This window comes from Gadus chalcogrammus, chromosome 4 (assembly GCF_026213295.1).
Source record: "Gadus chalcogrammus isolate NIFS_2021 chromosome 4, NIFS_Gcha_1.0, whole genome shotgun sequence".
NCBI lineage: Eukaryota > Metazoa > Chordata > Actinopteri > Gadiformes > Gadidae > Gadus > Gadus chalcogrammus.
Window position 1 is genome coordinate 19,391,831 of NC_079415.1, and position 71,609 is coordinate 19,463,439.

The 71,609-nt window shown below is 44.7% G+C and overlaps 4 protein-coding genes and 1 long non-coding RNA gene across 9 annotated transcripts in view; 2 read left to right on the forward strand and 3 right to left on the reverse strand.

Annotated features, from left to right (window-relative positions):
* Nucleotides 1-6,392: 6,392 nt before the first annotated feature.
* On the reverse strand, nt 6,393-18,248 carry LOC130381790 (uncharacterized). Of its 5 annotated transcripts, XR_008895463.1 has the most exons (5): nt 18,107-18,248; nt 17,765-17,992; nt 10,223-10,439; nt 7,759-7,914; nt 6,414-7,474 (listed from the first exon to the last, which is right to left on the reverse strand). XR_008895463.1 is itself a non-coding variant. In XM_056589562.1 (4 exons), exons 1-4 carry the CDS (start codon nt 18,243-18,245, stop codon nt 7,362-7,364), a joined length of 645 nt encoding a protein of 214 aa, XP_056445537.1. In that variant the 5' UTR covers nt 18,246-18,248; the 3' UTR covers nt 6,393-7,361. The 5 variants fall into 5 exon arrangements, 4 of the variants coding, with proteins under 4 accessions (XP_056445537.1, XP_056445538.1, XP_056445539.1 ...); XM_056589562.1 differs by lacking the exon at nt 10,223-10,439 and having other exon boundaries at nt 6,393-7,474; nt 17,756-17,992; XM_056589563.1 differs by lacking the exon at nt 10,223-10,439 and having other exon boundaries at nt 6,395-7,474.
* Nucleotides 18,249-18,351: 103 nt separating this feature from the next.
* mtfp1 (mitochondrial fission process 1) lies at nt 18,352-24,336 on the reverse strand. Its single transcript, XM_056589566.1, has 4 exons — nt 24,199-24,336; nt 21,597-21,724; nt 20,792-21,024; nt 18,352-20,342 (listed from the first exon to the last, which is right to left on the reverse strand). Exons 1-4 carry the CDS (start codon nt 24,284-24,286, stop codon nt 20,276-20,278), a joined length of 516 nt encoding a protein of 171 aa, XP_056445541.1. The 5' UTR covers nt 24,287-24,336; the 3' UTR covers nt 18,352-20,275.
* A 27,232-nt stretch (nt 24,337-51,568) lies between these two features.
* LOC130381794 (uncharacterized) lies at nt 51,569-53,011 on the forward strand. The gene is made up of 3 exons (XR_008895466.1): nt 51,569-51,682; nt 52,278-52,400; nt 52,624-53,011. It is a non-coding gene; the product is annotated as an uncharacterized LOC130381794 (long non-coding RNA).
* A 251-nt stretch (nt 53,012-53,262) lies between these two features.
* LOC130380923 (uncharacterized) lies at nt 53,263-54,938 on the reverse strand. The gene is made up of 2 exons (XM_056588354.1): nt 54,749-54,938; nt 53,263-54,157 (listed from the first exon to the last, which is right to left on the reverse strand). Exons 1-2 carry the CDS (start codon nt 54,850-54,852, stop codon nt 53,263-53,265), a joined length of 999 nt encoding a protein of 332 aa, XP_056444329.1. The 5' UTR covers nt 54,853-54,938.
* Nucleotides 54,939-67,858: 12,920 nt separating this feature from the next.
* Nucleotides 67,859-71,609, forward strand: part of lman2la (lectin, mannose-binding 2-like a) — a 7,239-nt gene continuing 3,488 nt past the window's right edge. The window contains exons 1-7 of the mRNA XM_056589558.1: nt 67,859-68,085; nt 68,535-68,653; nt 68,738-68,855; nt 68,943-69,025; nt 69,363-69,395; nt 69,524-69,685; nt 70,384-70,498. Coding sequence (XP_056445533.1) covers nt 67,884-68,085; nt 68,535-68,653; nt 68,738-68,855; nt 68,943-69,025; nt 69,363-69,395; nt 69,524-69,685; nt 70,384-70,498 — 832 coding nt within the window. The 5' untranslated portion in view covers nt 67,859-67,883. The remainder of the gene's footprint in view (nt 68,086-68,534; nt 68,654-68,737; nt 68,856-68,942; nt 69,026-69,362; nt 69,396-69,523; nt 69,686-70,383; nt 70,499-71,609) is intronic.

Here is a 71,609-nt window from a genome sequence, read left to right on the forward strand (position 1 = left end):
GAGTGGGCCAAGCGCGAAAAAAATTGCTTGTGTCATCCCTGTCTCTATTGTTTTGTGTGATTTGACCGGCAGTTGGTCTGCCGGAATCGTGAACGGAATCGTTCGCTTCTTCACTAGACGCTGTCTAGTGAATAAGCGAATGATTCCAGTAGAATAAAGTACCCATCCTGTCAATAATCGGTGGCCGCTTCATTCCGACCTTCATAACGAGGCATAGTGTTACGAGTAGCGTATGTGTGTGCGCGAGAATGGCAGTGTGCGTATGTGTGTGTGTGTGTGATTGACGTCAGCGAGTGAGTGGACGAGCGAGGAGAGCGAGCGGTAGCGCGTGTCTGTGTTTTTTTTTGTGAAATGGCAGCTTCATTTTTCCTTTTCTGCAATACAGTGCCAAATAAATATTATTTTGATGATAGCCTGGTGAGACAATAGCTTTCCTTTACAGTAGGCCTAAGGTTGGACGTAGGCAATTAATAAACTTAGCGTAGCCTATTCATCTGTCAGTATGAAACGCGACTTGCCCATTCATGATCGGAAGAACGCGTATCGACCACCGTTACTGTAAAATATGCACGTATGTCCATTTAAACTCGATTTTGGTAAAATGTGAACTATACCATCACACTGGCAATATTACGACTACATTTAAAGATGACGTACCAAGTATGACAACGCTACGTTCAACTGCTTTGAAATTAGGGTGTTTTTTTCATTTCCTGAAAAGTAACCGTTTTGGACGTACGTGAGTTTCATCGGACAGCGACGATATGCGCTTTTTCCTTGGAGAGGTGACATGGGGCAATGACACACCCACCAAACGACCCAGAAATGGTTGCAGAACCATCAGAATAACTCTCAACCAGCATAATTAATGTAATTTTGGCTAAAAAAGTTGCATAGTGGGCCTTTAAAACTGAGGTTTTGGAGTTTAACACGCAGCTGCGCACGAGGATGAACGTGATTGCTGTGTAACGACTCGTAAAGGATCAGCTGATTCCTAGCTGACTCGGTTTAAACTGCTTGGAAACCGGAAGTACTCTGATTTCTAGTATATCCCAGCAGATGCAGTCTTAACTTAAAGGGACTCTTACCTTTGTTGCATTTTTACACTTTTTTTGGATAAGGTTAAATTGGTATTAATAAGGTAATAACACTCTAATATGCAAGACAGACCCACCAGGAGTAAAAACAAACATTTATTTTACTCTCATAATATTTAGTGAAAACTTCAACCAATAAAATTCTTCGGACCGAATGACCTTATTGGCCGACAGACCTGTCTGTTTGCTGCATGGATATATAAGGTTTTCCGTCTGCTTCTTGTGGCGCATTCGGGCCCGCGTCATCAAGGCGCGTCCTCAACTAGAGGGTTTGTTTTGATTCCACGGCAGACAGTAGCGAGTAGCGACCGTAGCGACTGACGATGGCAGACCAAAGTGGTCCACGGCGTACTGAAACTGCACCATTCAGTCCGATTAGGGGACTCATCTCGGACTCAGACTCAGAGTTACCCTCCTCTGGAGCCTCAGGAAGACCTCCAGACTGTTGGCCACCAACTGCACCATTCAGTCCGACAAGGGGACCCGATTCGGCCTCAGAAGCCAAGTGGTCCCGCTCCCCTGGATGATTCTCAGGACCCCCAGACCGTTGGCAACCAACCGCACCACTCCGTCCGATTAGGGGACCCATTTCGGACTCAGACGCGACGTTGTCCCGCTACTCTGGAGCTACTGGAAGACCTCCAGACCGTTGGCACCCAACCGCACCACTCAGTCCGATTACGGGACCCATTTCGGACTCGGACGCGACGTTGTCCCGCTACTCTGGAGCTACAGGAAGACCTCCAGAACGTTGGCACCCAATCGCACCACTCAGTCCGATTACGAGACCCATTTCGGACTCAGACGCGACGTTGTCCCGCTACTCTGGAGCTACAGGAAGACCTCCAGAACGTTGGCACCCAACCGCACCACTCAGTCCGATTACGGGACCCATTTCGGACTCGTCTTCTTCGGACTTCTTGTTTACTAGACCCCTGGTAGATATTATGACCCCTGGGAGTCTAAACATAACCCATGGGAGTCTAAACATAACCCATGGGAGTCTAGAACTTTTGTACTGTAGCGACCCTGGGACAGTTAAATAGTTTGTGTGTTATGTGTTACATTATATTTCGTTGTCCGCTATGCCAGTTGTTCTATGTGTATGTATTGTAATGTTCTTCTTGTCAATCAGCGTGGGGGCGAATCATTAGGTAAGCTGGGGGAGGGCCTTGGAAGAACAGGAGGGTGGGGGCCTGCACGCGAGTGAGACCGTGTTGGGGGTTGCCGGGGTAACCGGGGTTTGTTTTGTGTCGGTTTTCTGCCGTTGGTTACAATGTTACGGGTTTCAGTGACCTGGTTTTGGTTCATTAAAACTACCTTCAACTACTAATGACTCGACATCATTATGTCACCGGCGAGGTCGTTACAGTACTCTAAAAAATAACGCTTAGTTTTGTACGCTTAGGGGGTGGGGCATTGGAGGAAGGCGGGATGATTTGAATGTGCTGTAATTCTCAAATGCAACAAAGGTCAGAGTCCCTTTAATGGTGGATGCATTTTGTGCTATAATTACCAACAAAAACTTAATGGCAATGTAAAGTGAACTTTAATATAATAAAACTATAATAAATAAAACGCTAATAATGTTGACATATATTATGAAATAGTCTAGGCTACTTTTTGTGGAAATCTGAGTCTGGAATCTGCCCGCAACTATCAATCAATTACTTTTCATTGTTATCTCTTGGCGGATGTATGCAAACGTGATTGCTTAATTAATTGAAGACAAACTAATAGGCCTATGCAAGTAATTAGGGTAAAGTCACGCCTATAAATTCTTGGAGAAGGAGAGTTAGGATCATGTCGATGAATATGTCGCGGATAGAGAACTTCAACGAGGAGCAACAATTATATTTGCTGCACTGCATTCGAGGTGTTGTGGACACGGTTGAAAATCCAAGGAAAGAAACCACCACCACCCTCCGAAGAAAGGCTGTTTGGGATAATCTGTCAAACACATTCAACTGTAGATTTCCCAGCAGAAGACCGAGCAGTCCAGCATATTTAAAAAATCGATGGAAGCGCTTGAAAATAGAAGCGCGTAAAGCTATTGCTGAGCAGCGCGACCAAGACCTGGGCCCCGTGATATTCTTTGTAGAGTTTGAGTTGGGCACTTTAAGCAACTCCTATATTGTACTGAAGGCCTACTGGTGTAATAAGTGTAAATTTATCATACCTATTAATAAGAATTCAGAAACTAATTCTGTGTGTGTGTGTGTGTATGTGTGTCGGTTATGATGGAGCCTTGTTACATCCTGCAAACTGGTTTATGCTGCGTTCGAGTATTCTCTGCGAGCCGACTCGGATCTCGGATCTGACGCCACGCCCACACTAAAATCGTTTTATTATGTTTTGAGCCTAGGTCGTCGGAGAAATTCATGGACGCCACCCGGAAAGCTGTTGTCGCAGTAGCATTGGCCGACTACCAGGCACTCCAAAATAAGTATGTGCTTCACCTACACGACCTCGACGAAGAATTCAAGGAAGAGTACACAAGACGCAGAAGGTATGTTCATATTTCAGTATATTTAGTGAAGTGAAAGCGTTGGAGTCGCGTGATAGTAGATTGGCATGCTAGCTAGCAGGAAATGGGCTTAAAAAATGGACGACGTAGCTAAAGGTGACATGGAACTCCTTGCAGTGTTGCTCTTCTACTGAACGTTTTTGTCAATATAAATATATGCACTTAAAAGGTAAAGATAATGTGTCATGCATGTTTCTGGACCCTCTGTTGTGCACTGCACCTTTGCACTATGATTCCCTTGCGCCTGTCGGCTTTTAATCCACACTCCTCCTTAATATGTAACATATCATAAACTCAATTCACTGTAGTGGCACATATTTTATGTCTCCCTTTGCTTTTGGGTAGTATGTATGTTGTATGAATGTCATAGGGTAGGATGTATATATTGTTGGGATAGGTTAGCATTTGTTTGTTTATTTGTATGGATGTCATTGTCTTTGTGCCTTGATGTGTATGCTACTGGACACCTTAATTTATTTCAAGATAAATAAAGTATCTCTATCTAGCTATCTATTTATTTATATGACAAGTTGTGCAAGATGCAAACTTTGCTGGCAAACTCAGTGAAAAGTAGTATGCACTGTTAAATTTTCCTTATTTCTTTTGTCATTCACGTAGGGCTGTGGTAACAGCTGTGCTGCAGTCCAGACCGCAGGTCATCCTGAAGTCTGGAACGGAGTGGGAGGTCATGCTGGATATGGATGACCATACATTTGCCCGCCATTTCCGAATCAGAAGATCCAGGTTTGAGCAGCTCCTTCGACTGCTTCAGGAGGGCGGCCTGCACAGTACTTCCCACCTTGCCTGTTCCCAAAAAAGCCCTCATGTTTCTCTGGTATATGGCCAACCAGAACAGCTTGAGAGATTTCTGATAAATTTAACATCTCCCAGTCAGCGGCGCACACAGCCATCCTTCAAGTGCTGACTATCATGTCAGGGATCGGCCCACACTTTGTTTCTTGGCCAAGATGCTGTGACAAGAGGATGTCTTCTGCTGCCTTCCAGCGTATCTCTGGCCTCGATGGAGTCATTGGGGCAATAGATGGTTGCCACATCAGGGTCCAGAGGCCACCCATCAGAGGAGGGGATTACATAAACAGAAAATGTTATTACTCTGTCCTCCTCCAGGGTATTGTCAATGATGAAGGCCGTTTCATTGACATCTTTGCTGGACCACCAGGCAGGGTGCACGATGCCAGGATGCTGCGGGGCTCCACTTTTTACGCAAACTGGCAGGAGAAGATGGAGGACTATCGTCTGCTCGGTGACAGTGCCTACATTGGTCAGGCCTTCCCCTTCATTATTACCCCAAAGCGCGACAACGGGGCCCTCACCGATGCTGACCACCAGCAGAATTTCTACATCAGTCAGGGGGAGGGTGATCGTTGAACAGGCTTTTGGCAGGATGAAGTGCAAGTGGCGCCGCTTAAGAGACCTGCAGAACACCAGGATGGATATAGTGGTGATGATAATCATGGCTGCATGCTTCTTGCACAACTTTGCCCTTGAAACTGTGGATGGCTGTGATGAACACCCCACGGGCTGTCCAAGACAGGAGGAAGGGAACGAGTAGTTTTGACCATTGTCATCTAATAAATGTATATACCGTATTGGTCCGAATATAAGACGACCCTGATTATAAGACGACCCCCCGTTTTTCAACGCAAACATTTAGACAAAAAGATTTGCAGAGCAGATTTGCAGAACAAAGAACAGTGAATTAAACACAATAATATATTATATTAATGACAATAATAATAATGCCAGTAAAGGCCACGGCACTTTCAAGGCAAAATATGTACAGTATGATTCAAAATTAATATCAAGCAATAATCAAGCAACATTGGGAACATTTTTAAATAACATAGAAAAATACAGGCCACATATTTAACTAAACTTAACTAAAATTCGCCAAACTTCTCCTCCGATCTCTCTCTATCGCTCACACACGTCCTCTGCCCCGCTGTGTTTGCTCTCGCTGTCATCGCTCCCCAGCTGCTCCGCTTCCACCGGCTCCGCCCAAAGCGCGTTTTCTCTGACGTATTCAAAAACTCTCAAGTCAACCTCACTGAAACGGCCACTTTGAGGACCAGGGTAGGATTTGCGCCGACTGTTGACGTCTTTGAGACGTTATTTTGGTGCTCGCCATCTTCTTACGTTACACTCCGTGACCCCAAACTTCTTGGCAGCTTGGCAGTTGTTACTTGACTCTGCCTTATTGACGACCATTATTTTAAAATTGGCATCATAGCTCCTCCGCTGTTGTTGATTGACCTGACCCACTTTTGAGCCACTTGTCTCTAATTGTTGTTAAGGACGCTGGACTACTTCTTCCCGGAACCAATTTCTGGCGCAACCTGCGGCCGCGAATGTGTATTGACATTAAAAGGGAGAGGCGAAGAAGAGAAACTGCGCTCTGAATACTAGACCCCGAATATAAGACGACCAAACTTTTTCAGACCCATTTCGAGGGGAAAAAAGGCTGTCTTATATTCGGACCAATACGGTAGTTTTTTTACACCTTTGAAACCATTTGTCAGTGTCAATTTTCTCCCCCTTCAAGTCGTACCTAGAACTGGCTTAAACTTAAACCAACAGTTAACCCAGAGTTGGGCTAGATACAAAGCACTCTCCTAACATTACTGTAAAGTATATTCTTTAATAGTAGAGTAGAGGGCACATGCTACATTATGTGATGTCATGTTCATGTATTTGTAGGCGTTGTAATACAGTGTTAAATTTAATGCTTCACAGGCCAGTGAGGTTTTTCTTGTAACTGGTAACATTCAACCATGACAAGGCTTGGTTGATATTCAAATTAGATTTTATTGAAAACAATTGATATTGCACAGAAGTGTGCCTTGTTTCCTCTTTCTATCCTCCGGGCCAAGGACAAACAACAAAACAGGGCCCACGGACAAACAACAAAACAGGGAAAAGTGAACAGGTTTCAGTGCTTTCAGTGTTCTCAACTATTTACAGTAAAAAGGCATTAAATACAATATATCAAATTACATAAAATATAATATAAAATATCTATAAAAGATTTGAACATTAACCAAAATACATTAACATTTCCAATGAAAAAGAAACAAAATGATTTCACATCTTCTCCACCATCTGGCCAAGCAAACTCTGGAGCCCCTCCTGGGCTTCCTTCATTTGTGCCAGGGTCTCAGCGTGCCGTTTTTGGGCGGCCGCTTGGGAGGCTGCCTCGGACTCCCTAAGGAACGCCAACAGGTCCTCCTCCCTCTGGCGCTTGCGTGGTCTCCTTGGGGTGTCAGCAGGGGGCATGGTGGTAGCTGTGTGAGGAGCACCGCGGGATGACGGAGGAGGTGATGGCATCTGGTGCAGACACACTGACCTGCAGGGCACCTGGCCTGCGCACATCCAGGCCCATGGCTGTTCCCACAACAGGGAAGACTATGTCGTGGTGACCTCCCATGAGGTCATCCATCTCAGTATAAAACTGAAATTTACCAGGGCCCCTCCCTGTGGACGAATTGTGGTCCTTCAATTTTTTGTACGCCTCCACCAACGTGTTCCATTTGCGAGCTACCTTGTCTGGGGGAAAGGTATGTTTGAAATGGTTGGTCAGCTTGCCAGCAATCTCCTCCCACAGCAGCTTCTTTGAGTTCCTGGCCAGCTTCAGGCGCTGGCTCAGGTCCTGGAGGGACCTGGGAGGGCCCCTACCCTCTGCTTCTAATTGCGGTCAATTAGGAATAGAGTGTGGTCCTTCAAGAAAGTCTCAGTGACAACTGAGGCCTTTGAAGGCAGTGGGGCATTTGAAGGGAGTGGGGCATTTGAAGGGAGTGGGGCAGTGAAGCATTTGAAGGCAGAGGGGCGGGGGCTGAATCAGACAGAAAAGACACATGTGAAGTAAATTCATTATTCCCATGGGACACTGTCAATTGTCAACTTAATTGTAATACTTTAATCAATGATTGTTTAGACATATAAACACTGGGTGGTTCCTGTAATACACTTTGAAGCTTTGAACAACCGTGTGGTGTGCTGTGGGTCTTTCACCTCCCAGGTCTGCCTCTGGATCTTTGCTTTCTATACCTGGCTCAAGCATTATTGTGGTTTATGCTGTGCATACTTCATTCTTAATTATGCTTATCACTATCTCACCTGTGCTTTGAATGCACACCAAGCTAATGGAATGCCTGAGCCCCTGGTCCAAGTAGTATGTTGCTGGGTTCTCTTGTTGTTGAAACAAGGGCCCAGGAAAGGGACGGGTCCTCTCCTGGTCCAAGTACAGCAGCATGTTGCTCTGATCAACAAACACTAAAATTGAAACACTGTATATTACACTCTGTCTTTTGGGCAATGTTCTAAGATGCACAGTTATCATTCACACTTTATCACACTGCAAATTCAAATAGGCTACCATTTCAGCACACACTACAACATTGACATTGATTTCACCCATTGAAAGCACTTTTCTAGTAAAACCGTAGTTTGTTTAGGTAGGCTACATATAACTATATCAGGTTAACCCTTTAGGCTTGCCACTAAAGGGCTCATTCTGATACACTTCATCATTCGATAAATGATACTACTACTACTACTACTACTATTTTAGGACTATGCACTCATCCCTGCTGCCTTTAGCATGGCCAACATCACTCCTAAATACATTACGACCATGTTTAGGCATGCAACAACCACCTCCGTTCGGGCGAGTGGTAAGGAACACTAATCAGAGCTATATCTGAAACTTTTTTTACCACCCCCACAGCATCTATCAAGTCCAATCCTACACGCTTCTAGCAGTAACATTTTTTAAATGATGATGAATATTGCCTCACCGTATGAAAACGCAGCCATTTCAACTTCTACAATTTTCCCTTCATTTCATGTTTCAATGCATCTTCTGCATATTGGCCTCACCACAACACCGACTCCCATGCCCATAGGCAGAGAAACGGACGCAGTAAGTTATTACAGTAATACGAGTGATTGAAATTGCCATTTAAACCACCAAAGCGGTCCTAACACAATGAAAACAGTTCACTCACATGTCACACTGGGCGCATCCATCTTAAATTCTATCTCGGAAGCCTCGCTCGGTCACCACTGAGTTCAACCGAGATGGCGAGTTCGCCGTCCGAGGAAAAGGGGCGTGTTTGTGTGTGTCGCTAGGCAACGTCATCGGACCTCTGAGACAGATGGATATTAAAACGCACCATAGTCTCCTCTAAAACCACGTCAGTTCGAGATTAGACTAACACGCACAAAATACGCCCTATAGTGTGATGCGAATTTCTCTGAAGACAGCAATTGAGATCAAATATAACGCATCTGCAGGTTAAACCGAGGAACCACATATGAAACAGCAATGGAGTTTAAGACGTCACGTGGCTTCTTGAGTTTAAAACCGCGTTAAACTCTAAAAAGTGGCTAACCTAGCGACAGAGCAATTGCCCCATTGGTGTCTTTAAATGGTGTATTTGCAATTTGCACAGCAGGATCTGAACGAGTAAAACAAAACACTTTCATTGACAGCGAACATTCAACATAGCTTACTACTAGTAACCTGTGGACGAACTAAAAATATGAACAAACTCCCTACCAAGTGACGAGGTTTAAAAACAATAACATAAATGATGAAAAATGCAATCATCTAATATACTGATGTTCAAATAAAGATACATTCTTGGTCTTAAAACGTAGAAATCCTCGGGAGCTTTTTACATTGCGAACTTACAACATGTCACCTCAACTTGTTCTTCTGACCAGCAACGGCATCACACACTAAGGCGAATGCAGATCTGCAGTACACAACCACACCAGCAGACGTCTCAAATACGCCAACAACTGATCCATCATTTTCGAAACTCGTCAAAACTAATGGAAGTTTTCCATATCACATATACACGGCCCACCTAATATTGAAACCCCTAAATAGACGACAGTATACACAGTCCAATCTATGTTAAATCGGGTATAAACCCTAAATAGATTAAAGTATAGCCTACACAATTGAAAATATTGTCTTAAGAAATATAATATTGTCTTAAGACAATAGTGAAAAAAACAAAACACGACAGCCGTACCGCTCACTTCAAAACATATCCTTTCATAACTGACACTTGCAGAGTAGCCTATAGAACAAAAACATTTTTTAATGTTAAATATCTGTACAAATCCAAAACGCAAAGCAAACACAAGGTTAATGTTGGATGTTGTTCCCTTTGTGGTCAGTGTGTGAGGGGGTTCTGCTCTGTAGAATGGGGTGCGGTGAGGGTTCGTGTTCAACAGTATGGGGGGGGGGGGCACCAATCAAAGAGACGTGGCTAGTGCAGTGACATCTGAACAATACCCGCCTACAAAATCGACTGCCAAATAAACTACCGAAATTCTAAAACATGCCATACGAGTCCGCCGTAACGACCACCTGTAAAAGTCAGCAAAGAAGCGTTTATATATTTTTTTATTTTATATTATCTTCACCAACAAAGTGGGTCCCCTAGTAGTCTGTAGAGTGAACTGCATGGTTAGAATGACTTGGAGCAAGCAGGATATCTCAAAACTGAAGCAGATATTAAATTAAAGCAACAAGTTAATATGAATGAGAGAATCGCCTATTTACCATTTTCAAAGTAATTTTATTGCTCCAAAAAGAAGCGTATTTACAGGAGTTCATATTGTTCACATCCCAGAGGAAAGGTCGTGCTGGGGCTGGTAGTAGATCCGCCCGCCTCTCCAGACACACAGGTAATAGACCACGCTGAGAGTGGCCATAGCAGACACCAACAGGACGGCTGCCAACACTAAACCCTTCCACCAGGTAGAGTCTTCAACATCATCTAATAGGAATAAAATAGTCAAAAGTCATGTCACGTCAATTTAGTTTGATAGCCCTCAACAGCTACAGTGTAGAACAGCTACACCAGACATGTATAAGCCCTCTCAGGGGTCCCAGGGAGAACTCCAACCCCAAAAGGAGGAATTACTCCAACCTCCATCCACCATTAAAGGCCCACTATGCAGGATCGGCCATTTCTTCGCTGTTTTCTTAGTTTGCGCACGCACTTTTCTCTACACAGCGCCCCCTACAGCTTCGTAGTGGATATTTTACAACACTGTCGTAACAACTCGTTGAAGACCCTTCCCCATGCACTTCTACGCTAGCCATGTGCATTTGTTTTCAAAGAAGCCGGCGAATGCGTGGAGCCATGTCCGAAGTAGATGTTCATAAAGTGTAGACAAGGCGATAACATTTTTTAAATGGTGTATTTGTATTGCACTAAACATAAAGGCATCCTTTTTTTATATTTGACGGGGAGAATTTATATCCTAGATCAGTGGTTTTCAAACTGTGGGGCGCGCCCCCCCTGGGGGGGCGCCAGAGTTCTTCAGGGGGGGCGCGACGTGAGAAAAAAATAAACCCGAAGAAAAACCTGTAAGTCCATGATTCAAATCATCAATCGTACTTCAACTGTAGAAGTAACCTAACTAAATCAATTTTCAACCGTTTATCTTCGTGCAAACCATTTAACAAATCTACACACTTGTATCTTCAATAATGTCGAAACAGAATTTCGATTTCATTTAAAATTTCTTCAGAACCACCGTTTTAGTTTCATACCGCTTCGTTTTCAGCTGTTTTCATTGAAGACGTCTGCCCATTCTGATACACCTAGTTCTAGACATCGTAACTCATTCATTTTTCAACCGTTTACCATCGTTCAAACCATTGAACAAATCTACACACTTGTATCTTCAATACTATCCAAACGGAATTTTGATAGCATTTATACTTTTTTCAGAATCACAGTTTTAGTTTCAAACCGGCATCGTTTTCAGTTGCTTATAATAATTTAGGTCACCATAGCAACGCCGGTAAACAAACCCCGCCGAATAGTCGAATCTCTGGACTGAAAAAGCAGATCTGATTCGACTCTGAAAATTCAGAGTCGGGGACCCTGAATGAATCTGTGTAAACTGGCAGTTTACACAGATTAAGATGTTCAAATCTATTAAAAAAAGGTTAAGCTAAAACATGCTTAGATAAAGTTGTTAAATTGTGTTAAGAAATGTGTTTAAAAACGCACAAAGATGTTGTAATGTTTCAGAAATATGTTTCAAATGTTTAAAAAATATGTTTCAAATGTTTTAAAATTATGATCAGAGATGTTTAAAATGTGTAAAATAATTAAGATAGCTTTCAAAACACAGGTCTTTAGAAAAAAAATATTTGGGGGGGGGGGGCTCAGCTGAATTTTTTTCTCTGAGGGGGGGCTCACCCTCTCACACTTTGAAAACCCCTGTCCTAGATTATAATTGTTTTGTCTTTGGTTGAACAGAACAATCAGTGTAATAGTGTTGGCCAACATAATAATCTAAATAAACAAGAACCTGGATTCGGGGATTCAGCCTGTATCTGGGGGACGAGACAGACGAACAGCAAAACCCCCATGGAAACAAAGGTGTTTCCATGGTTGCAACCAAGCAAGCTAGAAACATACAGGGCTCACAACAAAACAGTCGAGAAAACACATTTTTACAGGGCTAACCACAAAATGGTCGAGCTAACACATTTTTACAGAGACTATCAACATCAACAATACCACGAAGACAAAGTTCACGCAAGGGTACTTTGAATTTCAAAAGCAACACGGCCAAGTCGGCGTCTGATTTGCAGTCTTCTTTTTCTTTCAGTTCACGCTATTCCTGAAAAGCTCGTCCAACGTTTACTCGTGTCTGGCCTCTCTGTCGGTCAGTCTCCCTTTTCTCTTCTTCTTCTTTTCCTCCGACATTGGTGGGTTTATCTGTCTCTCTCTTTTTAGTCGGCTGATCTATGATGAATGTAACAATCCCTTACTTGTGTTTATATCGAGCCGGTTCCGTTTTTGGGGGTCTGTGCCGTAAAGCAATTCGTTACATCGCGAGACCCGAGACTCCCGCGAGAGTGGGCGGCGGGTCGCCGGTGTCATGCCAAATTTGTACCGGCTGCCAAATTTGTACCGGGCGTGTCATCCATACGTAATCCATTCCAAACCTGCCTGGCAACAGATGATCGCGTCGTCCGTTGCCGGGCAGGTTTCAAAAAACATTCGCACTCATGTTGCCAAAGACAAAGTAACATAATACAGATAACGGATCGCTAGATAACACTTGTTTTTACTTTATATTTGTATTGTATTTAATTGTTCAATCAAATTTAGCTAGTAAACTGAGTGTTTAAAGCGGGTTTCAAAAAACATTCACGCTGATGTTGCCAAAGACGAAATGACATAATACAGAAAACGGATCGCTAGATAACACTTGTTTTTACTTTATGCGGAGGGCGCATGCTCATGCAGCGACCGGCAGCAAGTCACGTCTGTTCGTAAACTCTGTTTGTTTGTTTTTGTGATTGTGTTTTTATGCACTTTTTATGCACAGTATTTAATTGGCCAACAAATCATTTTATAAATTGACTTTTAATATATTTTATTGAGTTGACCAGATAAGCATCAAATCATGGAGTTAATCGTCTTGTTCCTTCTGTGGACAGTGATCCATCTCGCGGAAGCCCTAAACGGGTTCACTAAACCGGAGCGCATAACATACAGCAAAGACTTCCTTCTCCAATGGAGTAACTTTCAGGATCTTCGTGGTGTGAATCTAGTGGTTCCCGATCTAAGCTGTTTTGCCGATCAAACAAGTGGAAAAGGGGATTCTACCGGCGCGTTTCCCCGCAAGATCAGGAAGCGAGGAAAGCGGGCTGGCCTGCGTCTAAGACTAAGGAAACAACCCCTTTCCCGTATCCCCTTGCCTTCCATAATTCTCTCGAATACGCAGTCTCTTCGAAACAAGGTCGATGAGCTGCAAGCCAACGTCAGATTCCAACATGAATTCAGAGACGCTTGCTTGTTGGCGATCACAGAGACATGGCTGTCGGAGAGGGATTCGGACACCGAACTTGCCATTGACAGCTTTGGCTCACCCGTGCGGCTTGATCGGGATGCCGCTGCGACCGGTATGTCACGAGGGGGCGGGGTCTGCCTATACGTGAACCAAAGATACTGCAAAAATGTTATTGTAAGAGAAAGACTGTGTACTAAAGACATTGAACTGTTGTGCGTATCACTGCGCCCCCCTTATCTTCCCCGAGAGTTCCCCCAAATTTTCGTCATGGTTGTGTATATCCATCCAAGGGCAAACGCTGACAATGCCTCAGAGACTATATTGCAATCTACCCAAAAACTAAAGGCAATATCACCCGACGCTCCAGTGCTGATCCTTGGGGATTTTAATCATTGTTCTCTCCAGAAAACCATAAGGAACTTTTACCAATATGTTAAGTGCCCTACCAGACTCAACAAAACGCTGGACTTGTGTTATGGGTCCATCAAAGGAGCATATAAAGCTATTCCCCTTCCCCCACTTGGGGGGGCCGACCATAATTGTATTCAGCTTATCCCATCATACTGCACTGCACTGCAGAGGGGAAAAACGGTCACCAAGCGGGTTAAAGTCCGGACTGACGAATCCAAATTGAGTCCGCAGGGCTGCTATGAGTGTACAGACTGGGAAATGTTTAAGCAATCGTGTCCGAACATTGACGTCCTTGCAGATGTTGTCAGTTGTTACGTCTCCTTTTGTGAAGATAATGTTATTCCTGAAAAAACTGTAAAGGTGTACCCAAATAGTAAACCATGGGTGACGAAAGCACTCAGGGCACTGCTATACAGGAAAAGACAGGCATTTAGAGCAGGGAACCTTCCGGAGGTTGAAAAACTAAAAAAGGAAGTTAAACATGAAATAGCAAGAGCAAAGCGGAGCTATAAAGAAAAGATAGAGGACCAATTGTTAAACAACAATTTAGGCTCTGCTTGGGATAGCATGAAAACCATAATTGGTACAAAGAAAACAAGAAATCCTCATTTGGTGCTGGATGGGTTCACATGTGATAGAAAGCTGGCACAGACGCTGAATGAGTTTTATCTGAGGTTTGACTCACCAACATTTAAGGATGCCATTTTAGAGCAAAAAAACGACCTAAAGGATAGTGCCCCAGCGCCCTTTGATTTGCATGACGTAGTAGATACCTTCAGACACTCAAAGGTTAAGAAAAGCCCCGGGCTAGATAACATAGGGGGTCACCTACTCTCCTCGTGCGCTGAACAACTTGGTCCAATATTTTATTACATATTTAAGCTCTCCTTGAGCCAACAGAGAGTCCCCAAAATTTGGAAAAACTTGACTATTGTACCAGTGGCAAAAATCAGTCGCCCTAAGGTTTTAAATGATTTTAGACCAATTGCCTTGACCTCATTGGTGATGAAATGTTTTGAAAAGCTAATGAAAAAGGTGCTCCTCATCAAAACAGAGAATCTATTGGACCCACAACAATTTGCTTATAGGGCCAGGCGAGGGGTTGAGGATGCTACAGACACTCTGCTTAACCTGATACTTAAGCACCTTGAAGGGAGCAACACTCATGCAAAAAATTTATTTGTTGATTTTTCATCAGCTTTTAACACTATTCAACCACACATTTTAGTTGATAAGCTGTTAAGAAATTTTAAATTAGATTTTAGTTTAGTGGGTTGGATTTTTTAACAGACAGAACTCAGAGAGTGAGGGTAAATGGGGTATACTCAGAAAAGCTCCTGTCCTCTACAGGGTCACCACAGGGTTGTGTCCTGTCCCCTCTTTTATACATCTTATACACTGATGACTGTCGTAGCCAGCACACAAACAGACATATTTTAAAGTTTGCAGATGACTCAGCTATTGTTAGTCTTTTAGATGGAAAAGAATCTGAGCATGGTCCTGTTTTAAACGATTTTATAGCCTGGTGTGATAGTGCTCACTTACACTTGAATGTATCAAAAACAAAGGACATGGTCATTGACTATAGGCGCAAGTCCCACCCTACCCAGGTCACTGCTATAAACGGGCAACCTGTAGAGGTAGTTGGCTCATATAAATACCTGGGAAGCATAATTGATGACAGGCTAAATTTTAATCTTAACACAGAGAATATATGTAAGAAAGGCCAACAGCGACTCTCCTGCCTCCGTAAATTGGCAAAATTCAATGTGGATAAAACCATTATGAGAATATTTTATAAATCTTACATTGAATCTGTTTTATCTTTTTCTATGATATGCTGGTACGGAAATCTGAACGTAAAGGATAAAGCCTCACTCGCCAAAGTAGTGAAGGCCGGTGGCAAAATCATAGGTGCCAAGCAAAGTAGTCTAGCAGACCTGTACAATAGATTTGTCCACAAAAAGGCAGAATCTATTTTATAAGCAAATGGTCATCCTCTTCATCCTGAGTTTCAGTTGTTACCTTCTAAGTCACGTTTCAGATTCCCTGCAGTTAAAACCAATAGATATAGACTCTCATTTGCCCCCAGTGCCATTTCTCTACTGAACTCAGATTTTGGAGCCCGGGGCCGACATGGTGTTTTTGATGCAGTGTGAGGTATGATTACCTGCTGTATGAAAGGTATTTTATTTGACACATAGTAGTTATTATTATTATTCTGATTTACATGGGTATGTCATGCAGGGATGCTTATCAGCATGCCTGTATACACTCTGCACTATCTATATACTATCTGCATGTATGTTTGGTCTGTCATGTTGTACTTTCTGTCCTATGTTGTCTATTGATGTCTTGCTGCAAACAAAATCGCCCTTAGGGGACAATAAAAAGCTTTACTTACTTACTTACTTACTTACTTACTTACTTACTTACTTACTTACATTGTATTTAATTTAGAAAGTAAACTGAGTGTTTAAAGCTGGTCAAGGACGAAATAGCACAATACAGATAACGGATCGCTAGATAGAAGGTTTGCGAATGTTCATGAACATTTCACGTCATTCGACGCGATCGTCCATTGCCAGGCAATGGACGACGCGATCATCTGTTGCCAGGCAGGTTTGGAATGGATTACGTATGGATGACGCGCCCGGTACAAATTTGGCATGACACCGGCAGAAAATTGCATAATCCCTTTCGCCGCCTATGGAGGTAGATTTGTGTCTTTATTATGCAATCAAAAATAATAGGTTTGAGAGCAAAACGTTCCACACTGCAATCAAAAAATAGATTTGAGAGCAAAACTATCGACACTGCAATCAAAAAATGTTTTATTGCAAGATAAATTAATGTGATAAAAAAATGATTAATGGGAATCCAAAAGTTTTGTTTGCAAATCCAAAAGTTTTGTTTGCGAATCCAAAAGTTTTGCTTGCGAATCCAAAAGCTTTGCTTGCTGTTGAGCTGAATCTCGTGGGCGGGACCTACGCCGAAAGATGTAAGACACGTCTCTATTGGCCAGTCTCGATCGGAGTGACAGCTTGGCAACATCCACAGTTAGACTGGCCAATAGAGACGCGTCTTACATCTTTCGGCGTAGGTCCCGTCCACGAGATTCAGCTCAACAGCAAGCAAAGCTTTTGGATTCGCAAGGAAAACTTTAGGATTCGCAAACAAAACTTTTGGATTCGCAAACAAAACTTTTGGATTCGCAAACAAAACTTTTGGATTCCCATTAATATTTTTTTTATCACATTAATTTATCATGCAATAAAAAAAATGTTGATTGCAGTGTCGATAGTTTTGCTCTCAAATCTATTTTTTGATTGCAGTGTGGAAAGTTTTGCTCTCAAACCTATTTTTTGATTGCAGTGTGGAAAGTTTTGCTCTCAAACCTATTATTTTTGATTGCATAATAAAGACACAAATCTACCTCCATAGCCGCCAAGATGCGCTAGGGGGAGTCGGAACAACCATAGATATTTATATATATCTATGGGTCCGAACACAGCAAGTTGCGTATTCGCTTTTTCCTTGGAGAAGTGACTTGGGGCAATGAAACACCCGCCAAACGACCCAGAAATGGTTGTAGAACGATCAGAACGACTCTCAACCTGCATAATTAAGGTTATTTTGGCTAGAATTGTTGCATAGTGGGCCTTTAAGGGTCTAATGGGCAGTATAATGGTTAAACAGTGCAAAACAGAAGGTTAGGCCAAATCAAGTTATAAGAAAATAGATAATAATTTTTAAAAATATTTGGTGCAAGATTCATAAAATGAAATATCCATCAATAGTATGCTCCAGTCCCAACAATGATTGAGAACTGCAGTAGGCCTACAGGCCTTCTGCTCACCCTGCTCACCCTGCTCCTCCAGGTCGCGCGGCTCCTGCTTGGTCTCCAGCTGTGGAGCCTCCTGCTCGGTGACCACCAGAGCAGCGGTCTGCATCACAGCGGGCCAGGTGGTCCGTGCCTCAAGCGAGTCTTCTTCTGATTGTTCCCCGTATGGATGACCGTCGTTGGGGAGAATCCATTGTCCACGGTAGTGGTAGGGCAACCCGTCTGTGCGCGAAGTAGGCCTACTCTTTAAATCTAGTTGTGAAAACGAGGGTAATATATTTCACATATTTTAAAATTATTCAACTACCGAAGGATTTATTCTTACAATGCAAAAAGTAGTGAAACATAGGATATTTTTGATCTTACCTGATTGGACTACAGCTAGGCCTACATATGCCAGCAAAACGTTGAAAAACCGAGCCATTGCTAAAAGCTCTGGTGAAGCTCTACACGTACAAAACAAAAGTGCTTGATTAGAATAATTGGTGACAGCAACCACGTGCATACTCAATCAGGGTAATTTATTGGCATTAGTCACTTTGGATTCCGAAGGATTTATTCTTACAATGCAAAAAGTAGTGAAACATAGGATATTTTTGATCTTACCTGATTGGACTACAGCTAGGCCTACATATGCCAGCAAAACGTTGAAAAACCGAGCCATTGCTAAAAGCTCTGGTGAAGCTCTACACGTACAAAACAAAAGTGCTTGATTAGAATAATTGGTGACAGCAACCACGTGCATACTCAATCAGGGTAATTTATTGGCATTAGTCACTTTGGATTCCCCACTCTACTCCGCAGGCATGCCATTGCCCGCTACGCAGCCCCTCAAAATTAGTCAAGATGGAATTTGCTTTTATTAACTTGCAGACATTTTAATGTCATCGTAAAATTGTGTGAGAGCGCGGGAATGGTCTTTCTTTTGAGTGGTTAAACGATGCTCTGGTTGATCGTTTGTATCAGATGTGGTGGCAATCGATGCAGTTTGGATTGAACCGACATTGTAAAAATGTAAGTGACACGTTTTACAAATGTAATCAAAAATGCGTTAGGGATCAAAAACAAATACATGTTATCATGCCATAATTTATGCCGCAAGAGTCAGATGTCAGCTGCCAAAGCATAACAATAAAAAAACAATTTTTAATCCTACTTATTTATTTAATTTTTTTTTTTTTTGCAGTATTTAAACTTTAATGTGTTTACAATTATCTTGTCTACTATAACAGAAAAACGACCCCTACAAAAAACATGCAATCATATCAAACTAAAATATGACAATATATCAATAGGTTTTCATTCTGATTTATTGGCGTGTCACTTAAAAGTAAACCTAAAGCTTTGACAAAGTGCAACAGAACAAAACATTAAAAGAAAAGAGATGGTTAAAAAGTCTACTTGAAGAATTCCCTTATAGTTGAATGCCCGGTTTACAGGTCCCACCTATGTTTCCCTTGCATAGCTACAGTATACACTTGCCACCCAACAGTAATAAAATATATATTTGTTAGTATATTTGTCTTTGCCATCCTTCTCATTTATACAGCAATAAGTATTTGGACAGAAGAGTTTTTATGGACTTAATCTAGGACTCCTGACTGAGTGACACAATTTTTCTCCAAACCATTGACCGATTATGGAGGAATGATTTACCAAGTCCTAATAATCAATACAAAATACCTTGAACGATACATGTATTACGCCTGAGTAAACCATATCATTGAAAGCCCAGCGTAGATCTGTGAGCTCATCGTACATGTGAGGTCACTAACAATAGCTAGGTCATCATCCACATATTTCCTACATTTAAAGTAATTAACGTGGCATCTTGTCTATCGTGACAAGATGCCACAAACATTCAAATAAAGTACACCTTAATGTCAAGGCATACGATAAATCAATCGACTATACACTTTGCTATGGGTAAAAAAAACGATCTCTTGTGCTTAATGAAATGGCTTCACAAGTGAACACATTGTGTGGAACAGCAGTAACCGGAGTGTGAAACAGTAGTGAAAGAAGTAGAAATATTACAGTAAGAGCGTAACATGGTGGACACCATGCTGTCACAATAGCAGCAGAGTATGGCTCATAAACCACCAGTGTGTGTAACATGAGTTCGACTTTGTGAACATGGCTCGTATCCACTACATCCCTTCTTTCAGCAGAGTAATCCTTACAATCTAATTCTCAGATTTAATTTTAAACAAATGACTGATAGTCCCAGATTAGATGTACTGTTGAAATATTCCTAAAGATTATGGAAATAAATATAGTCTGCTTTGTTTTTATCATTTCTTATATACTTTGGAAAGTATCTTACAAAGCATCTAAAAATCTTTATTTATGATCAATAGAGCATTGTCAACAAGAATAATGTATTAATCTGTATATTGTGTGGATGCATTAATAAAGATAAAACCATTGTACTCCTGGAAGAACCAGCACTGTATTGCACAGTTCACAAAGGACCATGAGCCGGATGGTGTCAGGCCTCCACAGCATCTGTTCTCCTCCTCTTGGGTCTCCCCCTCAGTCCTGCTTCTCTCCTCCCCCGTAGATCTTCCGAAGGCTGGCGTCCAGCAGCAAGTCTACAGATCTGCAGGACATGAGGAGACATGTATTCACCGTGTTCAGCGGTCTGGTCAGAGACACATGATACAGCCTACTGCTAACGCTACGCATACATGCATGAACGTGTCAAAGCATTTCCAACCACATTGTCCAACCACACCCCTCCTCCTGCTCCTACTGAAACCAATGGGTCTGTTATTTCTAGAACCTTGCAGACTGTTCAGATGCATTTCTTGTAACTGGTAGGCGGAACTTCTCCTGCCAAAAAGGGGGTTTACTTAACATGTCGGTACCAGCGAGTCTTAACCCCCTAACCGTCCTACTGGTCCTCCTTGACTGGTCCTCACCTGTCAAGGGGTGATGATGAGTAGGATGGTGGACGGGTCTAACCCCCTCCCCTGTCTATGGGTGTGATGATGAAGGGGATGGTGGACAGGGATTACTGTAGGTACCAGCGAGTCTTTACCCCCTCACCTGTCTATGGGAGTGATGATGAAGGGGATGGTGGACAGGCCGATGGCCGTGGTGGTCCACTTGCGGACGGGCAGGGGCCACTTGGTGGTGCGGCCCAGCAGGTAGAGCGAGCCGGCACACACACGGTTTATGGTGAAACCGGGGATGGCCACAGACGCAAGGGCTTGCCACACAAAGGTGTCGACCACAGCAGCAGCCACCTTGGCTGTCCTCCCAGGGCCGTCTCCATGGGCCTATAGGGAAGAACAACCACACCAACACAATCAGTAATAAAACGTTTGGATTCAATATAAACCCATTACAAATAATGATGCAGAAAGGCACAGGCTGCAACTACTGCTCATATTGTGCTCATAGATCGATTTCAACTTTTGTTATTACACAACAAAAGTTGAATTTCACCAGTTCTGCCTGTGCCAAATAACCAACACAGGAGGATTGAGATTCCAAAATGGTTTAGCACTGGCCGGATCAGAACAGTAAATTAAACATTTTACTGTCCAAAGATTGATCCCCAGATACTGTTCACCAGTTCCTGGCCATCGGACCCTTACTGTTGATCCCTTAACCCGGTTTTTCTTGGACTCCATTCACTGTTTATTACTGTTATTTGGCCAATGCTTCAAAGCGGTTTACAGTGAATTCAGATACAAGTGGGTCAAGCACCTGGTTCAAGACGCAACAGGTAGGCTGCATACCGGGGAGTCAGAAAGTCCCACAAACCTTCACTGTCCTGCCCTCTGCTGCAGGAGAGGAGTATAAGTGAATCGTCCTCTATTCAAGTACTCATGCGTGAACCACTCACCGCCGCAGCCTTCTTCCCTTTGTCCACAGCGTCAGCGGTGACATAGACGGTGGCCACACCATAGGTGGCCCTTACCATGCTGACCGGCACCAGGGCCCGGAAAGCCTCGCCCACCTCGTTGGCATAGCCTGCAGACGGACAAATATGGAGGTCAGAGGTCAGTCTGAAAAACAATGATATACCTTTATCTTGGCCAGTGTTGCCACAGATACCTTCAAAAAGTAATTTGATTACTTGTTACTCCTTAAAATAGTAACTTAGTTACTTTACCGATTACTTGATTTTAAAAGTAATTAAGTTAGATTACAAGTTACTTTATCGTTACATTTAGCTGTGACAACACCCCCTGCCACCTCAAAATAAAAAATTACAACCGGTTTCGCCAATACCAACTTTTTAGTTAGTGTATCTAAAAAATGATGGTGACATCGAACTTCTTCGGCAGCAACAATTAAGCATTTAGCAATGGGTATCCGAAAAGGGCTCAAAAAGAACTCTGCAGAAGAATCAACTACATCAGACATTAACCAGAACAGGTAGGAGGATGGATCCTGTTCCCCCTGGTGGATCAATTGTGCCACTGTCTTGGGACCTCCTACAGTCTCCCACTCTCCAGCTTGTTGTTCATGAATACTGGACAACATGGGACAGTGTGAGAAAATGGATGCTGACAGCTTGTTGTCTACATGCTGGTAGGCTGCAAAAGTTACAATTTGAATGACAATGTAAAATAATTTGTTCTCACAAAGCTATGTCAATAACAGCTTATTTAATTCATGTATTAAATGTGTTATGTTCATAAGAACCCATATTTGCCAGTTGTGTTTTGATTGTATTTATTTACAATCTTGTGAACTTTAAGAAATGTAAAAAAATGTATTACTGATTACTTTGTGAAAATAACATTACTAATTGGGTTTTATCTGTCAGCATTAAAAGTTTTGGGCAGCAGAATAAGCACTTATTGACATGCATCTCATAATATAAGAATATCAGGGGAAAGCTCTTTTTTTGTAATTTAATTCAAAAGGTGAAATTTACATATAAACTAGATGTATTAGACATAAAGTGATATATTTCAAGCATTATCTTGTGAATGATAATGTAAAATTATTTTGTGACATTTAGTGGTTTGCTTGGATAAATACAGAGCATGTTTTATTTTTAAGTTTAAAAGTGGATGACAATGTTAAATTATTTGGTCACACGACAAGGCTACTTTAAAGTATGTTAACCTCTTGAGCCTTTTCGAATTTGATTAATTTTAACCATTATTAATTCATTTGTCATTACCAGTATTTTTTATATGAAATAACAGATGTGTGTTTATAAATTCCACATTTTTATTTTCCGGACAAATGTAGTGATGAAATGGACCAATATAATGGCAGATCTTTAGGGAAGAAATTGGGCGGCAATAAAACAGATCAAACCAGGTAGGTTTAGGCTCACCAAAGTGAACCCATTCAGGTTAATCACTAAATGTGCCCCACCTGATTGTATTTACCTGCTCGATTTAAGCAATGCAGTTCAGGGTTCACTGACTTTTGCACACAAGTAAGCAAATAGTTAGTTTTATTTGAATCTTTAACTACACAATTGATTTCTGGAGATTTTTTTTTTTGGAATTGATAAACACACACCTGTTATTTAATGTAAAACAAACTGGTATTTGGTTATTTTTGCATTGCAGTCACACGTTTTCTTTTCAGTGTAGAATTATGTTCTTCTTTACACTTCACACATATCAGAAACCCATCTCATATCTAAAGCTTGGATATCAATAAACTAATATAATAAACCAGCTGAAATGTTCTCCACATCACAAGACATGATGCGATACCATCTTTTAAGCACAGTAAATGTTTTTTGTCCCAACATGTCAGTAGAACTACCCAGAAGTGCTTGTCTATCGACTGGTAGAAAGGCCTGTGTAAAAAGCGAAGTCTGAACTGAAGCTGGGTAGCTGGTTTAGGATAGTACTGGTGCACCCCCTGTAATCTAAGATGCACCCATAGGCATTATGTTCTGGAACTGGGCCTGGATGTATGAAGTATTGGCTCAATCTCTGACCAAAGCAGCGGAATGGTTTGTTTGGGGTCAAAGCTCTGGCCAGCCTTTAATTTGAATTGTACATCATATAGACTTCGTATACATCAATTAGTAATCCAACGAAATAGCCCAATGTTTCAACTATCATTATCATGAATCAATGTTTATCCCTTCAGAGGTCATCGTTGAGTGATCGTTTTTTTATCAGTTCCAAATAATACAGACAGTATCAAGCAGCAGGGACCAAATATGCTGGTCCCTGCTGTACTGCCTGGTCGTTAAATGAACTAAAGATAAGTTAAATGACGTCCAATTGGTGAAACAAACTAAAAACAATATAACCATTGCTTCATGTGTAGAATACGTCCTGCGACCACAAAGGTACAAAGAAAGGTCCTACAAAGTCATAGCAAGTATTTATAGATCTTTAATGGTTGAAATGGTTAGCCTGGAATGCTAATAGGTAAGCTATATTCAGGGTCGATGGAATGGAGAATCGGGAGGCAAAGCTTTAAGGTCAGCAAGAAATATCGGACGATGAAGTACTTACCTAAAAAGCGAACCCATGTGTCACGATAGATGTCGACCGCTTTAGAGGGGGGGTCTTCACTTGGAGTCATGCCCTTCACTTCTATCATTTCCTATAGTAGCAGTAATGGTGTGTTCAAGATGCCTCGGACACCAGCCTTCTGAGCTGCACTTGTGACGTAATTTCCTGTCTCGCAGCACTTATGCCGCCTTCAAAACGCTCGGAGTTTCCATTAATTTCGGAGGTTTGGACCTTAAAGGGGACCTATTATGCTTTTTCGACTTTTATGACCTTCCTATAAACGTTGTTATAATGATTGATAGTCATGTTTAACCATACTAAAGTGTCAAATAATGACGTAAATGCATTTCGATGTATTCCCTGCTGACAGTCTGGGGTCGCTATGCAGAGCGCTAAACACTCGGGACAACGATTGCGATTCACTTGTTCACATTTCCGGGAAACATCTACGTAGACGTACTCCTGCCACGTCCCCATATGCCTGGTCAAATCTGCCCACTCGCGCGCTCCAAGGAAGGTAACCAATCACAACAGAGTTCGGTTGGCAGCAGTGTTGGGTATCGTTACTTTTGAAAGTAATCAGTTAGGTTACTTTGTTACTATCAATTAAAAGTAATCCGTTACGTTACTACGTTACCTATAAATAAAAGAAACGCGTTAGAGTACTCGTGCGTTACCAACAATTAAAATGTGTTTGGGGTGCGTGCATGTCCGCCTAGCGCAACAACAACAACACACATCCTCCTTTAGATGCACCAACAGTGCTGACTGTTTATGAATCAATCATGAACCTATAGCATAAGGACAGGAAAGACAGTCATCATATTGCACGTTTTATTTAACAGGCATTCATCCTTTGATCATTTGAACAGCTTCCATGAATAACATACTCCGGTAACAGGCAGTTATTTTAACAGAATGTAGCTTACCGTATTGGCTGCGCACAAAAGAACAGTGCGTCACACATAGCTTATCCACTTTACAAGTGCAGGCGCCTAACAAAGTGCTTAACAGGTAGGCACGCAACCTTTTAGAATTGGAAATTTAACTCAATTTAACCGTATGCGTTGCACAAAAGAACAGTGCATGGCACTAAAAAAACATTGAAGAACTGAAAATGTTCGTGTGACCCTATAGCCCTACATTCATAACAATCACGTAGGCTACCTTTAGCCTATTTATCACCAAAGTAATGGTTGAAACGTAGGAGAAGAAGGTGCTCAAAACGACAACTATGTTCTTCTTGTCCTTTTCGCTCTGTAACTCAAAATAATGAGCGTACCTCCAGGAATCTAAGGCTATCTTCTCGTCCATCTTGCCGCGGTGACACACGTAGCTTACACACACAGGTGCGCGCGCACACACACACAGAGAGCGAGAGAGAGAGATGCAAGGAGCAGGGCAGCAGCATCTGACTAAATGCAGAAAACCCGGGACTTTACTTTCCTTATCGAGGGAAAATCTTAAAGTAACGGAGTAACGAGTGGTTATTTTGGAAATTAACGAGTTACTGATTACTGAATTCGCAAAACTAACGCGTTAGGTTACTCGTTACTGAAAAAACGAATAAGAGTACTCTAACGCGTTAGTTCTAACGCGTTACCCCCAACACTGGTTGGCAGGAGGGGGGCGAGGGGGCGGAGAAGGACGAAACGGAGCGTTGACAGAGAAGGCTGAAAGCGCCCAGATGAGAGGAAGAGTTTCCCGAATATCTACATCGTTTTTTGTGTATGGTTAAACATGGCTATCAATCATTATAACAACGTTTATAGGTCATAAAAGTCGAAAAGCATTATAGGTCCCCTTTAAGCTCGGAGGAGAGTGCTTTGAACTCTCTGTTGGGTCGAAGTTTTGCTCAGAGATTCTACGAATTCTCTATTTTGCATAGGAAATTTCCTTTCCAAACGAGATGACCCGGAAGTAATTTGAGGAAAGGTGGTTTGAATTCTAAAAATGCTTATGAATGGAGCTTCGATGCATCCTTGAACCCTCCTTTAGGTTACTCCTGAGCAACCTTAACGAAAGGAAAGGAGATAGTGGTATCCCATAATCCTTTACGGCGACAATATTTAAAGCAAGATGCCACCGACAAAGTTCTATTTCATGTAGGCCGTCTGGGCTTCGCCTTATGGGCTTGTCCCGTGCGCGTGCTTGCATGCACTGCAATTTCAACTATGCACCAATCACCGTGGGCACCGCCCACATTTCCTATGGCACCGTGTATGTAAGGCGGCTTGAACCGCCGCTCATCCTCCCTTTTCTTTCAGCTTTGTACTATCAACAGCTATGACTTCGAAACTTCTAGAACCTTGTGGCAGCGGCGTGGGCGAGGTGACAGACCAACAGCCCTTTTCAGGGCCATTAAAGAGGCGATTCCTTGAGAGCTGGGGCCTTTTCAGGGCCTCATTGCTCTTCCTGTTCCGCCTCTCTGGCGCCGGGATGACAGGTGCCTCGGCGTGGAAGACGCCGTGGCTGCCTTATCTACCCCCGCCTCCTGCGCTGCCTCCTGCCGCGCGCTGCCTGAAGAGGGGCTCCTCTCCAGCCACCTTTTCATTTCACCGTCGGTGGCCCTCTCCGAGGCCATCGAAATTTTTAAAGCCAGATTTCCGGACGTCGAAGACGAGGACCTCATCGAGGTGGACGACGCCGCCTCCATTGACAACGTCTTTGCAGACTCCGCGTCCGGGCTCTCCCACTCCAGGGCTTCCACCGCCACGGTCGTCCCGAGGGAGAAGCCAAATTATTCGGGGAGATAATGGACGAGGCGGCGGCCATCAAGGGCATCGCTATGCCAGCCCCGCCTCCCGCCCTCATGTTGGATGACATGCAGGGCGAGTGCTTTCACACAAAGTCTTCCTCCCGGCGTGCTACCCAGTAACCCCTGTTCACACCTGTTCAGCATTTCTTCACCGCTGCGGGTGGAGACCCTTCTACACTGAAGGTCCCGGTGAAGGCCTTCACTTACTGGAGGGATGGGCTGATTCTCAGGCAAGGGGGATCCCTCCGAGCCTCCCCTGGCAGCACTTCTCTGTCCGGGCGCCAGATGGCGTCCTAAAGAGAAGCCGCTGCCCCCCGACCGCCTCCAGAAGCAGAGTGTCGGCCTGACGGACAGAGTGTTCGTTTGTGCCTCGCAATCTACGGCGGCGGTCAACAACATCGCCCTGCTCTCCTCTGCCCTGGTCTCCTTGTCGGCTGGCAGGGAGGCTTACGCCCCGGAGGAAGCCACAAGATGGCTTAAGTTTCCCGGTTCTCCAGCACCATCCTCCAGCTATGCCAGCCTATAGCCGTTTTGGCCGGCCGGCATATGGCCTGGTCCACCATGGTTCAGCGGGCCATTTGGCACGAGCGCGGCATCTAGACAGCTCGCTGTTTGTACAGCGACTGACTCTGTAACGTCTACCAAGCACGCTGAGCCCCCTCCCTTTCATGGGATGCCCCCCTTGGTTCACACACTGTGTGGAGGCGGTAGGGGCAGAGGAATACGGGTTATTCCTGGACAGCCTTCCTCAGCTGTCAGCTCGCCCTCTCTCCGACCGCTATGCATGTTGGCTAGAGCGGTGCGTTCTACCATCGTGGTTGGACAACACGTTGAGATGGGGCCATCCTAGGGCTGCAGGATATATCGGCTATGTACGATATATCGATATAATTTCCAAGGGGATACAAGATTTGACAATATCGTTTATATCGATATGCGTTGAAATGGTCAGTTTCCCCCTCAAGCGTCTACAGCGCTTGCCTTGGAGACTGTGAGCGCGACCCCTCCCCCTCCCACTCTGTCTTTCCGAACGTGCCGTGTGCAAAGACGCCTCATTCCCGCCCCCGCCGCCCCCTGACAACACGACAAGCATGGATGATACCCGTAAAGAAAACAAAACGGCGGCGGGAGACGAAATTGTTTCAAAGAGGAGAAACAACGGCTCCATAATGTGGAAATAGTTTGGGTTTAAAAACAACAGATGAGCAGCAGCTGCAGGTCATCTCTAGAGAGTGTAGCGAAATCGTTGCGACTAAAAGTGGAAGCACGACAAATCTTTTCCACCATTTACAGCAGCGGCACAAAGTGATGAGGAATGCGTAAAACTCTGTGGCTGTGCTGCTGCATCACCGGCCGCGACCGTTTCTTCTGCCCCGAAACCAGGGCCGGCGCTCGGCAAATGTGTTGGGGGCGCCCTCTGGTGACGCTCTTAATTAATTAATTGTAATATACGAAACAAGCGAAATGAAACCAAACATGTTCCCAAATGGAACGGAGAAGGGAGGGGGCGGGGGATTAAAGTTACGGCGCACTGAAATCCTCACCATAGTACGCAGGACAATGCGACGAAGCCAATGCTCTTAATGGTAGCTAATGTGTGTAACCTACAGCTTTATATTGTTTTGCATAGATGATTATTTTGTGAAGGTGAAAAACGTCCCTTTTTTTTTTTAACATGTTCATTAAATTCTGTTGAAAATAACGATACAAAATCACATGTTGCAGTCATACTGACCTATGTTTTAATAAAGGTGCTTGCAACATCTCACATGTGGCTTTTGACTTACAAAGAAAACATCCAACCCTCTCTATAGAAAATATCGAGATATATATCGTACATCGCCATTCAGCCAAAAAATATCGGGATATCATATTTTGCCCATATCGTGCAGCCCTAGGCCATCCCACACAGTTCAAGCGCCGTCCCCCACTCTTTATGGCCGGCCTATTCAACTAGCGGCCCGTGGGCCAAATGCGGCCCCTCTTAATTTTTTTCTGGCCCGCAAGAGGTTGCATGCAAGAAATAAATTAAATAAAGGAGAAACATAGTTGCATGCAAATCAGGTTTCTGTGTGTAGCCGGTGATACTAGCCAGTATCTGTACCCCACTATCAGGAACTGGCATCACTTATTCTGACAATGTTTGGCTCAACCGATACGTTACAACACAAGCCAACCTGTCGTTTAGGGTTGCAACATACTTCTAGCCCTCGGGATTACGTCAAGAAGTACAGATCAAATACCCCCCGCGTTGCTGGATAATGTACCAAAAGAACTGGGAAGAAAGATACACCGTCCGTGGAGAAAACAGCCCGGACTGCTCCCTTCGATCCCCGGCGGCGGAGGTCAGCCAACCCAGAGGAGGAAGCGAGGGAGACGAGGCGGCATCAGAAGGAGACTACGGCAGAGGAAATTCAGACCAGCCCTACCTTCCATGATCTTGGCAAACCTACGCTCCATCCAAAATAAAATCGAGGAAATAAGAAGATATGCCAGGTACTCTTTTGAATTCCGCGAAGCGGCCCTGCTATGTTTCACCGAAACATAGCAGTTTCTCACTTATTCGCACAGACAGAAATGAAAACTCAGGGAAAACCCGAGGGGGCGGAGTCTGCACATACATTAATGAGAACTTTCAGCCATTGGCTTGAGCCAATTTTATCTCCCACGGGAATTTGGCTGCATCCTGCTATTTGTTGTTTAGGTCCCACCAAGCAGCAAAATACATCGCGCCGCAATTGCAATAGCAGATTATTTGTGCAATCTACAGCAACAATTCCCCGAAGCCCCTGCCATCATTTTAGGTGATTTGAACATCTGTAACCTGGAGAAAGCTTTGTCAGGGTTTCATCTGGTTATTAAGTGCAAAACAAGGAAGGAGAATATACTGTATGAATGTTACACGAACAAAAGTGATGCATACACATCCAGAAGCAAACCACCAGTATGAAATTCTGATCACAATGTGATCCATCTCATTCCAACCTATCGGACTAAATTAAAAAGCAGTATGTCTCAGAATAAATCCATACGAGTCTCAAGATAGTCAAGATGCGCTGGGTGCCTGTTTTGACTGTACTTAATTGGGAGGTGCTAAGGGAAAGCACTCTGGATTCAGCATGCACTGTTACAACAGACTATATAAACGTCTGCGTGGAATCCATAATCCCAACGAAAACTGTCAGAGTGTACCTTAACAATAAAACATATGTAACTAAGGACATTAAACAAATAATTAACAAATTAAAATTGGCTTTCAAACAAAAGGATACTCAGGAACTGAGGAGGAAAGATAAGGAACTCAGAGGGAAGATAAGGAAGGCAAAGGACACACATAAAAAACATCTGGAGGAACTATTCAAGGCTAATGACTCTAGGAAAATTTCGAGTGCCATCAAAAACATGGCATGGATGCCAAGTAAAAGTAGTGTCGGCTTAGCTCAGGAGGTAGAGCAGTTGTCTTGTAACTGAAAGATTGCTAGTTCAATCCCCAGCACCTCCTAGCTGAGTGTTGATGCGTCCCTGAGCAAGACACTTAACGCTAACTGCTCCTGATGTCGCCTTGCCTGGTTGACTCTGCCGTGTCTGTCAATGTGTGTATTAACCGATGTAAGTCGCATTGGATAAAAGCGTTTGCTAAATGCCGTAATTGTAAGTAAACAACACAAGCCCTTCATAACAACTGATGAGCTGGCATCTGCAGTGGAGTTGAACCCTTTATTCATCAGGTTCGCCGTCTCTGGGACAGAAGAAAGATATACAGACATCCTTCAGTCAGTCATTGTGCACCCTGTTGACAGTGTACAGATATCAGGAGTGCAGGTTGCCCAGGCGTTCGGACACCTCAACGCACGGAAGTCTACGGGTCCTGATAACATCACAGCCTCTGTCCTGAAGACGTACAGTGAAGAGTTTGCCCATGTGTGGCAGCCAATATTCCAGTCATTGGACCCACACTGTCCCCACTGCCTGGAAAACCTCACATGTGATCCCGCTTCCAAAGAAACCATGCCCAATGCAATGATTTCCGACCTGTGGCTCTATCCTCTATATTGATGAAGTCACTGGAAAGAATCATCTTCCCCTTGCTCTCCAGGTCAGTGACGAGTAAACTGGACCAATATAAATTTGTGTGGCAGCAACACAGATGATTCCGTCGCTACCCTTACACACCTTGTCCTTAAACACCTGGACTTACCAAAACACAAACCATATGCTATGAGTATTGTTTATTGAGTACTCCTCTGCTTTCCATCCCATCAAACTGGATTTACTTCTCTCCAAAATGCAACAGTTGGACATTAATCCATACCTTATTCATTGGAACCACTCTTTCCTCATCCGTAGGCAACAGCTGGTCAGAGTTAACAAGACAAACTCCCCCCCTGGTCACAACGAGCAGTAGAGGATGTGTGAGCTCACCACAGCTTTTCACAATCTATACCAACGATTACCCCATCAGTACCCCTGACTAATACCTCATTACGTTTTCGGATGATACAGCACTGGTGGCCCTGATGACAGAGGAGATGCAGCCTGACCTCTACTATGAGAGTGTGAAGAGATTGGTCGAATGGGGAGTGCAAAAAACCCTCACATTGAATCCCATCAAAACAGAGGAGGTCATTTTTGGCACAGTTCAACACACACCTGCCCCAGTCAAAATTCATGACATATCCATAAAACAGTCAGCATCCTTCAAATAGTTAGGGATATATGTGGATAGTGTCTTCTCCTGGTCACAGCATGTGGATTACATTTGCAACAAAGTCCAACAGAGAATTTATTTTTTGAGAAGACTTAGATCCTTTTGAGCCAGTAAGGACATCCTACATCAATTCTTTACATCCACAATACAAAGCATACTGTAGTATGGGGGGCAGTTTGGTTCTGTGGCCTCTCTGTCCAGTTAAAAAACAGGATACTAAGACTTCTGAGCATTTGCTCAAAGCTGGTGGGCCACACAATGGAGGTTCACTTCTTTGACTGTTGCGCTAAACACATCCTCATGTCTTAAATAAGGAGTATCAGCTCCCGCCACCCGGAAGACGCTTTAGAATGCCTTGCTGCATTCAAATACAAACACTATTTTCTCCCTCATTCCGTATTATTGCTCAACCAACAGAGAAGAGTAAAGTAGACTCCACATACATCTCACATGCATACACACTCCTAATATCACTTTACACACCCCAGAGACATCTATGGCCTTTCATTTATTGGACTGTGAGTACTGTTTAGATCGGATTTGCTTTCACAGGCCCACGGGACAGTGCACCACCCAGGGGTCCATTTTAGGCCCAGTCCTCTCCTGCCTATACATGCTCACTCTAGGTAATATAATCAGAAAGCATGACATCTCATTTCACTTTTATGCAGATGACTCGCATTTATACCCTCCTATCAGATCTGCAGACTCGCTCCAGACCCTCCTTGAATGCCTTGAGGAGGTAAAAGTTTGGATGGGAAGTAACTTCCTCCAAATTAACAATGACAAAACGGAAGTCATTATATTTGGCCCTTCCAAATCTAAAGTCCCTCGTGCGGCCAACCTAGGTATTCTCTTTCCCCCTACGTCAAACCCCACGTCAGAAACCTGGGTGTCATCTTGACTCGAATTTTTGCTTTGACAAGCTAATTGCTGCTGTAGTCAAGAGCAGTTTTTACCAGCTCAGAGTCATTGCTAAGATGAAACCCAATTTATCATTTCACAATCTGGAAAAAGTAATAACACACTTTCATTACATCACGGCTTGATTACTGCAACTCCCTTTAACTAGGACTCCTTCACTCACTCCTCTCTCGCCTTCAGCTGGTCCAGAACTCCACAGCAAGGCTGCTGACTGGATCAAGAAAGCGGGATCATATAACCCCCATCCTAGCATTTCCCCGCTGGTTGCCCATCCAGCACAGAATTCATTTTAAAACCCTACTTATGGTTTTTAAAGCCCTTAACCCCGCCCTACATTACAGAGCTCATCCATCACCACTCAGCTCCCAGGTCCCTTAGATCACGTAGCATGGGTCTCCTGCACGTTTCACGCACTAGATTAAGGCCCCGTCCACACAAAGCCGAAACGGGCGAAACCGTTCCGGTTTCGATCTATCCGGTTTCGGAGTATCTCCGTAAAGACGGAGTCAAGCGAAACCGGGTAGATCTGTAGAAACGCTGTAGTACACATGCCAGGCCCATAAGGGGCGCTGCTTCTGCTACAGAAATCCAGAAGAAAATGAAATAAGAAGAGGCGAGCATGCGCATAAAGGCTGCCCCCCGAACCACTAACAACACAAACATGAAAAAAAAAAATAATAATAATAATTAATAAAAAAATAATAATTATCATTTAAATCCACAAACAACATATGTGTAATCCAGGGCATATAAAGACTGGGACCAGAAAATAATTATTTTCTCTCCATTGACACCCATTCATATTTTTCGATCTCATAGGTCCCATGAGCTCACACTTTTGATTTGACTGTTTTGAGTACACCATCCGGGTCCTTTCAGTACTTATTTTCGCCCGATCTGAATCGGAACGCCCTACATACTGAAACTCAAGGCTTGATTCCCCCGGAGGCGTACGCGCCGCGGTATTTAGGCCTTGATCGCTTCCACTCTGAAGGCCTAAATACACCGGCGCCGCAGCGCAGCGGCGCGCATTTTACACGCGTCAAAAGCACGCCCCTAGCACCAACAGGAGGCGGCGCTACGGCCGCGCTGCAGTATAAAATCAGGAAGTCACCTGTCAATCAACCGCAGCAAAGAGACGGAACGCAATGGGTGAGTAGCCTATTGTAGCCTAGTTTATTTATTTTCCATCTTTTTGGCTGAATAATTTGAAAAATGTATAATCTGCGCAGTGAAAGTATGTTTTCAAGCATCAGATCAACTTAGTTTGTAGGGCACTTTATCGTCATTTCTTATTTATTTTATATTTTGCAATTATTCATCTACTGCATCAACAATCTCAATAACTGCAGGACCTTCTATTAAGCTTTTTTAGTATATAGTGCAGTCACCTTTTAAGGCCAATTGTTATTGTGTGTATTTATTGTATTGAGCTCCTGGATGGCTTTATTGATCCCCATTGGGACCAATACAGTATCTATCTATCTATCCATCTATATAACCTTAACATAGCCACACATTTACATGTATGCAGCCAGTAGTTATCCATTTTAATTGAGCAAGCTCTTTTACATTTTATTGAGTTTTTTTTATTTCAACAGAACAAATAACTGTTGCCAGACAGAGGGGGGCTGCCCTTCTTCTCCTGCGCTGTAGGCGGGCAAAGAGAAGACGAAGGGTTTGGGTGCACCCCATCAATGAACGGAGACAAGAACAGGGGGTATGCCACAATCTGGTCCAGGAGCTCCGTGCAGATCCTGAGAGGCACGCCAATATTTCAATTCGCCACTAAGTGTGCAATGGCAGAACCATATGGTGCAGCCTATATGATGACCTATAATCTAGTTATTATCCCTCTCTGGTATACTCTTTTGCATATATATATATATACTTTTTTTTTATCCCTCGGGATAAATACAGTGATGTTATTGCTGTGCTGGATTCAGTAGCCAGTGTATTTTATTTGAGTGCTCGAGACACTTAATGTTATTTTTCCTTAAATCCAGAGAGACAGTTAATACATGATCTGATACCAGAGAGACAGTTAATACATGACAATGCATTTTTTAGCTTTGCCTGTGTTTTCGTTTACTTATCTATTTTATTGTATGAGAATGTTTCTATGTGAAGCACAAGTCTGCTTCATGCATGAAAAGTGCTATATAAATTAATTTGCCTTGCCTTAAATAAAAATATATATTACAAGTAATCTGGTTCCTACCTATATGGTGTGATTATATGTGACTTGATTTAGTCTATTTCCCATTATGGTTAATGGTTTGGGTACTTAGTCCACCATTGTTGATTTCTCACCTGAAGAGCCAATCTACAGAGCTATGGCTCGCCAGGCAATGTCCTTTTTGGTGTTGTCTTTATAATGAAGGGAACTTTGGTCATATAATTCGACATACTTTTCCACCTCGACGACCAGTCTCTCATCGTCCATTCTCTCAGAATAGTTTTCTCACAAACGAAAGAGGGCGGCATCCAGTGGTGAGGAGTAGATATAGAGATGCCTACGGGACCCGGGATGTACAAACCAGCTTTTAAAAAGCGCCTTTTCAGGGGAGGCGACGCTAGGGAATAGAATATTGGCTCGAAGACTAGTTGGGCGGCGCGGCGCGGAACGCTGTGTGGGCTAGTACATCCGGAATAATGGGGGCAGAGTTTTTGACACACCTCTGCGGCGCCGGTGTATTTACGCCTCGTGCCCACTACCTCCGTCCGTTGACTGATCCCCATTGACTTTGAATGGGGACGGACGCGCAATGCATTGTGGATCCGTCTGTTCCGTTGGAGCCTTCGGCTCCGTCAAAAAGTTGAAAAATGTTCAACTTTTTCGGCAGCGACGGATCCGTCATCCAATCAGATCGCGTATGCAAATTTGAGCACTGTGACGCGACTTGGGCTCTGACGATACTGGAAAGCCAGAAAGCGGGTCATCTTTTGCATCACAACAAGCAGGAAGAAGCGGGAAGAACCCGGCGAAGCGATTTGATGGTGCAGTGGGCATGTAGGGTCAGGCCTAACCCTACATGCCCACTACCTCCGTCAGTCAACGGACGTGGGAAGGCGTGGCTGACTGATGGGGGAGTAGTCTTTGCAGAGGCATCCGTCAGCCAATCAAATCGCTTCGCCGGGTTCTTCCCGCTTCTTCCTGCTTGTTGCGATGCAAGATGACCCGCTTTCCCGCTTTCCAGTATCGTCAGAGCCCGAGTCGCGTCACAGTGCTTAAATTTGCATACGCGATCTGATTGGATGCCGAAAAAGTTGAACATTTTTCAACTTCTTGACGGAGCCGAAGGCTCCAACGGAACGGACGGATCCACAATGCATTGCGCGTCCGTCCCCATTCAAAGTCAATGGGGATCAGTCAACGGACGGAGGTAGTGGGCACGGGGCGTTAATCAATGAGACCATTTCCACCGGGCGCGCCGCGGAACGTTTCAGCAGCGTCCCAGGAGCGGCGTGCCGCGCCGCGGCGCTATCTTTCCGTCGCACTTCTAATTTTCCCACTAGCCGCTGCTAACCGCGTCAATTTCAACAGAGCAGATCGAGCAGGGCAGGAAGTGAAAAAGTAAAAGCCATAGAGCATCCGGTCAATTTTCAAAATAAAACACAATACTCAGCTCATGTAACTTCACATCAACATTATTACGTCATGATTGGTGGCACCAGGTCAGCAGTCAATCAATCAAAGGGTCTCAGAGGGTCGGCAACATGGACGACGAGAGATTCATTGTCGAAGTTCAGCAACATGAAGTCATTTATGTACCAAATCATCCTTTTTATAAGGAAAATGTCAGAAAGGACAAAGCGTGGCATTTAATTGCAATAGTTTTGGGAGTGGAAGGTGAGTACATTAGGTTTAGGATTATCGCGTGATCTCGCGTGAATACGGCTGGCTCGCAAGGCAGCGCTACGCTGCCGTTACGCGCCCAGTAGGAATGGACGCAGGGCAGAGGACGCACCCGTTCCGCGGTGCGTACGCGTCCGGTGGAATCCCGGTGTTAGGCTAGTAAGTACGGATAGTATGGATATTGGAACACGGCACAGTCTCACAAACTATCTGTTTTTCCGGTTTTATGTCATAGCCTACGAACTTCTGAGGGGCGTTCCCTGAACACTCTTATTTCGGAAGAAGGGAAGGTTTACGTAAAGACACGTGAGAGTTTCTGAACCTCCGATCTGTTTTGAAGGGGGCAACAGTAGGGCTCTCAAGTTTTGAACTGAGTTCAGAGTGAGATTTTAGCCGGTGGGGGGGGGGGGGGGGGATATTAACATGTGACTGCATACAAATGTGTCCACAGACATGGTGACTAATGTATGATAGTAAGCATTAATGGCCCTTAACACTAATATTCAGAAACAACACTCCCTCAAAAGGCTATTGTTTTAAGCAACACCAATAGAGGAATATACTTTCCCCTGAACTTTTAAATGTTGCAAACCTGCAAAAACATAAGTATATATTAATGTGTCATTCGGTCCAATGCTTAATATATCTGTGGCATTCAGTAGATGCTGTGGTAAAGTGTGTAAAGTATGACCAAGTGTTTCTTTCTTTTCAATAGATAGAACTTTATCAATCCCCTGTAGGAGAAATTTGTTAATGTTTGTCCCTATAAAACAATTATGGTAAAAAAAAAAATGCAAAACATGACGGTAACTCAGTAAGTCAAACCGTCCAATCTGAAGGCTCTACTTAACCACTCCCCCTTTCTCACTTCCACCAATGCAAAGCAAACAGAACTGAGTAGGGGAGGGCGTAGCCTAATTATGCTGCTATCCATTTGGATTTACGAAGTGGTAAAGTCGCAAATCTCCCTGCTTTCTTGCGGCATTTCACTGAGGCACGCCCCCTTTTGGTCGTAGTATCTCGTCGCTTTCAAAGTATGATGACCTATAATCTAGTTATTATCCCTCTCTGGTATACTCTTTTACATATATATATATATACTTTTTTTTTATCCCTCGGGATAAATACAGTGATGTTATTGCTGTGCTGGATTCAGTAGCCAGTGTATTTTATTTGAGTGCTCGAGACACTTAATGTTATTTTTCCTTAAATCCAGAGAGACAGTTAATACATGATCTGATACCAGAGAGACAGTTAATACATGACAATGCATTTTTGAGCTTTGCCTGTGTTTTCGTTTACTTATCTATTTTATTGTATGAGAATGTTTCTATGTGAAGCACAAGTCTGCTTCATGCATGAAAAGTGCTATATAAATGAATTTGCCTTGCCTTAAATAAAAATATATATTACAAGTAATCTGGTTCCTACCTACATGGTGTGATTATATGTGACTTGATTTAGTCTATTTCCCATTATGGTTAATGGTTTGGGTACTTAGTCCACCATTGTTGATTTCTCACCTGAAGATCCAATCTCCAGAGCTATGGCTCGCCAGGCAATGTCCTTTTTGGTGTTGTCTTTATAATGAAGGGAACTTTGGTCATATAATTCAACATACTTTTCCACCTCGAACTGAGTTCAGAGTGAGATTTTAGCGGGGGGGGGGGGGGGGGGGATATTAACATGTGACTGCATACAAATGTGTCCACAGACATGGTGACTAATGTATGATAGTAAGCATTAATGGCCCTTAACACTAATATTCAGAAACAACACTCCCTCAAAAGGCTATTGTTTTAAGCAACACCAATAGAGGAATATACTTTCCCCTGAACTTTTAAATGTTGCAAACCTGCAAAAACATAAGTATATATTAATGTGTCATTCGGTCCAATGCTTAATATATCTGTGGCATTCAGTAGATGCTGTGGTAAAGTGTGTAAAGTATGACCAAGTGTTTCTTTCTTTTCAATAGATAGAACTTTATCAATCCCCTGTAGGAGAAATTTGTTAATGTTTGTCCCTATAAAACAATTATGGTAAAAAAAAAAATGCAAAACATGACGGTAACTAAGTAAGTCAAACCGTCCAATCTGAAGGCTCTACTTAACCACTCCCCCTTTCTCACTTCCACCAATGCAAAGCAAACAGAACTGAGTAGGGGAGGGCGTAGCCTAATTATGCTGCTATCCATTTGGATTTACGAAGTGGTAAAGTCGCAAATCTCCCTGCTTTCTTGCGGCATTTCACTGAGGCACGCCCCCTTTTGGTCGTAGTATCTCGTCGCTTTCAAAGTAGAGCGAGGAGAGCTGTACAACTCGCAAAGAAGATGGCTGCGCCCATAGTTAATGGGGGATGAGATGTATTTTCTTTCTATTTGTACCACGTTGGTGGTTTTAATGTCGTTTTTAAAACCTCTTACACACTTGATTTCATTGCTGCTTTAATCCGGTCACCAATATATGCATTGCACGGTCTTGCTTTGCATGCAATTCAATGTAAATTTTTGTTTTGAAGCTGGTTTGCCAAAGAGGCTATGTTGGTAATGATGACTAATAATAATAATAATAATAATACATTTTATTTATAATGCACTTTATATTCAAGAATCTCAAAGTGCTTCAGAGAAAAAAATACCAAAAAACTATTAAAAAGGGGGATCCTCAAAGAAAGTTTAGCTAAATGCTCTTTTAAAGAGATGGGTTTTGAGGTTCCGTTTAAAAAGAGCTGTAGTCTGTGGAGCCCTCAGGTGGTCAGGGAGGGCGTTCCATAGTCTAGGGGCAGCAGCAGAAAAGGCCCGATCACCCATGGTGCACAGCTTCGTATGTCGGGTTTGGAGGGTGTGAGTGGATCCTGAACGGAGTGTACGTGAGTTTGTCGGGGGGGTGAGGAGTTCCTGAAGGTAGAGGGGGGCAAGTCCGTGAAGGCACTGGTGGGTGAGGAGGGAGACCTTGTACTCAATTCTGAGTGAGACAGGGAGCCAGTGCAGTGATTTCAGGATGGGGGTGATGTGGTCATGCTTGCGCACCCTCATCAGGACCCTGGCAGCACTGTTTTGAATGTATTGGAGCCTCTGGATGCTCTTGCCAGGGATCCCAATGAGGAGTGCATTGCAGTAGTCCAACCTGGAGGAGACAAAGGCATGGACGAGCTTCTCTGCATCAGCCAGGGTGAGTGATTGGCGGAGTTTGGCGATGTTCCTGAGGTGGTATAAAGCTGTCTTACAGAGGTGTTTGATGTGGGTGTCAAAATTAAGTTGTGGGTCCATTTTAACACCGAGGTTGGTGACGGATGTGGAAAGGGGGATGTTTTTGCCAGAGAAGGTGATATTGGTGATGGTGGGGGAGCGGAGCTGATGTGGCGTGCCAACAAGGATGGCTTCCGTTTTATGGCTGTTAAGTTGTAGGATGTTGAGCTTCATCCACGCCTCTATCTCCTCCAGGCAGGTGGTCAGTGTGGATGTTGGCAGAGGGGCAGAAGAAGTGGGGGTTGTCCTGATGTAGAGCTGTGTATCATCAGCATAGCAGTGGTAAGACAAGCCATGCCTGCTAATGACACTACCCAGGGGGAGCATGTACAGTGAGAACAGTGTGGGGCCCAACACCGAGCCCTGGGGGACACCGCAGGTGACGTTGTTGGTGTGTGATTTTGCTTTGCCCAGGGCAACGTGCTCAGTTCTGTCAGTGAGGTACGAGGTGAACCAGTTCTTTAGCAGACTAGCATGCTACTACTCTCCCTCGTGGCTCGACAGAAACACAAATGGCAAACTGGAAGGCTGGAGCAAGGGAAATACGTCACGTTCTCGCTGAAGCTGGTCGTTCGTACCAGCGTACCATCCAAATGGATAGCAGCATAAGTTTGTGAACGACCCAGGGAAACGCAACGCAAATTCAATGTCAACATGTATGAGGCTATAATAAAATACCCTACGATTTTTAAATTCCGCCACATATTTTTTGGAGTGTCTCCAAAAGGGGGCATGTCCGGCCAAAAGAGGAAGTCTGGTTACCCTACGTACGGGAATCCCATTTGATTCGTACCTGTTCCACTTTTAAATAGCGGCCGAAATTGGTGGGCGCTATCCTGGTCATTTTTCTCTGCGTGAGAAATACGAAGTGTGGCGTGTGAGCGTGTGAATGGGTTGAATTGCGTGTGTCTCACGCCGAATGCGTGAGAGTTGAGAGCCCTATACTCTCAGAATTCCGAAAGGGGGCGTGCCTTTGTGAAATGCCGCAAGATATTTCCCCACTTGCAACTCGGAAGGCTGGTGTCGGAGGCATCTGTTCTGTAAAGGCCGATTTAGGGTCGTTTTAGACGCAGAGACGTAAGCACGTAATTTACGCAAGGGACTTGTTTTAGACAAGTTTTGATTTACGGTTCCTTTGAGGTTCCTTAAGGATTGCGCGTGTTGCAAGGGGATTCTCTGCCAGAACAGTAGGGGGAGCAACAAACTAATCTGTGGGCGTGGAAGTGGAAATCGCTGGCTTGTTTATATTTATAATTATCATAATTCGTTCTTGTGTTTTCTTCTTCTCCTTCTTCAAAATTCTTCATTCGCTTCTGTCACGGCCTTTTAAAAATGGCGCTATTATGCTGTAAAACCGGAAATGTGAGACTCCTGAAAGGATGTGGTTAGCTGGCCAATCACAGTCTTTGCGAGCTGCGTAGGGCCGTAGTGTTTTAGTCGCATAGTCAGGAATTCTGGGCGACGCACTTAAGCACGTAAGGGGGGATATTTTACCGCGCAAGGGGGGGTTATGTATCTTACGTGCTTACGCGTTAAGTCTAAAACAGAGCATATATCGGCCTTAACACCGGGATTCCACCGGACGCGTACGCGCCGCGGAACGGCTGCGTCCTCTGCCCTGCGTCCATTCCTACCGGGCGCGTAACGGCAGCGTAGCGCTGCCTTGCGAGCCAGCCGTATTCACGCGAGATCACGAGATCACGCGATAATCCTAAACCTAATGTACTCACCTTCCACTCCCAAAACTATGGCAATTAAATGCCACGCTTTGTCCTTCCTGACATTTTCCTTATAAAAGGATGATTTGGTACATAAATGACTTCATGTTGCTGAACTTCGGCAATGAGTCTCTCGTCGTCCATGTTGCCGACCCTCTGAGACCCTTTGATTGATTGACTGCTGACCTGGTGCCACCGGTCATGACGTAATAATGTTGATGTGAAGTTACATGAGCTGAGTATTGTGTTTTATTTTGAAAATTGACCGGATGCTCTATGGCTTTCGACCTGCTCTGTCGAAATTGACGCGGTTTAGCAGCGGCTCGCGGCAAAAATAGAATTGGACGGAAAGATAGCGCCGCGGCGCGGCACGCCGCTCATGGGACGCTGCTGAAACGTTCCGCGGCGCGCCCGGTGGAAATGGTCCCATTGATTAGAGTGGAAGCGATCAGCAGCGGTGACCGAGGCGCAGCCTTCCCGCGGCGCGTACGCCTCCGGTGGAATAAAGGCCGATCCATACCTCCGGATCCGGACGAAATTCGTCTGTCGCCCCAAACGTTGCCCCCGGAGCTACCCTTCATACCTCCGTCTGGTTTCAGCGTTGTTATGGATGTTACGCAATAAATCCTTTAGAGGGCAGTGACTGTCGTTTCACAAATTAACGGCATCTACAATCGCAAACATGACATCTGTAGCGATGATTTTGCTTTGCGTCATCCGAAATCTGCAAAAAAAAGTGCAAAAAGTGTGCGGTGGCATGTGACACCCCTCACCAACCCACAGATTATCTCCTCAAAATGTTGTTAAATGACCAGTTGCAACTCATTGCCAAAGCAGGGGAACAATAACAATAAACAATAAAATAAAAATGTCAGGTATATAGTATAATATAAGTACAAAACGTCAAATACTATATATATATATATCTATATATATATAATATACATATCAGATATTATACGACTCTATCTATTTTCGCGAATGGTCTGACTTTTGACTCTATACTGCCGCCTCGATTTCCGGTGGCATTGCTCCAGTTCTCCCAGAGCACACCGGATTCGTAAGCTCAGAGGCGACGGACCCATTTACGGACGAAACACCTCCGGGACCGGACGAAACTGTCCGTATCCGTATTTACCGTAGGGTGTGAATGGGCCTTACACCGGGATTCCACTGGACGCGTACGCGCCGCAGAACGGCTGCGCCGCGGAACGGCTGCGTCCTCTGCCCTGCGTCCATTCCTACCGGGCGCGTAACGGCAGCGTAGCGCTGCTTTGCGAGCGAGCCGTATTCACGCGAGATCGCGAGATCACGAGATCACGCGATAATCCTAAACCTAATGTACTCACCTTCCACTCCCAAAACTATTGCAATTAAATGCCACGCTTTGTCCTTTCTGACATTTTCCTTATAAAAAGGATGATTTGGTACATAAATGACTTCATGTTGCTGAACTTCGACAATGAGTCTCTCGTCGTCCATGTTGCCGACCCTCTGAGACGCTTTGATTGATTGACTGCTGACCTGGTGCCACCGGTCATGACGTAATAATGTTGATGTGAAGTTACATGAGCTGAGTATTGTGTTTTATTTTGAAAATTGACCGGATGCTCTATGCTCTATGCTCTTTTACTTTTCACTTCCTGCCCGGCTCGACCTGCTATGTCGAAATTGACACGATTTAGCAGCGGCTCGCGGCAAAAATAGAATTGGACGGAAAGATAGCGCCGCGGAGCGGCACGCCGCTCCTGGGACGCTGCTGAAACGTTCCGCGGCGCCCGGTGGAAATGGTCGCATTGATTAGAGTGGAAGCGATCAGCAGCGGTGACCGCGGCGCAGCCGTGCCGTGGCGCGTACGCCTCCGGTGGAATCCAGCCTTTAAGGCCTTAACACACCAAAATACCTTGGTCCTCGTCTCACAACAGAACAGCTGCTCTCGTAACACGTTATTGGTCAGAAAGATAGGAGGCGGGACTTCGGATGGCCGGATGGCGTTTGAGTCGCATTGTGGTGTGTTCCAGATACCTCACACACCACCCGCAAGAGTTGCAACTGGGGAAATCTCCCCCTTTTGATTGGTCCCACTCAGGATTCTGAGAGAATACAGAGTTCAGTGATGCTGCGCTCCATTTGGATGGTTACACCGGTACGCCCGACCTGCTCTAGCGAGAACGTGACTGTGGGGGGGGGGACGTGCAACGTCTGGCCTGCAGGGGGAGGTAGGGGACGGTTTGGAAATCACCGGATCGGCTGGGGGGGTTGGACCTGGTTGCGAGCAGGTGCCCGCGATCAGGTCCAATCAGGGAATGTGTATCTATGTGCCTGCTTTCTGTTGCAGTAGGAGAGAGACGTTACCAGAGAGAGAGAGACGTTACCAGAGAGAGAGAGACGTTACCAGAGAGAGAGAGACGTTACCAGAGAGAGAGAGAGAGAGAGAGAGAGAGAGAGAGAGAGAGAGAGAGAGAGAGAGAGAGAGAGAGAGAGAGAGAGAGAGAGAGAGCGCGCATGGATCTCGACCGTTCTGATATAGTTTTGGAGCCTGTCTTAAGTTTGCTTTATTATATAAAAGAGCTCCCAACAAAGGGACAAAGGAAACTGGTCTCCCCGCGCTCATTACCTTGCTACAGTGACATAATTTCCTGGCTTGCAGCGCTTAAAGCGTTCCCGTTTCTCATTGGCTAGTCATTGTTATTGTTAGTTACATTAGCCTCTTTAGCAAAACAGCTCGAAAACAAACAACACAACTTTACATTGTATTGCATGCACAGCAAAACCGTGCAAAATAAAATAACAGAAATCAATCTTAACACCACTATAAAACAAGTAGCCTACGCTGTACTTGCAACTTACATTCTCCTCATAGATCCCCAGTTAATTTTCATCAGTTGATTATTATAATAAGCCAGAGCCTACATTCCACATTTTAAATTAGACAATATTGCAGTGTTGGTGTCTTTTGATATAACTATTAGAAATGAAAATTGTGCACGTAGGCCAAGACAAAAATAAAAAACAACTCTTGTGTTTTACCATTTCACTTTGTTACTTTGTCTTGAGAAACTCACAGCTCACAAAAATAACATTTTACAACTATATAATAGTTGTTGTTCTGATGAAGTAGGTAAGTCTTTTAAAAAATCAAGGTTAATCATTTGTCCTGTATAAAAACCCACTAAGGGTTATTTGTCCAATATAGGCCAAAGTATAGATGCACATGTCATTCCAAGAGTTTTTGCCGAATTTTTTTAGCTTTTTTCTAGCATTGCCACCGTTGCTGCTTGTTGCTTCAGACGTCCTCCATGCTAGAGAGAGTGCATAGAGAGAGCTTGTTCTGGCTGGACACTCTAATCATCAGCTGGAAGCTAATGTGTTCCAATAAAACGCACGTACACTCATGGTGGTGAATTTAAGACCATCCATCACGCTCTGCACCGGTGAGTGTGCTGAGCAAAATTTCACCTGCTGGGGTTTATGAAGGTATTACTGTAGCAAAAGACTTTAGCATGTGTAAACTAAAGTCATAAATGGGTAACAGCAAATTTGAAGTCGTAAACATGTGTGCACTAAAGTCAAAAATAAATATTTTTTCAACCAGTGTAAACACAAAACAGGGGCTACGAGTTCACAAGTCCTTTTTTACAAATGCACAAATCCTATTCTGTGCATCACAACTTCAAAGAGTCATGCACTTGACACTTTTGCTACAATCATTGCAGCGCAGTTGGTGCAAAACACATTCACACACCCGTGTTTCATAATCTGTGAACATGCACAAAATTTGTGCAGTCGTAAACTCAAATGTGAACTAAATTGCAGCATTAACCAATGAAAGTCGCTGGCAGGGGGTGCATTTTTCAAACTACACTGGGACCATCCAAGCAAAATTTTACTTTTTGGAGTCTTGAAAGTAGACAAGAGGGCCTCCTACACGATGGAGTTGGGTATCTTACATTATGTCAAATTAAATTACTTACTTCAACCGAATTCCCCCCAAATTATTGCATGAACATGCCGCAAGTGTCCTTCAATGTATTTTAATGGTCTGCTTGGATGGTCCCAGTGTAGTCTGAAAATGCACCCCCTGCCGACGACTTTCATTGGTTAATGCTGCAATTTTGTCCTGTCCACGGACGCTCTGCGTCAGACGGATAAGAATAACTTTTTTCTACACTTGTACCACTAAAGGTATGGCCACATTGAACGCATTACGCGCGTAATGCGCCTAACCTGACGCTTGATCATTGTGTGTCACAAAAATGGTTCAACGGGCCTAACGCGCCTAATGCGCCTAATGCGCCTAATGCGCCTACGCAACTAGATGAGCCTGCCCAAAACATATTTTCCCCCGCTGCTTTTCTTTTGCTCCACAAACATGGCTGAGATCACCAGCATCACTGCGCTGTATTTGTTGTCGGAGTTCGAGGAGAGTAGGACACCCAAACGTAAAAACGTAAAACGGTACGGCCACACTGAACGCGTTACGTGCGTGAGAGGCGTAGAAAATCAGCATTTTTGCATAGGGAACCATTGGTTTTTATGTGCATAAATGCGTTACACGCGCTAATGCAGCGCCACACCAAACGCGTTACTCGCGTTAGGGGCGTCAAAATTCGGCATTTTTGCATAGGGAACCATTGGTATAGGCGCGTTGACGCGTTACATGCGATGAAGCGTCAAGTTAGGCGCGTTACGCGCGTCAGACGCACGTAATTACGCACATAAACGCAGTAACGCCCGGAGTTCAGAAATCTGAACTTTCAACGCGCCCAACGCGTGACGCTTGGCCGCGATAGAAAAATTAGAAAAACACATCCTCACTGTAACCGACACCCTGATGGACTCACTACAGTATGCTTACCGCACAGGCAGAGGTGTGGACGACGCAAAAGCATTCATCATTGACACTGTACACAAACATCTGGAGCGGCCCAACACATCAGCCAGACTCTTGTTTATTGACTTCTCCTCTGCATTCAATACACTACAGCCCCACATCCTGGCGAACAAACTCACCTCCTACTTCCATCTAGACGACCAGCTCATCCGGTGGATAATGGACTTTCTAACCGACAGGTCACAGAGAGTCCGGGTCAACAACATCTTCTCCGACACACCTCGACGGGCTCCCCTCAGGGCTGTGTGCTCTCACCTCTGCTCTTCATCCTCTATACAGATGACTGCAGATCCACACAGCCTCAGTGTCACCTGGTGAAGTACGCAGACGACACAGTTCTCCTGTCCCTGCTCTCAGGTCCTTCACAGCAGCATGGATCAGCTCTCCAGGAGTTTGTGGAGTGGTGCGACAGCTCATGCCTTGAGATGAATGTGAGTGTCACGGCCCGGCTCTTGGCCATAACAAATATGGAGACACACCAAGGTTTAAACTGAAAATTAACCATAATTTATTGACAGACAGAAAGGTTAACCAAAAATAATGGGTCTGGAGAGGGGGAGAGCCATGGGCAGACTGGTGAGCCTTTTATCTGCCACCCTCTGATTGGTGTTGATTGGGCAGCTCTGCCCATCTGGAACCACCTGAGAGGAGAGACCTGGGGAGGAGCAGAGGAACTTGCCCAGGTTTCCCATAGGGCCGTCACACCCCCCCCCCATAGGAAAAGGGTTCCAATGGAACTCTACTAATCATAGTAACGTTTAATATATCTAATAAAAAATTTATTGGATTGACTAAATAAAATTTAAAAAAAAACTGTTGCCCAGTTCCTACGCGTCTGCACCCAGCCACTCCTCCAACCTCATACCGACCAACTCATCTCCATACCGACCAACTCATCTCCATACCGACCAACTCATCTCCATACCGACCAACTCATCTCCATACCGACCAACTCATCTCCATACCGACCAACTCATCTCCATACCGACCAACTCATCTCCATACCGACCAACTCATCTCCATACCGACCAACTCATCTCCATACCGACCAACTCATCTCCATACCGACCAACTCATCTCCATACCAACCAACTCATCTCCATACCAACCAACTCATCACAATACCTGGTGCCTAGCCTTTAATGCAGGGCAATCTGCCTTCCAATGTCCTTCTTCGTGACAATAGTTACAAACTTTGTCAACCTCCCGTGCACTATGATCACTCCTGTATACTGACCCGACGACTCTACCTAGACCAGCAGCAGGCTGCATCTCAAACAAAGGGATATTTCTCCTGAACCCAGAGTCAGCAACATAAGGGCGAGGCTCTCCAAACGTACCCTTGTGCGTCAAGGTGTAGTCGTCTGCTAGCGCAGCAGCTTCAGCCACTGTTTTAACTTCCTTTTCACCGACGTACGTAGCAATCTGTTGTGGAACTGCAGTCTTAAACTGCTCAAGCAATATCAGGTCGCACAAACTTTCAAAGTTGTCAACCTCTGAAGCAGTGCACCAGCGATTAAAGTGCAACACCAAGTCACGTGCAAATTCTAAATGTGACTGCGTCTTCCCTCTTCTCCAATTTCTGAAGTGCTGACGGTATGCCTCTGGCACCAACTCGTATACCTTCAGCACAGCAGCCTTAACTTTGGTATAACTTTGGCTATCAGTGTTACTCAGTGCTGCGTATGCCTCTTGAGCCTTTCCTGTGAAAGCACACTGCAACATCAACGTTCGCTCAGTGACGGGCCAACCCTGTGTATCCGCAATACGCTCGAACAAAGAAAAAAATGTGTCCGGGTCTCTTTCATTAAATTTGGGCAAAAGGCTCAGGTTACGAATAATATCAAAAGGACGCGAGGACGCACCACCAGACTCAAGTGAACCATGCCCATCAAACACGGAATCACCAGAGAGTTTACCCGCACTAACCAAATCCAGCTTTCGTCGTTGCAACTCCATTTCACCTAGTTGCTTTTCCATTTTAATTTTTTCGAGTGCCAATTCCTTATCTATTTTCATTTTTTCATGTTCCAATTGTATCAACATCAGCTCTTTTTGTTGGTCAAATGTTAACCCAGGGACTATCGACACAAGCGGAGGCAGCCCCTTTGCAACACTGGGAGAGAAAACCTGTGCGCACCTTTGCAAAATGTCATCTTTCTCCAGATTTGCTATGAGACATTCCTTAACCTCCTGTTTTTTCTTTCCAGTTATTGCAATGCCATAATGTTCAGCGATTTGTAATAATTGAGCCTTTGTAAATCGTTCCAATAACTCCTCAGATGGAGCATCAAAAAATGTTTCTATGCCAGCCATGACTGCAGAATGCCTACGGACCCAAGAGCGCAGACCAAGACTCTCCGCTGCTCACTAGAGGCACTTAACCACCTCGTAGACGGTGCGTTCCCTCTAACTACCTACACAAAAATCTTATTAAGCTCAACCCTAGTCTTCATGTGGCTACTGGCAGCGGGTACTTACGCACTGAAGCCCATGGATCGGGAAAGAAGACCAGCACGCTGGCGCCTCCCCCCAAGCACATGGATGTGCCCCCGAGACAACTGCTCCTAACCGCGGTCACCACAACACTACTGGTAGCGCTCAGCAACACCCAAAGGGATGAAGCCGTAACCTTACAGGGAAGCCCCGCAATTTTAATTGCACAACGGTGAGTCCTAGTACTGCGTCTTGCTCCAGGCTACATATCAAGCATAAATGAAAACTACCTGAATTTTGCACAAAACAAATGCTCCCCCTCTCTCGTCCAGACACCGAGCAGAAAACAAAGTAGACCAAGTTTAATTTAATCAATAATATTTAAACTTAACAAACCTCAGAGTGTCTCCCCAATGCCAATCAAGGCTTTACCACGACACACAGCGGTGCACTTTCCAATAGCCTCTTGGCCACCCGAATCAATTAATTTAACAACAAGAACAACAAGTGACACCTCCTTTCCTTCAACAAAGGAACGTCACAGGAGGTACACCCAAGTAATCAAGTGTGCCCCTACCAATCAAGGCACCTGGGAGCCACACAATCAACAAAAACCGAAATCAATCGATTTGAGTTCAACAAAAAATGCTTACCACTACCTGATTCAAACGGACGAGCCCCCAATTTGTCACGGCCCGGCTCTTGGCCATAACAAATATGGAGACACACCAAGGTTTAACTGAAAATTAACCATAATTTATTGACAGACAGAAAGTTTAACCAAAATAATGGGTCTGGAGAGGGAGAGAGCCATGGGCAGACTGGTGAGCCTTTTATCTGCCACCCTCTGATTGGTGTTGATTGGGCAGCTCTGCCCATCTGGAACCACCTGAGAGGAGAGACCTGGGGAGGAGCAGAGGAACTTGCCCAGGTTTCCCATAGGGCCGTCACAGTGAGTAAAACCAAAGAGATGGTGGTGACCTTTTCTAAGAGGCAGAGAGAGCTGGCCGCAGCATCCATCATCTCAATCCACGGGAGGCCGGTGGAGCTGGTGGAGGAATATAAATACCTGGGCACCATCTTCGACAGCCAGTTGAAATTCTCCTCCAACACTGAAGAGATCCTTAGGAAGTGTCATCAGCGGAAGTATCTCTTAAAGGACAATTCCGGTATTTTGAACATTGAGCCCCCTTTCTGGTTTGTTTAGGATGAAATAGAGTGGGTGACACCGAAATTTGAACTATTAGTCCTTTCTCGGGTATTTGGCTCATTTTGAATCGCTCCTGCCTGCTTCACAATGGTTGTCTGTGTGCATACACAAACCTGTCAACCCAGCAACCCTAAACGTTCGTTTTCAAAAATGTGCAAGTAACCGAGTGGTTAGTGGCATTCGTGAAGTTTAAAAAAAAAATATCGGCGCAATATATGTTTTCCATCCGTGTTAGTTGCTAAATTGAACTATTTTTTCAGATACCTCACAACCGCATATATAAACTTCCGCACAAGGTCCCACTCCGTGCAGCACCTACTTTCGACTTCCGTCGGCATCTGCCTGCACTTCCCACAGGCACACCACCCGCCCGTGATCCTGGGGGGACCGCTTCAGCCGGAGCTTCAGGCGCCTCCGTAGCCCTAGCCTCCATCTCACGTAGCTCCTCTTGGGTGAATTCTGGTTCAAAACGATATCCTCTGCCGTCAAAATCGAGTGCGTCCTCCAGAAGCCACCTTTCATAATCCATTTTCAGTGATTTTCTATGTGATTTTCCCTAATCCGAAGTGCTCACGGTACAAGACTTCAAACCAACGTAAACAGCCCACCTTTCCGGTTCGGCGGAGTAATATCATCGTGCAGTAATGAGTCTTCCAACTGAAATCAACTGGCGATAAATGTGCAATAAAACACGACAAACCATATATTGCGCCGATATATTTTTTTTAAACTTCACGAATGCCACTAACCACTCGGTTACTTGCACATTTTTGAAAACGAACGTTTAGGGTTGCTGGGTTGACAGGTTTGTGTATGCACACAGACAACCATTGTGAAGCAGGCAGGAGCGATTCAAAATGAGCCAAATACCCGAGAAAGGACTAATAGTTCAAATTTCGGTGTCACCCACTCTATTTCATCCTAAACAAACCAGAAAGGGGGCTCAATGTTCAAAATACCGGAATTGTCCTTTAAGGAAACTAAATTCCTTTGGAGTCAGCAAAAACATACTGCTTACTTTCTATTACTCCTTCATTGAAAGCATCTGTACATTTTCTATAACTTGCTGGTTCCACTCCATCACCCTCCAAAACAGAAACCGCCTGGAGAGTACGGCCAGAGTTTGCTCTAAAATAATTGGACTTTCAATAAGAACTCTCTCCTCCTTCCACGACCAGCAAACACTCCGGTTAGCCAAAAGAATTATGCAGGACCCCTCACACGCTCTACACCCCGCCTTTGAGTGGCTCCCCTCAGGGCGCCGACTACGCTGCCTCGGCTGTAGGACACAGAGGAGAAAAGCAACCTTTGTTCCCAAGGCTGTTCACCTCCTCAACTCCTCCTAAACCCCCCACCCGGGCTTGTGCCCTCCCCACATGGACTGGTGAAGCCGTGTTTGTTTTTGTTTGTTTGTTTTTGTTTGTTTGTTTTTGTTTGGACATGGCCCTGTCCTTTGTAATGCTGCTGTTATGTGCCCTCAATTGCCCCCTGGGGACAAATAAAGTTTTTTTGAATTTTGAATTTTGAATTTTGAATAGCCAATCAGCGTTGAGCTTGACCCGAAGTCACCGGGAGACAGAACAGAAGCAGAAAGAAGCAATGGAGGACGCACTTATCGTGGCGGTGTGCGGTCAAACTGTCCTGTACGACACCACGTTGGTGTCGTACAGGGACAGAATTAAAAAGGAGCAGGCGTGGGTCGTCGGGCCAGGAGACGGGGATTCCTGGTAAGTTGAGTGAATAATTTGTATATTGCTTGGCTTCAGCTATCGGTTGTTCGCGCCGGTTAGCGGTAGGACCAGTTAGCACTGTTCGCGCCGGTTAGCGGTAGCACCAGTTAGCACTAATATAAAGTGATACTACTACAACAGACTATCCCGCTTGTCAGGCTACACAACTTAATATGTATATTACTTTCTTGTCAGTGGACGATTGTCGCAGGAAATGGAAATCCCTCAGAGACAGGTACTTGAGGGAGAAAAGGAGGGAGAAAGAGGAGGGAAAAAGGAGCGGGTCAGCGGCAAGGACAGGGAAGAAATGGAAGTTCTTTGCGGTCCTGTCCTTCCTCGACCCCTTTGTCACACCGAGGGAGACCAGCAGCAACCTTCCTCGGTGTGCAGAGAAAGAGGTCGAGATCGAGGATGACGGGGCTGCAGAGACTTGTGAACGTATACGTATACAGCTTCTGCATTATGGCCACATTCTGTATTGAGAAAAGGTTTATAGTGCTGCACGATTCTGTCTCCATCTTTAATGTGCTGTAATATAGATCACTATATCTTCCAAGCCAAAAAAAACCCAAGACTTCTTACTCAATAACAGATCAGCTGTCGGGAAATGAATCGGAGCCTGTCTATGTTCCTGCTGCTGCTGCTGCTCCTGCTACTCCTGCCCCTGCCCCTGTCCCTGCCGCTGGCCCTGCCCCTGCCCCAAGACCACCGAGCGGTATGTACAGGACAAAGTTGTATAGCTTTAATTTCAGGGGTCAACTATGTTTATGGCTAACCGTTTAAGCTTTAACTGATATGAATACTGTTAACGGATTATTGTCACTTCCAACCAACCACACATGCAGGTTAAACAGGTGTATTGATAACGTTTTGGCTTTTCAATTGTGAAGGTAGTATTGCACTCACTTACAAATTATGGTGTTTTACATTTCATACAGGGATGAGGAGGAAGAGAGCCAGCGGGGTACCAGATGGGAACACCCAGATACAAGAGGCCATCCTCCAGGCCCTGCAGAGGGATGGGGAGTTGTGTGCAGACGCACAGTTTTTAAACGGCTTCCTTCCCTGAAGAGATTGCCACCAGACGCAAAGGAGTATGTGAAATTCCAAATTCACGAGGTCATATTTGACGCCACCCAATTCACCCTTAATTTGGAACCCGTCTAATCATGCTCCTGCTTATTAGCAAGAGTGGTGGTGACAATCTCTCCAGGGAAAGAACTGGGCTGCTGTGACTAATAAAGAAGCTGTTTGTGAGAAAGGTAGTTAGTTAGGTAAATCCTTTCTCACAAACAGCTTATTTTTTAGGAAGATGTTAATGTTCTTGTTCCTGTGTTCTGTTTTACATTTATAATTAATGTTCTATGTTGTTTTGTAAGTCGTTTTGTAAATAAAATATTTTTAATAACTCTTCTGAGTGATTTTAAGATCTAGCATGCACGGACACAAATACACATACATTTTGCTACTTAATATAACAATTGTAATAACAACTTAATAATAATGAAGGAATTGCTGCTTTTGTTTTGTGTGGGTGGCTCTTAAAAGAGCCGTTTTGGGGTTGCTTGTGCACTGCACTAGATGTCGTCCTGCCACGGGACGGTTCCTTCTCCAGAGAAGTAGGAGGTGAAGGTCTCGCGGATCCGAATGGCTTCTCTCCCGGCGTTGTTTGCAGCCACTCTCCCCAGCCCTGGCAGAGGCTCCACCGCACCACCCGGGATGCACTCCCTCACTGCTGCTGTTGGTGCTGTTCTGCGGAGGAAATTGTGGAGCACACAGGTGGCCTTGATGCATCTCTCTGCCAGCTCAGGATGGACCTCGATGACCCTCCGGTAGATCCGCCACTGAGAGGAGAGGATGCCAAATGCGTCCTCCACCACCAACCGAGCCCGGGACAGACGGTAGTTGAAGACGCGCCGCTCACGTGGGAGGAGGCGTCCGGGGAATGGCCTCATGAGGTTGGTCCGTAGCGGAAAGGCCTCGTCCGCTACAAACACATGAGGCAGGGGTCCTCTGTGCTCAGCCCCCGGCAGTGCTCTGTCAGCAGGGAGCTTGAGATTGCCAGCGTGGAGGGCCTGACCAAACTCAGAGTTGGCCAGAATTCCTCCATCACTGGTTCTCCCGTAGCCCCCCACATCGATGACCCGGAAGCAGTAGTCTGCGTCGACAACTGCCAAGAGAACGATGGAAAACGTTCCCTTGTAGTTGAAGAACTGCGAACCGGAGTTCGCAGGGGCCTTCAGAACTACATGCTTCCCATCGATGGCACCACAGCAGAGAGGGAAGTTCCACCGCTCCTCGAACCGCTCTGCAAACACTCTCCACTCCTCTGCAGTGGGCACAGCCATGAACTCCTCCACCAGGCAGTCCCAAATAGCCGTGACCACATCCGAGACGATGGAAGCCACGGTGGAGGCCCCGACCCGAAAGCTGTTGGCGATCGTTCGAAACGAATCACCACTAGCCAGGAATCTGCAACACATGAATTATTTATTTTAGCCTTATTGATCATTTCAGTTGTATAGCAAATCTGTAGGCCAATTATCTCACTGCACAGGTAAATTTCTTGACTAGTGTTTACAGTGGATTTGCATCAGCTTATTTTACTTTCAAAAGCATGACAAGGAGATCAATGTGGAATTTACTCACATAGTATAATATTAATTAATATTTTGAGCCATGATGCATTTCTTTATTTTGTTTGTATAAAACTCTGGTGACATGCATGTATGAAGATTTGCGTTTAGGTTGAAATACTGGGTGGAGCATTGACAGGAAAAATGAATAGCAGGTAGGCGCAATGGGGAAAGCAACTCATATCACCACCATGTCATGTCAGCACGCTTTCGTTTGCCTTGTGTTGAATTTAACTCAATGAATATTGCCTTTCATGTTAAAATGGCCTATGCCATGGGTGAGCCTAGTACACGATGCTTGAATAAACGGGTCACTACTCAAATATAAACAACACATTGGAAATAGATGAATGCACTTTCCGATAGTATATGACTACAGAATGTGCTGATTTTAATAGAGTAATTAGCCTATGAAACCGCAACTTACCGGAGACAGATGGACAGGCGCTCCGCCGCTGATATGGAGCGCCTGTAGTTGGTGTCCTGACGGGAGATCATGGCACCAACCCGGGCTAGCAGGTCATCGAACATGGCGACAGTCAAGCGAAAATACCGCTTGAACCGGCCGTCATCCAGGCGGAGTTCCTGGAGGAGGTGGTGAAACTCACCCAGCTCTGAGCGCCTACGCATGATCTCATGCACCCAAACACGACGGCGTTTGGGTTTATTTCTCTCTTCCAACTTCCACAACTCATACAGCGCAGCGATGGTGGTAGCCTTCATGTTTGTGGAGCTTTGGAAAGAGAATGAGCGGGAGAAAATGGGCGGGCTCATCTAGATGCGTTGGCGTGTTGGAAGCGTTGGAAGCGTTGGAAGCTTAAACCACCACACAATGATCAAGCGTTAGGCGCGTTACTCGCGTTATCCAACGCGAGTAACGCGTTTGGTGTGGCCGCACCGTAGACACGTTTTACGCACTTAAATAACGCGCCCAACGCACCTACGCACCAAACGCAGTTAAATTTTTTTACTTTTTAAGGTACGAACACACCAGACGCGTACCCACGTAAAGATTTACGCGCGTAACGCACCTAAAATGTTGCTTGACCATTTTGTGTCAAAAATGGTCCTACGCATACGCTCCTAACGGTGCGGCCACACCAAACGCGTTACTCGCGTTGGATAACGCGAGTAATAGTGCGGCCACACCAACCGCGTTACTCGCGTTGGACAACGCGAGTACCGCGCCTAACCTGACGCTTGACCAGTGTGTGGTGGTTCAACGCTCCAACGCGTCAACGCGCCAACGCAGCTAGATGAGTCCATTGTCCATGCAAGTGAACGGAGCGTTCCCTCTTCGTCATAACTATCAAACCAAACATCCTTCACATTCACTGAACGAACATTATGAAAGTAAAATGCACATTTCTCGCTAGAAATGTTTCCATAAACGCATTTAATGGCGTAACTATGTTACTATTTCCACCCAGAAGAAAAAAGAAAGATGTCGGCCGTATGCTTCTGTGCAAGCTCACTACTCTCTGCCAGTGACGTCGGGTCAAGCTCCACGCTGATTGGCTACCGCGGCTAAGCGTCACGCGTTGGAGCGTTGAAAGTTCAATTTTCTGAACTCCGGGCGTTGGTGCGTTGGGCGCGTTACTGCGTTTACGTGCGTAATTACGTGCAACTGCCGCGCCTAACGCCCCCAACGCAACGCTTCAACGCTTCAACGCGTGTACCGCGCCTAGACCAATGGTTCCCTATGCAAAAATGCCGATTTTCAACGCCCCTAACGCGAGCAACGCGGTTGGTGTGGCCGTACCTTAACGCGCCTAACCTGACGCTTGATCATTGTGGGGTGGTTACTCGGTTCAACGCTTCCAACGCGTCAACGCGCCAACGCAGCTAGATGAGTCCATGTCCAATGTCCATGCAAGTGAACGGAGCGTTCCCTCTTCGTCATAACTATCAAACCAAACATCCTTCACATTCACCGAGCGAACATTATGAAAGTAAAATGCACATTTCTCGCTAAAAATGTTTCCATAAACGCATTTAATAGCGTAACTATGTTACTATTTCCACCCAGAATAAAGAAAAATGTCGGCCGTATGCTTCTGTCCAAGCTCACTACTCTCTGCCAGTGACGTCGGGTCAAGCTCAACGCTGATTGGCTATCGCGGCCAAGCGTCACGCGTTGGAGCGTTGAAAGTTCAGATTTCTGAACTCCGGGCGTTGGCGCGTTGGGCGCGTTACTGCGTTTACGTGCGTAATTACGTGCGTCTGACGCGCATAACGCCCCTAACTTGACGCTTCATCACATGTAACGCGTCTACGCGCCTATACCAATGGTTCCCTATGCAAAAATGCCGAATTTTGACGCCCCTAACGCGAGTAACGCGTTTGGTGTGGCCGCACCGTAACGCGCCTACGCTCCTAACGCGCCTAGATGAGTCCATGTCCATGCAAGTGAACGGAGCGTTCCTATGGAGTCAGAACAGTCTCATTATTAATGAATGCACAGAGAAGGATTCACAAATGTATTTTGTGATTTATATATAAATTACTCTCTTCTCACAAATACATTTCAATTCACACACAAATGGATATCGGCATGTATAAATGTAAAATAAATCCATAAACAAAAATAAGTTTCACAAACATATTTCTGATCCACACACAAATATGTCTTGTTTTAAATAAAGGTAATATAAATCCATAAATATATTAATTTAAAAAAGATTTGCAATTTTCATCAAAAATGTATTTGGATGTTGTTACATTTATGTACAAACTGTTAAACTTGAATTTACAAGACGCTTTTCATTTGTGAGCTTGTTTGCATTTGTGTGTGAAACTGTCTGCATTTATGTGTGGATTTTTGAGACTCTCCTGACGTCGCGAGATTCACAAATGCATTTTTTTCAACAAGGAAGTCTCTGTAGCCAATCAGATGCCTCCCTCGTTTTCAGTCAACCACATGACTGCTGTGACTGGGTTTTTACGTCGGTGCCGTTTACTACTTTAACGGCACCGATAATCCCAAAACCCAGTCGAAATTAGATGGAAAAAGTGTCGTGACGCAGCATTTACTTCTTCACCACCTAGAGATTGTTATGTACGATCATTCAAAAAACCATGTTCTTTCCGATAGAGTAGACATTTGACAGAGAACCGGGAGGCTCGGAGGCTGGACTCAGAGGTCGGAACTGCAGCCATGTGATTGGCTGAAAACGAGGGAGGCATCTGATTGGCTACAGAGACTTCCTTGTTGAAAAAAATGCATTTGTGAATCTAGCGACGTCAGGAGAGTCTCAAAAATCCACACATAAATGCAGACAGTTTCACACACAAATGCAAACAAGCTCACAAATGAAAAGCGTCTTGTAAATTCAAGTTTAACAGTTTGTACATAAATGTAACAACATCCAAATACATTTTTGATGAAAATTGCAAATCTTTTTTAAATTAATATATTTATGGATTTATATTACCTTTATTTAAAACAAGACATATTTGTGTGTGGATCAGAAATATGTTTGTGAAACTTATTTTTGTTTATGGATTTATTTTACATTTATACATGCCGATATCCATTTGTGTGTGAATGGAAATGTATTTGTGAGAAGAGAGTAATTTATATATAAATCACAAAATACATTTTTGAATCCTTCTCTGTGCATTCATTAATAATGAGACTGTTCTGACTCCATACGTTCCCTCTTCGTCATAACTATCAAACCAAACATCCTTCACATTCACCGAGCGAACATTACGAAAGTAAATGCACATTTCTCGCTAAAAATGTTTCCATAAACGCATTTAATGGCGTAACTATGTTACTATTTCCAACCAGAATAAAGAAAGTTGTCGGCCGTGGCTGCGCTGGAGTCCGAGGTAGGAAACCCAAACGCCGCCGTGTTTGGGTGATAGAGTTTAGATCGGGTTAGATTAAATAATCTCGGATATAAATAACAATAATCAGGTTAAATAACATCACATGGTGTGTCTGGTGTGTTTCCAGCATTCGTAGTGTTGATCAGCAGATATATAGTCCGCCAAGACGTTGAGGTTGCTTAGTAACCAGAGACTCTGTCCGTGCAAGTGAACGGAGCGTTCCCTCTTCTTCATAACTATCAAACCAAACATCCTTCACATTCACCGAGCGAACATTATGAAAGTAAAATGCACATTTCTCGCTAAAAATGTTTCCATAAAAGCATTTAATGGCGTAACTATGTTACTATTTCCACCCAGAATAAAGAAAGTTGCCGGCCGTGGCTGCCATGGACATGGCTGCGCTGGAGTCCGAGGTAGGAAACCCAAACGCCGCCGTGTTTGGGTGATAGAGTTTAGATCGGGTTAGATTAAATAATCTCGGATATAAATATCAATAATCGGGTTAAATAACTTCACATGGTGTGTCTGGTGTGTTTCCAGCATTCGTAGTGTTGATCAGCAGATATATAGTCCGCCAAGACGTTGAGGTTGCTTAGTAACCAGAGACTCTGTCCGTGCAAGTGAACGGAGCGTTCCCTCTTCGTCATAACTATCAAACCAAACATCCTTCACATTCACCGAGCGAACATTATGAAAGTAAAATGCACATTTCTCGCTAAAAATGTTTCCATAAAAGCATTTAATGGCGTAACTATGTTACTATTTCCACCCAGAATAAAGAAAGTTGCCGGCCGTGGCTGCCATGGACATGGCTGCGCTGGAGTCCGAGGTAGGAAACCCAAACGCCGCCGTGTTTGGGTGATAGAGTTTAGATCGGGTTAGATTAAATAATCTCGGATATAAATAACAATAATCGGGTTGAATAACTTCACATGGTGTGTCTGGTGTGTTTCCAGCATTCGTAGTGTTGATCAGCAGATATATAGTCCGCCAAGACGTTGAGGTTGCTTAGTAACCAGAGACTCTGTCCGTGCAAGTGAACGGAGCGTTCCCTCTTCGTCATAACTATCAAACTAAACATCCTTCACATTCACCGAGCGAACATTATGAAAGTAAAATGCACATTTCTTGCTAAAAATGTTTCCATAAAAGCATTTAATGGCGTAACTATGTTACTATTTCCACACAGAATAAAGAAAGATGTCGGCCGTATGCTTCTGTCCAAGCTCACTACTCTCTGCCAGTGACGTCGGGTGAAGCTCAACGCTGATTGGGCAACGCGGCTAATCGTCATGCGTATGAGCGTAACGCCCCGTGCCCACTACATGCGTCCGTTGCGTGATCCCCATTGACTTTAATGGGGACGGACGCGCAATGCATTGTGGATCCGTACGTTCCGTTGGAGCCTTCGGCTCAGTCAAGAAGTTGAAAAATTTTCAACTTCTTCGGCAGCGACGGATCCGTCATCCAATCAGATCGCGTCTGCAAATTTAAGCACTGTGACGCGACTCGGGCTCTGACGATACTGGAAAGCGGGAAAGCGGGTCATCTTGCATCGCAACAAGCAGGAAGTAGCGGGAAGAACCCGGCGAAGCGATTTGATTGGCTGACGGATGCCTCCTCAAAGACTACTCCCCCATCAGTCAGCAACGCCTTCCCACCTCCGTTGACTGAAGGAGGTAGTGGGCACGGGGCGTAACGCCCCGTGCCCACTACATGCGTCCGTTGCGTGATCCCCATTGACTTTAATGGGGACGGACGCGCAATGCATTGTGGATCCGTACGTTCCGTTGGAGCCTTCGGCTCCGTCAGAAAGTTGAAAAATGTTCAACTTTTTGGCAGCGACGGATCCTTCATCCAATTAGATCGCTGTACGGTTGCTGATTGACACCCCGCCCTCATGAGTAAAATCCTCAGTTTGTCGATGCTCATGCTAATGATCATGTGTTTTTCCCCGCGTGTGATTTGTTGACCATTATGTTAATTTTGATGTGCCTGTCCCCGGACGCGGTTGGCTGCTGCATCGGAGGGCCGAGGATCAGGGAGGATAAAGCGCGGGCGAGCTCAACATCCACGGCAGCTGGCCTTGGATATGAAGCTTGCCATATTGGGTCTTCGAATGGTTATTTGTTGGTTGATCGAGGTTCTTGTTAATTGCTACACGGGAACTTATCCCATGCTCTGGGCTAAATAAACAAATAAACAACTTCCAGTTAACCAAAGACATCTGGTTTTATGTTGCCACCCCTTCCCCTAGCGGGGGACGTAACAATCGCGTATGCAAATTTAAGCACTGTGACGCGACTCGGGCAAATATGATACTACATGGAAAGCGGGTCATCTTGCATCGCAACAAGCAGGAAGTAGCGGGAAGAACCCGGCGAAGCGATTTGATTAGCTGACAGATGCATCTGCAAAGACTACTCCCCCATCAGTCAGCCACGCCTTCCCACATCAGTCAACGGACGCATGTAGTGGGCACGGGGCGTTACATAAGGCGGCTGCATGCTTCAAGGCGGCTGCATGCTTCAGCGTTGGTGTTACGTTGTTGCGCAAAATTTACTCAAAGCAATTCATGCTACCTTTTAGGTTGCGCGTGTTCCGCGTGTTGCCAAGCAATTTACCGCCAGAACAGTAGGTGGAGTAATATGTGGAGTAAAGTTTTTCGTTGAAGACGACCTCGAGAATGAAGTCTTTGTCTGTGGGAGTCGTTGGTTTGTTTATGTGCCAGATCGTGTTCTCCCCATACACAGTGAATGATGGCAACAGACAGAGGAACAGGGGTGATGAAGTTGTTGATCATTGGGGTTGTATAAATGTGCATATCTCTCTACATTTTAAAACGACATAATGTGTTGGCAGCAAAGTTAACTTCACTTCACGTTAATGCTTTTGTATATGAGCCTGCCGGGTGATACTCCAGACAGGAAGTAGTAACCAGACCAGCAGACCAATCACAGCCTTGCAGGCTGGGCGGCTCGCGTAAAAGCTTACGTAAAAAATTACGCAAGTCTAGAAAAATCGCCCGACGCACGCAAGACGTGAGAAGTCGCGCAAGGGGTGCGCAAGGGCGCGCAAGGGCCTCTTGCGCTTGCGCTTACGCGTACGTAACTGAGCATAAATCGGCCTATAGTCGACGCAACGCTACGCTTACGCCCCGTGCCCACTACATGCGTCCTTCGACTGATGTCGGAAGGCGTGGCTGACTGATGGGGGAGTAGTCTTTGCAGAGGCATCCGTCAGCCAATCAAATCGCTTCGCCGGGTTCTTCCCGCTACTTCCTGCTTGTTGCGATGCAAGATGACCCGCTTTCCCGCTTTCCAGTATCGTCAGAGCCCGAGTCGCGTCACAGTGCTTAAATTTGCAGACGCGATCTAATTGGATGACGGATCCGTCGCTGCCGAAAAAGTTGAACATATTTCAACTTCTTGACTGAGCCGAAGGCTCCAACGGAACGTACGGATCCACAATGCATTGCGCGTCCGTCCCCATTAAAGTCAGTGGGGATCACGCAACGGACGCATGTAGTGGGCACGGGGCGTTACGCGTCCAAAAGGTTACGCGACGCTACGCTTCGGCCACCATTAAGCGTCGAAGCGTAGCAAAACGCGTCCTCCAAATTTTTGATACGCGACGCGCCGATCCATGCAATACCAAGCGTTGTCGGTGGGGGCGATACTGCAAATATTGTACATTAGTACTACTATAGGTTATATTTACAGAAGAACATATGAGAGGATGCGGGAACGTGATAAGAATGACTTGACGACTCTTTTACTAATTATCTGTGCCAATTTATGCGAACCCTTCCACAGGGTCAATGTGCTATTTTGATGCGCGACATCAGACAGCTGATGCGGGATTGTGAGCCATTTTAATGATCTTCTTGTCACCCGATATTCGTTCTATTGCTGGCCTTATTTGTTTTAGAATTAGCCTATTTGAATTAATTACGTAATGTTTTGTGTTCACATTCTATGTGAAACATAAATGTTCATGTTCTGTGTGAAACATAAGTTCAGTAACCTCTTTGAGTGAATGAAATTTGAAAGCGTGAGTGTGTAGTGAATGAAAAATGTGTGCGTGTATGGTGGGACTATTTTCTGTATTTGATAAATAAACCCCTTTTCTCTAATAATGTTGCCTACCATATAATTTCTGTGGACATTATGCGCTATATAGCTTAAAGCATTCGGCTATAGGCCTACACTTAAATAATTCATTCATCTGTCAAAGCAATAGCTCGTTGTATAAACATTTTATATGGATATGATTTAATGAGTTTGACGTAAACCAAATTAGGTAACTTGTGTAACATGATAACTAATGAATCAAAAGTCATGCTTCCAAGTGACCAATGTATAGACATTTATTGGTCAGTGCGCATACCCAATCGTAGCACATTGTACTGGTGGGGAAACACGCCAGCATCTGACAAAAAATAATCTGCCAGCTGCTCCCTGACAAGGGCCGGTTTTGGTGAGTCGGGAAGATATCGGATGACTCGCGAAAGGAGATCATCAAACTTTGGCGCCGACATCCGAAAATACTGGAAATGCCTCTCCTCGTCCATGCTTCGCATTGGAAGCACCAGAGAAACAAATTCCCCATCCTGATCTCGTGTGGTATTTAAAGGGCGCACATACCACCGCCTATCTCTGCGCTTCATCACTCTTCTTCCGTAGCCACTTTGATCGGAACGTCACCTGGAACGTCCCCCCGCGAAAACACCGGTGACTCTGCTGCCACCCATGGCGTGAGTGGTGTATTGCATGTCATGCATTGCCCGCGACGTTCGCGTATGCTGTGTAGACTATGAAAGGAAGCGCGACGCTCGCGTCACTCACGTCGTTTACGCGCGTCGCTCGCGTCGACTATGTAATAAAGTTGCGGCCACACCAGACGCGTATCTCGCGTAATTTTTACGCGAGATACGCACGTAAAATGTTGCTTGACCATTTTGTGTCAAAAATTGTCACATACGCGCAATACGCGCCATACGCGCATACGTCACTCGCCTAGATGAGTCCATGTCCATGCAAGTGAACGGAGCGTTCCCTCTTCGTCATAACTATCAAACCAAACATCCTTCACATTCACCGAGCGAACATTTCGAAAGTAAAATGCACATTTCTCGCTAATTTTTTTTCCATAAACGCATTTAATGGCGTAACTATGTTACTATTTCCACCCAGAATAAAGAAAGTTGTCGGCCGTATGCTTCTGTCCAAGCTCACTACTCTCTGCGAGTGACGTCGGGTCAAGCTCAACGCTGATTGGGCAACGCGGCTAATCGTCATGCGTATGAGCGTAAAAAGTTAAATTTTTTGAACTCTTGAAATGTACGCGATATACGCGCGTATTGCGCGTAAATATACGCGCCACATACGCGCTATACGCGCGTAAAATGTTGCTTATACGCGTGAAACGCGTGAAACGCGTAATACGCGCGTAAACCAATGGTTCCCTATGGAAAAAATGCCGATTTTATACGCGAAGTACGCGAGATACGCGTCTGGTGTGGCCGCACCTTAACGGTACGGCCACACCAAACGCGTTACTCGCGTTAGGGGCGTCAAAATTCGGCATTTTTGCATAGGGAACCATTGGTATAGGCGCGTAGACGCGTTGCATGCGATGAAGCGTCGCGTTAGGGGCGTTAGGCGCGTCAGACGCACGTAATTACGCACGTAAACGCAGTAACGCGCCCAACGCGCCAACGCGGAGTTCAGAAATCTGAACTTTCAACGCTCCAACGCGTGACGCTTGGCCGCGATAGCCAATCAGCGTTGAGCTTGACCCGACGTCACTGGCAGAGAGTAGTGAGCTTGGACAGAAGCATACGGCCGACATCTTTCTTTATTCTGGGTGGAAATAGTAACATAGTTACGCTATTAAATGCGTTTATGGAAACATTTTTAGCGAGAAATGTGCATTTTACTTTCATAATGTTCGCTCGGTGAATGTGAAGGATGTTTGGTTTGATAGTTATGACGAAGAGGGAACGCTCCGTTCACTTGCATGGACAGAGTCTCTGGATGCTAAGCAACCTCAATGTCTTGGCGGACTATTTCTCTGCTGATCAACACTACGAATGCTGGAAACACACCAGACACACCATGTGAAGTTATTTAACCCGATTATTGTTATTTATATCAGATATTATTTAATCTAACCCGATCTTCACCCTGCTACCCTTTGGCAGGCGCTACCGGGCCACCACAGCCCGCACCTCCAGACTGCAGAACAGTTTCATCCCCAGGGCCATCACAGAACTTAATAATCACACTACACTCCTACCCTCCACCCAGCACAACTGCACTTTTGTTAGTGGTTGCACAAACAAATTTCGTTGTGTATCCAATGCACAATGACAAATAAAGTCAATTCTATTCTATTCTATTCTAAACTCTTCACCCAAACACGGCGGCGTTTGGGTTTCCTACCTCGGACTCCAGCGCAGCCACGGCCGACAACTATCTTTATTCTGGGTGGAAATAGTGACATAGTTACGCCATTAAATGCGTTTATGGAAACATTTTTAGCGAGAAATGTGCATTTTACTTTCATAATGTTCGCTCGGTGAATGTGAAGGATGTTTGGTTTGATAGTTATGACGAAGAGGGAACGCTCCGTTCCATTGCATGGACTGAGTGTCTGGATGCTAAGCAACCTCAACGTCTTAGCGGACTATTTCTCTGCTGATCAATACTACGAATGCTGGAAACACACCAGACACACCATGTGAAGTTATTTAACCCGATTATTGTTATTTATATCAGAGATTATTTAATCTAACCCGATCTAAGCTCTATCACCCAAACACGGCGGCGTTTGGGGTTCCTACCTCGGACTCCAGCGCAGCCACGGCCGACAACTATCTTTATTCTGGGTGGAAATAGTAACATAGTTACGCCATTAAATGCGTTTATGGAAACATTTTTAGCGAGAAATGTGCATTTTACTTTCATAATGTTCGCTCGTGAATGTGAAGGCTGTTTGGTTTGATAGTTATGACGAAGAGGGAACGCTCCGTTCACTTGCATGGACATGGACTCATCTAGCTGCGTTGGCGCGTTGACGCGTTGGAAGCGTTGAACCGAGTAACCACCCCACAATGATCAAGCGTCAGGTTAGGCGCGTTACTCGCGTTATCCAACGCGAGTAACGCGTTTGGTGTGGCCGCACCGTAAAAAGTTCAATTTTTTGAACTGTTGAAATATACGCGCGTAAATATACGCGCCTCATACGCGGCTAACACGGGTAAAATGTTGCTTTAGCGCATGTAACGCGTGTACGCGTCTCATACGCGCGTAAACCAATGGTTCCCTATGGAAAAATTGACGATTTTATACGCGAGGTACGCGTTTGGTGTAACCGTACCTTTACGCTCCTACACGTGACTCATAGACGCGATAGCCAATCAGCGTTGAGCTTGACCCGATGTCACTGGCAGAGAGACGGAGCCGAGGACGCACAGAAGCAGAAACAACATGGACGACCAAGTCATAGTTTCAGTGTGTGCTGAAACGATGAGGAGGTGGTGAAACTCACCCAGCTGTGAGCGCCTACGGAGGATTTCATGCACTAGAGTTTAGATTCTCTAACCGAGCCCGAGCCCGAGGCGACCCGCAGGCCGGGTTGGGCCACGAAGCAAGACTCCTCCGCTGCGCGTCGGTGTCCTGTTCGCCCTGTCGGGGCTTATTTTCCCGATAATGACCGGCGTTCTATACATTATCCCTTACATATATATTCAGCAGAGAAGGCCTAAGTAACAAATGTGTACAAAGTTACACATGTATTAAAAAAAATGTGGGGTTGAAATCGGGCTCGGGCTCATAATTACAGTTAATGTGTCGGGCCGGGCGGGGCTCGGACAGAACGTGCAGGGGCTCGGGCCTGGTCAGGCTTGATTTTCTGGGCCCGTTCATGCTCTATCATGCACCCAAACACTGCGGCGTTAGGGTTTCCTACTCTCCTCGAACTCCCACAACAAATACAGCGCAGCGATGGTGGTGATCTCAGCCATGTTTGTGGAGCAAAAGAAAAGTAGCGGGGTAAAATTTGTTTTCGGCGGGCTCATCTGACTGCGTAGCCGTGTTAGGCGCGTTTAACCATTTTTGTGACACACAATGATCAAGCGTCAGGTTAGGCGCGTTACGCGCAAAATCTTACGCGCGTAACGCGTTCAGTGTGGCCGTACCTTCAAATTCTGAGACTCGTAGCAGCAGATTCCAGCAGTTGTAACGATGGAATTGTGCTCGCTCAATAAAATGCTCATTGAAAATAGCCATCTATATAATTTCATTTGTGAGGAAATATTTCACAGATGTGCAACTTCTGATGCATTAGTTCACATTTGGGTTCACGACTGCACAATGACTGCGCTGCAATGATTGTAGCAAAAGTGTCAAGTGCATGACTCTTTGAAGTTGTGATAAACAGAATAGGATTTATGCATCTGTAACAAAGGACTTGTGAACTCGTAGCCCCTATTTTGTGTTAACACTAGTTGAAAAAATATTTACGACTTCAAATTTACTGTTACACATTTGTGTCATAGTGTACACATGCAATATAAATATTTACGACTTCAAATTTACTGTTACCCATTTGCAACTTTAGTTTACGCATGCTAAAGACTTTTGCTACAATAATACCTTCATGGGTCTCTGTGTTGTAACATCCTCAATGGCACTGTGCATTGTCTAGTGCTCCCTGTTGTGTAATGTTGCTGTATCTAACATCTGTAAATTATGCTTTAAATGCTACAGCAGGGAGCACCGTTAGAGAGTGGAACCATGCTGCCAATTTATAGTAAAATACTATGTAATGCAATGGTTCAATCTGTGAGTGGTTTCTGACCGAACGGCAGTACCACACTAACCCTTCTACTCCAAATGCGATGTCAACAGCATCTTTCTTTTTGAATGCTTTGCTAGGCAGAAGGTTTTTCGCAGGGCTGCTGAGTTTCAGACATTTTGAAAGATGTCCACTCAGTTGTGAGTTGTTTGTGATTCTGCACAGGTTAAATTGTGCATTCTTCTACCTTCTACATTATATTGCTCGTTAAATTGCTTGAGATGACATGCGTGACAAAATTGACCTTTTTTAAAGCATATCATCACAGCTCTGCAAATATAATGTCCATTATAATTGACCTCAGATTATGCCAGAGGCCACACTGCCTCCTTATGCCTAGGATGGTTGGTCCTGATGACGGACCAACCATCCTAGACTTAAGAACCACTGGGCCCAGTACCTTCAGAGAACATGAAGCCACCGCTCCAACACAGATGTCACCCTTGTTTTACTTAACCTTTATGATTTGTCCGTATATAAATAAAGGCATTTATGACAGTACCCCCTTTTGGTGGAGTCTATTACAAATAGACCTTCAAGTTGATTTGATTCCATTGTATGAAAGAAGAGATGAATAAGCATTATAGCTCAAAAGGGGAATCATCCAAGGCCACCATAATTAAGTAATGTGCTTCCAACATCATTTATAATAACACAACACTCACAAACACAGACAGGTTTTTCTTGACTATAATAAAACTGCAACGCTGGGAGAAACGAGCCAATGGTAGTCGGCCATGTATCGCCACAAGCCAATAGGAAGGAGATACCTCCTAGGGGGAGGATCCCGCCGCACAATGGCTGATACCAGCAAGCCAATAGGAAGGAGAGCTGGTCTAGTGGGAGGAGCCCGCCGCACCATGGCTGCTACCAGCAACCAAAATTTATTCGGAAGGAACCTATCTTGGGTTTTGTATACACGATTTAATATGGATTTCAAATCGTACTGGACGTTTGTGTTCATTATCGTTGCTTTAAGCCAATCATTTGCCAACGACGACGATCATCATGAAATGGAAGAGTTCCTGAAGAGGGAATATTCGCTATCGAAGCCTTATCAAGGTATTGTAACAACACCGGGTCTCAATGTGTGAAGGCAATGAGGCTGGACCTTCGAGATTGTTACAAATGCTCGGACATACCTATAATGACAGAATATTATTCTTATATATAAATGAACATATTATATATCTACCTTCATTGATCAAATACAAAGTATTCCAGTGTCTTATCCGTAAATAATACATGAAAACGTTTGGACCTATCTATCCATCTGTCTAGCTGTTTAGCTATCTACTTAAAAACGATTTGACTCTCGATCTATCTGTACATTGACACGTTTATATCTAGATCAATCCACTATCTATATATCAATCCAGCTCTATACTTTAAAACGGTTGCACATCTATCTAATTCTTTCTAATGTCCTTTATGCATAGCCTGTGACTGACTAAATAACAAGGTACTCCACGGATATCTTGGTCCCATGTTTCTGCTTTCCATGTGCCCAGGTGTTGGCTCCTCAGGCTCCTCCCACTGGGAGTTGATGGGTGATTCCATGGTAACCACAGAGCAGGTGCGCCTCACCTCAGACATGCAAAGCAGACAGGGGGCAGTGTGGAGCCGAATCGTAAGTACACCTGGGGAGTGTCCACCTCATTTCTGTACTTACTTAGAATTGGAGTCTCCTATTCACCCCAACTGTCTTATTTAGCCATGCCATCTGAAAGACTGGGAAATGCAGGTGCATTTTAAAATCCATGGCCAAGGCAAGAAGAACCTGAATGGAGATGGAATGGCTATTTGGTACACCAAAGAACGGATGCAGAAAGGTAGACCTTTGTGTTGTTTGAGCTGCTGCTGTGACTTATACAATACCAAATGTATTGCAAAGAAAATACATTCTGCTCCTTCTCTAGGTCCTGTCTTTGGAAATAAAGATAACTTCACTGGCCTGGGTGTGTTTGTGGATACTTATCCAAACGAAGAGAAGCAGCTGGAGGTACGTAGCAATAGGATGATGAACATTGGATTTATAAAACAGCCTGGTGAGATATTACTTACGGCTACTTAAGAATGGGGTTTCATCTCTTTCTATTTGCATGGAGTTTGGGTCAGAGTGGACTCAATTAGATAATATACCATTTCTGTGCGTTAAATTAACATTCTTATTAACGTTCTGCTCTTTTCTTGATGCTGGATTATTAAATAAACATCTGCCTAATTCAGATATTTGATCCCAGTGAGATATTGTGAAAAGGCATCAATGTTCTCTCAGTGAGATGTAAAGGGTCCTCTCTTTGTGATTTCCTTTGTGCCCCTCACCTCCATGGAGACAGGCACAGAAGAAGAGATACAGTCCTCGCACACAGGTGATTTATTTTCCAATATATATAACATGTTCACTGTATTCATATCAAAGCCCGATATATATATATATATATATATATAACCCTCCAAACTTCTTTCGAATGTATGAACCTTGAACTCTGACCCCAAGAGGATCTTTCCCTTCGTGCTGGCCATGGTCGGGAATGGCAGTGTGGGCTACGACCATGAGAGGGACGGTCGGCCCACTGAGCTGGGGGGCTGCAACGCCATGGTGCGGAACCTCAAACATGACACCTTCCTTTTCATCCGCTACATCCGCCGCAGACTCACGGTAAGAGATCGCAGTAAGAGATCGCAGTAAGAGGTCACAGTAAGGTATCACGGTAAGAGATCACGGTAAGAGGTCACAGTTAAAGGTCACACTAAGAGATCACGCTAAGAGATCACGCTAAGAGATCACTCTAACAGATCACACTTAGAGGTCACGCTAAGAGGTCACGTGTCAGAGGTCACGTGTCAGAGGCCAGTTGTAAAATGTGATCACAAACGTGATCACTCAAGCTCGTTGAGTAGCATTTCATAATGTGATGTTCCTGTTGTGACATCCCAGGTGTGAGTGTCCACTGACTGGAAGGAGGTATAGTAGGGGGACTGGAGCTGAGCTCCCACTTGTGAAGTCACAAAGGTCTTTGAGACACCCTGGGGTTAAAATAGGGTCCTTTTTTAGATGTAACACCTTCATAAGAAGTTTGAAATTGTAACTGATGACTTTTATTGTTTGATTTGGTTTTATTTGATAAAACTAACCGAAATATCAGAAATGTTAGCAATTGAAACTCACAGCTCACAACCATAACCAAAATTAAACTCAACCAACAACAGAAATAAGAACTAGGAAGTTCTCAAACTGGACAATTGAACAACATAAAGAACCTGTTGTACTTAATACTCAACAGAACAGCTGGAGTACTCGTGGTGGAGCTGGTTGAAACGATCCATAGAGGTGTGTAACGCTCCTCTGATCCCCAGGTCATGATAGACATCGATGGGCAGCATGAGTGGAGGGACTGCCTGGACGTCCCGGGGGTCAAACTTCCTAAAGGCTACTACTTCGGAGCCTCATCTATCACCGGAGACCTCTCAGGTAAAAAATAGAGCATCAAATGATAGGGGAAGGAACCCTGAAACTCATTTTTGTTTTCTTCAAATGTCCATATGCAGGTTTTTTAACATGTAGAGGGGAAACCCTCATCAAAATATAACACCTTACACCTTTTCTCGAAGCCCGGTCCCGGAAGCCCTTCTGCTTGTGCAGGAATATTCATGTGATTCATACAAAGCATATAGGGTTGCTGATTTTGAAGATTGAATGCTCGAATGCGCCAATAACATCTCTAATGAACAGTTGATAGCCGGGTGTCTGAAGTTTCTAGCGAACAGTCCATAGTCGGATGGCTGAACTCACTAATGAACAGTCCATAGCCGGGTGGCCGGAATCTCTAGTAAACAGTCCATTGCCGGGTGGCTGACGTCTCCAGTGAACAGTCCATAGCCACGTGGCTGAAGTCTCTAGTGAACAGCCCGTAGCCGGGTGGCTGAAGTCTTTAGTGAACAGTACATAGCCGGGTGGCTGAAGTCTCTAGTGAACAGCCCGTAGCCGGGTGGCTGAAGTCTTTAGTGAACAGTCCATAGCCGGGTGGCTGAAGTCTCTAGTAAACAGTCAATAGCCAGCTGGCTGAAGTCTCTATTGAACAGTCCATAGCCGGGTGGCTGAAGTCTCTAGTGAACATCCAAAGCCGGGTGGCTGAAGTCTCTAGTAAATAGTCCATAGCAGGTTGACTGAAGTCTCTAGTGAACAGTCCATAGGGGTGGCTGAAGTCTCTAGTGAACAGTCCATTTGGGAATGGCCGAAGTCTTTAATGATTTCCAATGCTTGGCTTGCACATCATTTCAAGTCACCCATTTGTTTTGATGCATCCTGTTTCGGCAGACCTGTGGTGTCAACATGGGGACTTTGTCATCATGCTATTGATCACCTATCAAATGTTATTATAGGTAGGTAGACAGACAGACAGACAGTCAGACAGTCAGTCAGTCAGTCAGTCAGTCAGTCAGTCAGTCAGTCAGTCAGTCAGTCAGTCAGTCAGTCAGTCAGTCAGTCATTTGATTGTGTTACTTGGCTTCACACAACATATTAAACAACAGGCACTAAACACAACGGCATGTACTAAAACCAGTAGAATTAACAGTTGCTG

Coding starts and splice junctions, on each gene's coding strand:
- mtfp1 (XM_056589566.1), bottom strand. CDS start 24,286: ATGATAGAAGTGAAGGGCATGACTCCAAGTGAAGACCCCCCCTCTAAA. Junction 21,725..24,198: donor CACATGGGTTCGCTTTTTAG/GTAAGTACTTCA, acceptor GTCCGTCTGCAG/GCTATGCCAACGAGGTGGGC. Junction 21,025..21,596: donor AAGGGAAGAAGGCTGCGGCG/GTGAGTGGTTCA, acceptor TCTTCCCTATAG/GCCCATGGAGACGGCCCTGG.
- LOC130381790 (XM_056589562.1), bottom strand. CDS start 18,245: ATGCACGTGGTTGCTGTCACCAATTATTCTAATCAAGCACTTTTGTTT. Junction 17,993..18,106: donor CCTAGCTGTAGTCCAATCAG/GTAAGATCAAAA, acceptor TTTCACAACTAG/ATTTAAAGAGTAGGCCTACT. Junction 7,475..7,758: donor GGTGTGCATTCAAAGCACAG/GTGAGATAGTGA, acceptor TGTCTGATTCAG/CCCCCGCCCCTCTGCCTTCA.
- LOC130380923 (XM_056588354.1), bottom strand. CDS start 54,852: ATGTTCGATGACCTGCTAGCCCGGGTTGGTGCCATGATCTCCCGTCAG. Junction 54,158..54,748: donor CGCCTGTCCATCTGTCTCCG/GTAAGTTGCGGT, acceptor CATGTGTTGCAG/ATTCCTGGCTAGTGGTGATT.